General features: G+C 45.4%; 1 long non-coding RNA gene across 1 annotated transcript; it reads right to left on the bottom strand.

Moving 5' to 3' along the window:
• Nucleotides 1–39,588: 39,588 nt before the first annotated feature.
• Nucleotides 39,589–43,665, bottom strand: LOC138745554 (uncharacterized). Its single transcript, XR_011346340.1, has 2 exons — nt 43,064–43,665; nt 39,589–42,181 (listed from the first exon to the last, which is right to left on the bottom strand). It is a non-coding gene; the product is annotated as an uncharacterized lncRNA (long non-coding RNA).
• Between the last annotated feature and the right edge of the window lie 11,538 nt (nt 43,666–55,203).

Raw genomic sequence — 55,203 nt, 5'->3', positions numbered from 1 at the left:
TAAACACCATTCTGTACTTCATATGGGAAAGATACAATATTTCGGGCTTGAGCCCTTCGTCGAGGTACGAGCAAAATGTTGGCAGGTGCCCGAACAAAATGGTGGGAGGGGACAGATAGGGAGAGGGTCATAGTCCCACAGGCAGGAGGTATTATGTGGGTAAGAGAGGGGTGGGGGGGAACAATGACAGGGAGTGGGTCATAGTCCCACAGGCAGGAGGTATTACGTGGGTAAGAGAGGGGTGGGGGGGGAACAACGACAACTGGGGGTGGGGAAGGCTTGTGAATGGAGAGGGAAGGGTGTGAAGAGCTGGAGATAACGGATAGGGAAGAGAGGGAGAAAGGAGTGGTTTTATTTTTAATATGTGACAAAATTTAATTTTTAAAGACATCTAGACGGATTCAATGAGCCACCAGGAATGGTGCATAAGAACATTTGCAGGGTTCTCTTTGAATGTGCTTTGATCCCTGACTTTGCAGCTTTTCTCACTATGCTCTGTGAATGTGCTTGTATCCTTCCAGATAGCACGTGGTCTTCCAGTTTAATGGTGATTAACTTGTAATCATGTACTCTAGTATCTGCCTGGTCGTAGATCAAACTCTGGTTAAAATTGTTGTAGGATTAATTGTATTTATTGGCCACGCAGCATAAAGATGGAACAGAATTGCTAGTTACTAAGGGGATGAGGCCAGGGTGGGCAACCTTTTAATGTAGGCATACAGTGTAGTAACAGACTATTTTGGCCCACGAGTATGTACTGGGGCTGTCAGTTAATCGGGTGGCACAAACTCATGGGCTGAAATGGCCTGTATCTGTGTCTAAATAAAAAATTTTAAGGTTGGCCACCCCTGGGGTGAAGTGTTCGCAATGATTTCTTTTAAAATACAGTTGAAAAAAACACTGCAGTCCGGCACCTCCAGGGATTGGCAGATGCCGGATAAGTGAATTTTATGGTTGCTTGAAATTGTGTGGATTGGTGAACTAACCACTAAGGGTGTCAGTTTTAACCTTTAGTATTTTTTACCGATTTATTTTCACAATTTTTTATTTTGCCAGTTGTTTGAATTCTGTATAACAGGGATTTTACTGTATGACTTAAAATTAATTTAAACATATTCTCTGAAATATAGAAGATAGGAGCAGGAGTAGGTCATTCGGCCCTTCGAGCCTGCTCCGCCATTCAACGAGATCATGGCTGATCTTAAAGTTCAGTACCCCGTCCCCGCCTTCTCTCCATAACCTTTAATACCCTTATACTGAAGAAATAGATCTTTCTTCTTTGGCTTGGCTTCGCGGACGAAGATTTAAGGAGGGGGTAAAAGTCCACGTCAGCTGCAGGCTCGTTTGTGGCTGACAAGTCCGATGCGGGACAGGCAGACACGGTTGCAGCGGCTGCAGGGGAAAATTGGTTGGTTGGGGTTGGGTGTTGGGTTTTTCCTCCTTTGCCTTTTGTCAGTGAGGTGGGCTCTGCGGTCTTCTTCAAAGGAGGTTGCTGCCCGCCAAACTGTGAGGCGCCAAGATGCACGGTTTGAGGCGATATCAGCCCACTGGCGGTGGTCAATGTGGCAGGCACCAAGAGATTTCTTTAGGCAGTCCTTGTACCTTTTCTTTGGTGCACCTCTGTCACGGTGGCCAGTGGAGAGCTCGCCATATAACACGATCTTGGGAAGGCGATGGTCCTCCATTCTGGAGACATGACCCATCCAGCGCAGCTGGATCTTCAGCAGCGTGGACTCGATGCTGTCGACCTCTGCCATCTCGAGTACTTCGACGTTAGGGATGAAAGCGCTCCAATGGATGTTGAGGATGGAGCGGAGACAACGCTGGTGGAAGCGTTCTAGGAGCCGTAGGTGATGCCGGTAGAGGACCCATGATTCGGAGCCGAACAGGAGTGTGGGTATGACAACGGCTCTGTATACGCTTATCTTTGTGAGGTTTTTCAATTGGTTGTTTTTCCAGACTCTTTTGTGTAGTCTTCCAAAGGCGCTATTTGCCTTGGCGAGTCTGTTGTCTATCTCATTGTCGATCCTTGCATCTGATGAAATGGTGCAGCCGAGATAGGTAAACTGGTTGACCGTTTTGAGTTTTGTGTGCCCGATGGAGATGTGGGGGGGGCTGGTAGTCATGGTGGGGAGCTGGCTGATGGAGGACCTCAGTTCCCTCTTAAATATATTTAATGAACCTGCCTCTACTGTCCACAGATTCACCACCCTCTGGGTGGTTTCCAACTGGATTTGGTGTCAGGGGTGTGGAGGGGTCTTGATTTCGGAGGAGTTCATGAGGCTTAATAATATTGGTTTGAAAGTTGACAAGACAAGTACTTAGAATAAGGAACAGTTCAGCACAGATACAGGCCACCATGTGTTCAAACATGATGCCAAATTAAACCATGTATCTTCCCTGCACATGCACATTGTAGTCCTTGGTTGTGATAAGTCTGTATAAACAGTTCCTGGTATGGGTAGTATTAAGTCTGTATGTCTATATTAAAGACCACTCCATTTCCTGCATTTTTTTTGTCTATCCAAACAGCCCAATAAAAGTTACTACAGTATCTGCCTCCACTCCTCTCCCTGGCAACCTGTTCCAGGCACCAACCTATCACTTATCAAGTTGGGCAGCATCCATGGAGAGTTATGACCAAGACCAGCAGCAATAGAAACTCATCAAGACAATAGTATCTTCAAAACAATTTTTATTAATAATATATTAACAATATAAAATCTTACTTTACTCTAAATTTAACCCCACTATGCATAAATGTATGTGTGTGTGTGTGGCAAACCATTAAAGTTTATTTTGATTTTAAAGTTCAATCTTAGAAAGCTTTGGTGTTGAAACTCAGAGTCTTTAAACTGTTTTCCAAAAGTAATTATGAAGTAGACAAGGCACCAAGTATTTAGACTTCTCAAAACTCACAAATTCTTGTTGAGGTGCTTTTAGAGAAATGTTTCTTCATACAAATTATTTTTCACAAATTCCCCTCTTGTGGGAAGGTTTCTGAACTCGTATTTCACCCGATGATTTCAACCAACCCAGGCAAGGGTTAAATGAAGTGACCATTACAAATGGATGCGCAGAACAGCCCTCTCTTAGAAGTGGCCCTTTTCTTCCAAAGCCGCTCGATTCTGTTTCTTCCCCGTCAAAGGGAGAACAACCCAACAGTATTTCTCCCACTGAAGGTTACTGCATTTCTGACTTCAGATTCAATGTTAAAGATGCCTTCTTGAAGTGTCCCAATCACATGATCTGACATCACCACTTGTTTCATTTTCTTCAGAAAGCTGAGACAACAAGCAAATGGTCTTTTGGGGCTTCTCCTTATCAAACATTCATTGTCTTAGGATTCAATAATCAAACTGCTTAATGGTCTGAAGAGCAGTCAACCTGTCTCTGAACAATGATGCAAGCTTGTTTACAACTGAACATAGGAGACATTGTGTGTGTGTTTTTTTCCCCCCTCCCAAAACCGCACAATATAACTACTAAAAATAATAAATTTATAAATTAAATAATTCTATAACAAGAGGAACAAACAGTCAACGTTTGAGGTTGGCACCCTTGTTTGAGACTGACACTACTGTTAAAAAAACGACTACGATTGTGTAATTGCCCCAGAAGCCAAGAAATGAAAGGGTGATCAACATTTCATTTCCTTCTTTATTAATTCTGTGCAGTCGAAATCAGGTCCCAAGCTCCCAAGCTCCCAAAATTCTATTCAATTGCTTGAGAGAATGATTGGACAGGAGGAAGTCAGGGGAACACGACCCATTCCTCACTGAGGGAGAGGGTCAAGAATTTCAAATTCCGGGTGTCAACATCTCCGAGGATCTGTCCTGGGACTCCATGTTGATGCAATCACAAAGAAGGCCCGCCTTCTTTGGAGGAGATTCGGTATGTCACCGAAGACTTGAAAACTTCTACAGGTGTACCGGGGAGAGCGTTCTGGCTGGTTGCATCACTGGTAAGGAGGCGCCACCGCTCAGGACGATAAAAATCTCCGGAGGGGTTGTTAACTCAGCCTGCGACATCACGGGCATCAGTCTTCGTTCCATCGAGGACACCTACGAAAGGTGGTGTCTTAAGAAAACAGCCTCTGTCCTCAAGGACCCCCACCACTCTTCGCGATGCCACCATCAGGAAGAAGGTACAGAAGCCTGAAGACGAGAACTCGACAGCACGAGGACAGTTTCTTCCCCTCTGCCATCAGATTCCTGAATTAACAATGAACCACAGACTGACTTTAGACTTTTTCTTGCACTATTTGTTATTTATTTTGTAAGGGACTTTGATGCTCCAAATTTTATAACAATAAACTCTGATATCGTGAGATCTAGACTGAGGTCAATGCCTCAAAATGCAGAGTTATTATAATCTAGGGTTGTGCACCTGTTACTAACCTGTAACCAACAAACAATGAGTTTATCAATTCTATTGACAGAAGTCAAATATATTGGTTAGTGAAGCATTCTTTTTAAGATCTTGTACTGATATTTATCTGTAAAGCACTTCAAAATGTCTAAATAATCCAAAGAACTGAGTTTAGCTTTTAACTTTGGGCAGAAATGACTTGTTTGCTAAGTAGAACACAATCAAAATGTGGGTCAACCCCATCCCACCCCACCCCACCCCACCCCACCCCACCCCCAAACCAGTGGTTTTCAAGCCTTTTCTTTCCACTTACCTATGCCATAGGCGCTCTGTGAATAGTCAGGGATTACTAAGGGAAAAAAAAGTTTGCAAACCACTACTCTAAACAATCACCAATCATCGTATTTCTGAGGACAAAGGAACAAAGACCTCAGGCGCTGGGAAACCGGAGCAACGCACAGAATGCCAGAGGAACTCAGTGGGGTGGGGTGGTCGGACAACATCCATCAACAGGTAAAAGGGGGACCAACATCTCGGGTCAGGAATCATACCCGATCAAGAGCTCCGGTCCAAAACGTTGGCTCCCCTTTACTTCCTGTGGGTCTGCTGAGTTTCACCAGCCTATTTGTGCATTGCACTGCAGACTTTCTTCCTTAACTCTTTGGCTATCTGTTGCCTTCTTGAACACATTGAGTTCCTCCAGCATTTTTCATATTTCGGGGTGCACTTTCTTAATTTGAATGACATCCGCCTGTGGTGACCAAAGAAAAATTCTTTGATTAGTATTCTACCTTGGTACAAAAGAACCGAAACAAACTTTCTTAAGAATCCAATATTTATGTTTGTTGTGTCGGAAGGGAAAAGTTCAGTGGGTTCAAAGAATAGCGGGTCTGGACACAGGCTGAACGCAGAAATAATCTTTATTGAGACACACGTGACGGGGTTGCGACAGGGATAACACAGCAAGTTTTCTCAATCACTCAACACATTGCAACCAGTCACACTAGCAATACCAACAACTGATTACACTCACACAAGCGCAATACAATCCAGTCACAGCAGACTTAATGCTACCCAAACCAGGAACTGTTTATACAGACTTACCACAACCAAGGACTACAATGTGCCAAGGACTACAAGCCCACAGTTCCTTGTCTAACGCAGGCACGGCTCAGATGCTCTATACATTTACAACAGTATACCACAACTCCGATGTAGTGCACATCTTACCCTCGACTCTGCTGGCATTGTCCACAGCAGGTTCAGCTCAGGACCGAAGAACGAAAGAGGAAGAGCTCCTGCACGTGGTGGATCTATTGTAGAGTAAGCCGGCCCAGGTAATCACTGGGTGATTGAAGGGGCCAATGGTCAGGTGGGCAGAGTCCAACCTTGATCGGCAGGCAATTTATGACTAGCTTCCAGACGGAGAGGTCAGGTGACCTGCCCCAATCTTCATTCCCATCAGGTTACCATTTTATGGATATCGGAATAACGTTATCTTTAAAATCTACCTACCTTCTCAAAAATATTTTGTAATTGATTGGCACCATCTTCATTAAATACTCTCCATATTCACACTTTTAATGCAAGGCTACCGGCCACCATTACGTCAATCTACAGGAGCTCTATCGACTGCGTCCTGGCCAGCTGCATCATGGATGCTGCAGAGAAATGGATCAGAGGTCAATTGCACCGGACCAGAAGAGGGGCAAAGAGGATCACTGGAGTCTCCCTCTCCCCATCGACATGATCGACTGGTATTGTGGTGTAAGGATTCGCAACGCCCTTCCATCCCGCACACGGTATCTTTCAGCTGTTCCCATTGGGGAAGAGATACAGGAGTATTAGAGCCACCAGGCTGAGGGAAAGCTGCTTCCCGCGGACAATGCTGAATGACCAAAGGAACTGCTCACACTAACTATCCAAACCTCTCATACTTCTGAAACAAATACTTATTTATGTCTATATTAAAGATATTTGTCCTGCATATGTATTGTCTGCCTATGTGTGTGGTCTGATTGTGCACTGAAGACAGGAGAGCGCTGTTCCATCGGGTTGTTGACAATAAAGTTGACTTGTAACAGCATGGAAAGCCTATTTTTTAATAGTAGCCTGACTTATACAATTGAGCAGATTGAAATCAATAAAAATCATTTGCAACATCTCGCAATTACCTTCCAAATAATGGTTCAGACCACACAAATCTTCCGGGTGGAAGGATAGACATTAGGCCCTTTCATACAGTCGAAAGGCCAGAGTGTGAAGGCGGAGATTCTCTGCCCTTACGTCAGGAGTCTTGCCTCCACGAATTCACCCTGGCCGGTTCCAAGGCACCGACTACAATTGCCCTTGGGGGGAGAAGGGTCAGCGGCAGAGCGCTGCGCTCCGCCGCCCTGAATGAATGTACTGCCGCTGGCTGGGGTGGGGGGGGAGGGGCAGGCTGGTGACGTCACCAGCCCGCGTCCCATCTCACCCACTGCTCTCCCTCCATGACCCCTCCTCAGGGCAGGGGCGGACTTTGGGGCCGCTCATCGGTGCTCGCGGCTTAATAGAGCAATGGGAAATGCAGAACAGTTCCAGCCGCGTGGGGGATTATGGGTAGGGAAGACGGCCATTGCTCTGCCGTGTATTTATGGCGAGCAGCGCCACGGTAAGTTTAAAACATTTATCCACCTCTGCAGATGGCCAGCATGAAAACACCTAGTATTTCTTCAAACAGGGAGCAGACAAAAGGTTCTCGGTCTGCAAAATCCGCAACCTCCCAGTAGCCAACCATTTCAGTTCTGAGTCACACTCCCAAACTCATATGTCTGTCCATGGCCTTATACACTATCCCACCCTGACCAGCCTGACCACCCTGACCACCCTGACCACCCTGACCACCCTGACCACCCTGACCACCCGCAGATTGGAGGAACAACACCCGATTTTCCATCTGGGCACTCTCCAGCCAGACAGCCTAAGCATTGCAGAACCTGCTCGCCTTTCCCTTCCCCTCCTCCTTTCCCGTCTTTCCAGTTCTCCCCCTCCCCCCTTTACCCACCCAGCCATCCCTCCTCCCTCCCTCATCGCTGCTGTCCCCTCCCTCCTTTCTCCACCCATCATCTCCTGCCTTTGCCAACCCCCCTCCCTTTTTGTACGGACATTCTCTCATATCTCGATGAAGGGCTCAAGCCAGAAAACATCAGTCGTGTATTTTGACTGGACCTGCTGAGTTTCTCCAGCAATCTGTGATTTTACTTCAACCACGGTATCTGCAGACTTTCGTGATTTACTGCAGACAAACGGTTATTGGATAAATGCAAACAGCATGAGGCATATCAAGAAACATAACTAATCTCAGCTACACTAACTAATTTGGATCTTATCAGTTGACCAGGCCAAGGAATTTGAGCAAACAATTGAGCCAGCAGGCCAAGTAGCAGCCATGGGTAGGCAAGATCTCTTTCTTATTTCAAAATAGTTTTTTATTCACAATTAAAAATATATCCAGTGCAAGGTCTTCCCACATTCATAGTGTTGTAGCCAGGTGCTACTCGAAAGAAAGACACACACACAGTGCAGTCAGGTTAAGCTCTGTGTTTTATTGGGGTCTCAGGCCCGACTTTTATACCTCTCGCGCTCCTGCCATTCCCCCTTTATACTGACGCATTGAACCGCATAACGAAAGTGGGTTTCCCGCCCGTGGGTAACCCTCTTGCATGACAATTCCTTCTTCCTCGCATGCTGTCCCTGTCTGTTGGCTGTGCAGCAGTCATTTTGGGGGTCACTGGGCCTTATGTTGCCTTTACCGTTCGTCCGCCGGTTCGGTTGCTAGGGCTGTGTGGTCCTCTGGCTTTTAGGTGCACTCAATGCCCGGAGCGCCGGTTTGATCGTTGCAGCGGCGGGCCACCACATGACCCCTCCCTCTCACCGAGAACCGGCAGTGTTGTCCGTGGTGTCCAGGTGCAGAGTCTCTGCAGGCTTCGGTGGCCTGCCTCTCCAGCGTGGTGCTGGCGTCTCGACGGGGGCGTGCCGAGTCCAGGTGTGCCAGCTTTAGTCTGACCGTGGTGAAAACCTCCATCTTGCCTCCGACCTCTAGCTCGAACGTGGCTCCATTATTATGTACCCGGAACAGGACTTCATAAGGTCTCTGCAGCGGTGGACAATGCAGACACCTGCGAATGAAAACATACTCACAATCCTTGGGTACGTTGGTCCTTGCGTGTCCGTGCCAGGTTGCCGACTCTTTCCCTCATCTTGCAAAGGAGAGCCGAGACGTCATCCTGCTGCCTGCCTGGGGGTGGTACAAATTCCCCTGGGCCCACCAATGGAGCTTTGTAGATGAGCTCGGCCGAAAAGGTGTTAAGATCCTCCTTGGGTGCAATGCAGATACCCAATAGCGTCCATGGTAGCTCATCCATCCAGTTAGGTCCTTGGAGTCTGGTCATGAGTGCAGTCTTGAGGTGCCTGTGGAAGTTCTCCACCAGCCCATTTGACTTTGGGTAGTAGGCTGTTGTGTTGTGCAGCGGGGTGGCCCACAGGCTGGTAAGGTCGGTCCACAGGCTGGAAGTGAAATGTCGGATGTGATGTGGGATGGTAACCCTAACTGTGCCATCCAGGACGAAATGAGGGCCCTGGCGCATGAGGTTGTGGATGTTTCTGCCAGCGGACTGCTTATGGCCGCCTGGTAAAGTGGTCGCCCAGCGTGAACAGGTAGCGGAAACCCTGGGATACTGGTAAGGGTCCTACCACGTCCATGTGGACATGGTCAAACCTTTGTCCTGCTGGCGCAAAGTGCTGAGGTGGGGCCTTGGTGTGCCGCTGTACCTTGGTTGTTTGGCACTGCGTGCATGCCTTCCTTAAACTGCTGACCTGCTTTCTCAATCCACGCCACACACATTTGCTGGCTACCAGTTTCTGCTAGACCATTCTCCATTCTCCAGCCCTTCCCTTTCCCCTTGTCTTCTTTCCCTTAGCTCCCCAATCCCGCCTTCCCACCGAGCCATCCCTCCTTCCTCTACTTGCTACTATGCCCTCCCTCCCTTCTCCACCTATTACTTCCTCCCCCTACCCACCACCACCCCACCACACCACTTTGATAGGACACCTGCTGACATTTTGTTCATACCTTGATGAAGGGCTCAAGCACGAAACGTTGGTTGTAAAGATCTTTGCTACACTGACCTCCTGAGTTTCTCCAGAATCATGTTTTCACCACTTTTTATCATAATACTCCCCAAAACTATTGATACAGACAGAAGATAAAGCCTTACCCAAATTAAAATGGAAATTAAGGAGGGTGTGATTATATTTGCCTCCATTTGGATTGGAACAAGGTCATTACTGAAAGACCAAATATTTGAACAACTGGATCATTAAACATGAAAAATTCCTCGTCAACTTGGATGCAAAATGTTACGTTGATAGGACAAACTCCGAAGAACAAGGAAGAACATTGTTTGTAAAGGGGTGCAGGCAGACAACCATGAGATATTTGCAAAGATATGATGAGCTTTGAAAACAATGGACTGTTGAAAGCAAGTTTATCTTCAGCATGGTTGGGGAAGGATAAAGACAAAACAAACGTCTGAGGTAAATTAGTTGTTGCAGTAAAAAGGCTGAAAATACACAATATTCAGGTCCTCAGAAGGAAGCCAGCGGCAGGGTAGCATAGATAAAAAGCTCACACCCGAATGGAGGGTGAACTAATGCTTTTATTAGCTTGCCACACAGGTAGGGTTCAGAGGGGGATCTGGGTTTAGGCAGGAAACCAGGGTTATATATATGGGCCCCTGGGGGAGGAGCTGGGAGGCGGGACCAGTCGTTAGTACAGCACACTTCTAGTGAATCCCAGTTCACGACAGGCAGTTCTATATGAATTTTCACTGAGACCTGCTATTGTGTCTTTGTAGTGAAGATATATGGAACAAACGAACCCCCAAAGAATGTAAGATTAACTCATAATGGGAATAATACTAAAGATTAATCAAAAACACTGGCACCATCTGTACTTCAGTTCAAACCGGTAGGAAATCGAAAATTCATAACATCCTGAGTTACATCAGTTATCATATGGATTGGATATAATTTTAACAAATAAATGATCTTTGATTTTGTACCGATGTCGTGAGCTTCCCTCGACACCAGAGCTATTGGTATTTGAAGGGAGCGAAACATGGAAGTCTGGAGACGTTGTGGTTAAAAGCACACAGTCAATACTGAGGAACTCGGCCAGTCCGTGGGAGGTCAGGACATACAGTGGCGTTGCTACGGCAGCGCTGCAGAATAAAGAAGCATCTGCACGGTGTGAGGGTGAACAGGAAACTGACTTTATTATTTGAATCCCTCGCGCTGCACATAAGGGAACACCTGCTACCGGTGACGTGTGCGCTGGCTTCCTGGAAGTGATGTCGGCGGGCCATGGCGTCACTCCCTGGCTGGTGGTACACCACCCGGGAGCGGAGAGTTCCCCGCAGCACCAGTCTTGGGTTTCTCCTCGGGAGCGAAGGGGGCCCCATGCCACCTTCAGTGGGCCGACTGGGGCGGTGATTCGGCCCATCTAACTGCGCGGTTGCTCGGCCCGCTACAGTACTGTATTACCGATGTTTCAGACCTTTCTTCACAAGATCTAGGAGCAGAACGTGGCCCATTGAGGCTGCCCCGCCATTCTAATCACGAGCTGATCCATCCTCCCTCACAGCCCAACTCCCCGACTTTCTCCCCATGATGCCCTGATTAATAAAATATCTGTCAATCTCTGCCTTAAATGTACCCAACAGCCTCTCTCCCACAGCCACCTGTGGCAACAAGTTCCACAGACTCATGACTAAAGAAATTTCTCCACATCTCTGTTTTAAATTGACGCCCTTTTATCCTGAAGTTGTGTGCTCTTGTCCTAGACTCCCCAACCATGGGAAACATCCTTGCCACATCTACTCTGTCCAATCCTTTCACCATTCGAAATGCCTCCATGAGGTCCCCCTCATCGTTCTGTACAAATAACAGTCCAAAAGCCAACAAATGTTCCTAACCCTTTAATTCCCGGTATATTGGTCGTCCTTCGGTTTGAATGTGTCATTGTGCAGTTCATCTGTGGACACGAAGATAACTCTGCAATCCCAGTCCGGAAGCGCAGGGTCTATCACAATGGGGACACTGGAAGTCCATTGCTGGCTGCTGCTCTGTGATGCTGTTCACGGTTTTCTACCTGTTTTTGGCAGCGCCTGTCTTCAAAACTGGTGTAGGCTTCATGGCACAGGGCTCGCCAACGGCATCTGTCAGCAGCCGCGGCTGCTAGTTCCCTTGGCCGGAAGCCACAGTAGCGTAGGGTTTCCTTCACAGCATCTTTGCTTGGAGGTGTCCAGTTCGATGGTCGTCCATTCTGATGACGTGTCCCACCCACCGCGTCTGGGCTCTGACTTTGCGTGACCCAAGACCTCCAGGTTGGAGACACGGTCTTACCAATGAATGCCAAGGATGGCGCACATGTGGAATTTCTCCAGTTGCTTGATGTGGTGCCAGTACAGAGTCCAGGTCACACATCCACCTAGGAGAGAAGGGATGTCCACAGCTCTGCAGATGTTCAGTATAATCCAAGTAAATCTACTCTGAACCTGAAACCTTTCCAACACACCAGGACATCTTTAGGCATCTCAATAAAGACTCGAGGGGGAGGAGTCCAGACCAACAGCCAAAAGGTGGAAATTAATTTTGGCTTTGAAGCATTTGAAGGGTGTTGTCTCAATGCTCCCCCTTAGTTGCCCCTGTTTCTCTCAAGTTCCACCTCCTCTGACCTCTTGCCTGATGGCTTGATCTCCTTCCCCTTCCCCTCTCCTCCTCCCACCTTATTCCTCAGGTTTCTGTCTGTTCATGCTCGCAGCAAGCGAAGGCCTTGGGCCCCGAAACGCTGGTTACACTTCTCACAGCTGCTGCGGTTGGTAACTGCTGAGTTTCTTTTGCACTCCCGTGCATCAAATTCCTAGAATGCTTTGTGAAACCAAGTGAATTTTAAACTGAGGTGCTTAGAATTCCTCACTGTTTTGATGTTTCTGTGCAGTTAAGGAAGGGGATATGGCTGGGTTTTTTAAAATTTGCATGAAACATGACCGGCTGTAGACGCTGTTATTGTAGTAAACACTCCGAAATGCTGGAGTTTTCGGCATTTATAGGGGACAAATATGATTTTTACATAGACCTTACGTGATTTTTTCATTCTGAAGTGTCACCCTACCTTCCAGCCGTTCGCACAGGAACGACCAAAACTCCAAATGTCCGTATCTGTCCGCGAGTTTAGACGGAGTACCTGAAGTGTTTTGTGTGTAAAGAGGCGGGATGGCAACACTACTGTGTCGACCATGACATATAACAATACGAGCGACGCGCAGCGATGTTGCCAGTGGCATCCTGCCCGTTAGCCATAGACCAACAGCAGTTCAGTTTGGACTGCAGGCGATCTGTGAAACTATCTACAGGTCAAGGAGGTAAAGTGGCAGGAAGGGAATGAATCCCTTATTCCCGCTCCGATCTTTTTACGCAATTGGGAATCATTTCCCGGGGCCCAGCGGAAGTACAAAAAGCATAATGGATACATCGCCGACATTTTGGGCCAGAGCCCTTCTTCAAGGAAAACTCAGAAAAGGCAGAATCCAGACCAATAAAACCGGATATGATAAGGGACTGGGTAGAATGTATCATGTGGGGGAGGAATCCGGACCAACAAAACCAGATATGATAAGGGACTAGGTGGAATGTATCATGTCTATGCGAAAGGAGACAGGGGATGGAGAGACAAGTTTTTATTTTCCACATTGTATTCTACAATTTAACTTTTTGTTTCTGAGTGTTAATCCATCAGTTATTAGAAAACAATGTACAGAAGTGTTTTCTCGTGAATGAAAAGTCAATTAAGGCTGTTCCTTGAAATCTTATTTTTAAATTAGCGACACATCCAAAGAATTAAAGGCAAATGAGAGCAACATTTCCCAACATAATCTGCTAGATTACTGAAATGTGTTTTGGCACAATGAAAACGGCGGCGCTAAAACCATATCTTTTTAATTTCTCAGGAGTCAAATACAATTGATGTAAAAAATTATAATGAACTAAACTATATCTTACATTAAGTAATTTAGTCACGCTCTCTTGACATATAACTTCCCAGTCCTCCTGAGGTACATCAAAAGATAAATCTTCTTCCCATTTAATTCTAGATTTACTTAAATTTGGTTTATTTGTACTGCCTTGTAAAAAAGTATACATATCAGAAATAAATCCCTTTTTTAATGTATCCAAAAATCAAGAACTCAAACTTGTTTAATTTAGGCAGCGTCATTTCTCTTCCAAAATTATCCATTACCGAGGCTTGCATTAATAATGCACAATTGCACAAATAAAGAATTAAGTGATATCCCACATTTTTCCCCTAAGTCGTGGAAAAGAAAGAAACTGTCCTTCTCCAAAACAATCATCGATCACCTTTATACCGTTAGAGTCCCAAATCTTTAAAGACACATTATTCATCGAAAAAGGAATGATCCTATTTGATATGGTTTTAGTCATTCGGATTTATGTTTTAGATGTGGACTTCACACTGGGACATTTGTACATGCCAGTTTGGTTTTGTGATAAGGTCCAGCCATTTTGGGAAAAGTTTAGAGTATTTTTGGAATACTGGGTCCGTTAATTTTTTTTTTTTGCTGGGTTATACTGTATCTTTGACTGGTTTGGGGTTGGACTAGTTTCAGATGGCGTTTGTTCGTTTAGCATTGGCGGTAGCGCGGAGATGTATTGCAATTACATGGAAAGATCATGCGGAATTAAATATAACTTGCTGGCAATAATGAGTTGAGATCTTGTAACTATACGGAGAAAATAACATATAACTTACATGATAATTATTCCTTTTTTGTCCAGATGCGGTCACCTTATTTGGAATATATGGGTTAGAAATACCTTAAGTTTTTTTTTAATTATAATTTTGAAATATCACAGTCTATGTATGTAATTAACTGGTAGATGCCTTTTCTTGCTCCACTTGTGGAGTTTGTTGTGGGGGTTGTTTTGTTTATTTTAGTTTATCTTGTTATTTTTTTTTGTATCTTAAAATTCTAAATAAAGTTTTCAACAAAAAAAGAAAATGACACCTCTGTAATGGCAGCTCTTCCGCGGTGTCCAACTGCCGTGAGCCCCCGCACAGGCTTTAAACGGCCTGGGAATGGAGCCGATGGTGGTTTTATTTTAAAATTCTGCGACCGGGGGGGGTGGGCGTCTGCGCCCAAGATGGTGGCGCCTCCATGATCAGCAGAGGTTTGAAAAGGGGAAGCAGGGCAGCGGACCGGTGAGGGGTTCTGCGGCTGAAGAGCACACGAGCTGCGGCCCCACTGGCGACTGTGGTCGCGGGATTCACCCCGGGCTGCGGGCCGCTGGAGACTATAGCCGAAGAAGGGGTATCAGGTATTGGAAGCAGGGTGCGAGAGGGTGCCGAGGGCCCTGATCCTGTCAGAGGTTCAGATCTGGAGGTCGCGCTGCTGCTCATTTGGACCGAGCTCTGTGTGGCCACAGGGATTGTGGGAGCGCCGGAGGCAAACCCACGAACACTCGCTGACTCTGAGGGGACTCTCTTTTGCTTCTCTTTCTGTAAGAAGCTCTTCAGGCAATTTCTGCCAACAGCAAATCTGTCGGCCTTACTGCAGTCAAAAGCAATTTCCGTGTAATGCTCTACCAGGCGTAATCTTGCAACTCGACTTTGAGGCATTTGGCAAATAGCTTAGATCGGATTTTGAGGATCATTACAGTTCACTCCAGAGCAACGCCAGTGACCCAGGTTCGAATCCGGTTCAGTCTGTAAGGAGTTTATAACATCTCCCTGCTAACTGTGTGGTTTCCTCCTGGTGCCTGCCCTCCAAAGACGTACAAGGTTTGTTTGGTTAATTGGTGCCCTGGTAAGCCCTGTTACCGTACTGTATGTCTTAAATTTAAAAGTTAAGACTGGAGCACAAATCCACGCTAATACTCAATAATTTGAGGTATGCAAGTGCCTTGACAGGTGGATGGGAAACTTCCTGTGATCCTTTATACAGCTCTTATCTTGGAAGTCAAGCACCATGTTGGCTGTCCCATTTCCTGCTGTCAAACAATAGCTTTATTCAAGAGCTCTTCATTTAAGGTGGGTGCATTGCAAAAGCCCTGAAGTTATGAGCTGTGTCAGACCAATGAAAGCCTGGGCTGGAGAATTAATTATTTAGGATTACCTGAGTTTTGAATTTTGAAATAAATTTTTCTGGGAAATTCTTTTATATAAAGAGTAAAACTTTCTCCAATTGAGGTGCCACATAACATTTTTATGCAAGCTAAATATTATTTTGTCGTAAGATACAAAAGTCTGCAGATGCCGTGGTTGAAGTAACAACACAATGCTGGAGAAACTCACTGGTCAAACAGATGCCTCTGCAGCATCTTGGACCCGGGAGAGGTTACCGGGGCAAAGGTGCTGGAAGCACCTTTTAAATTGCAAGGGGGATCTACCCATTAGATTGCCAACCTGCGATTTTAAGCGGGATCCTGCCACACCACCCCCCCGCGACGACGCGTCACACACTCACCGGAAGTACCACTGGCTGTTCGGATGCTGGCCGCCCGGTGACGCATGCACGCAAGTGCTGACGTCACCGGAATAAGTGGGTCGGCCATTTTCCTTTTCAAATCGCCCGTGGACGCGACCTAGGTAAGTTTAACTGGGTTTCCCTGACGACCTCTGAGGTAGGTCAGGGACCCGGTTGGGTTCCGACGGGGTCAGGGCTCTAACTGGGGCGCTAATTGGGCAAATTGCCTGGTTCACCCCATTTTACCCGGTAGTTTGAAAGAGCCTAGTGAGTCTCTCCAGAAACTGTTTGACCGGCTGCGTCTCTCCAGGTCAAACAGTGTCCTTTATGTAGCAACGGTAAAGATACATCACCAAGTTTTGGGCTTGAGTCCTGGACAAAATGTCACCAGGCAACCAAGTAAAATGTTAGGGTGGGGAGAGGGGCAGCGGGAGGGGAACGGTCCGACAGGCAGGAGGCAAGAGGTGTATAATGGAGGTGATGGAGGGAGGGCACAGGCAGGAAGCTGGGGGAGATGGCTCAGTGAGGGGAGGGAGGGGAGAATGGAGAGTAGGCCAGCAGAAACCAGAGGAATCGGTTTCAGGTTTACCAGAGAATTGAGCCCTGAAATGTCAGTTATACATCTTTAACCTCCTATGGACACCTGCGAGACCTGCTGAGTTCCTCCAGCAGGGTACGTTTGAGCATTAATATTATTTATGATATTTGGACCTCTCCTGTCATTGTCACTGCACAGATTTGCGCATGTAAAGGAAATTCTCCAGGATCAAGGAAGACGCATTTCAAACTTGCAGTGCTGCCAAGGGAAACTTCGCATGAGAAGTAAGACTGAATCAAAATAACCTCGCCCTCAGTGTCCCCAAAACCAAGGAGCTGATTGTTGACTTCTGGAAGGGAAAACCAGAGGTATACGATCCAGTGATGTATCAGAGGTGGAGAGGGTGAGCAAATTTAAGCTCTTGGGAATTATTATCTCAGAGGATCTTTCCTTGACCCAACACGCCAATGGCATCGTGAAGAAAGCACATCAGTGTCTCTACTTCCTCAGGAGTTTGCCGAGGTTCGGTACGACACCAGAAACCCTGGCAAATTTCTACAGTTGTGTGGTGGAAAGTGTGCTGACCGGCTGCATCATGGTCTGGTCTGGGAACACCAGTACCCCTGTGCGTAAAACCCCGCAAAAGGTAGTGGACACAGTCCAGGACATCGCAGGCAAAACCCTTCCCCCACCTTCAGGAACATTGCCAGGGAACGCAATCATCAAGGATCCTCATCACCCAACACACGCCCTGTTCTAGCTGCTGTCATCAGGAAAGAGGCATCGGGGCCACAAGACTCACACCACCAGGTTCAGGAACAGCGGCTACCCCTCCACCATCAGACTCCTCAATGACAAACTCAATCAGGGACTCATTTAAGGGACTCTTACTGTGCAGTTCATTGGGTTTTTTTCTCCTCTCTGTATTGCACAGTCAGTTTGTTTACATTTGTTTATTTGCTTTCATGTGCACATTGTTGACAGTTTTTTGCACTACCAATTAGTGGTAATTCTGCCCAGCCCACAGGTAAAAGAATCTCAGGGGTTGTATGTAATGTCATGTACATATTCTGATAATAAATCTGAAATCTGTAAAGGTTACATTATTATCACCTAACACCACATTTAGAATGTAACTTTGTCTACCATAAGGAAGACACTTTGTCCAGCGCTCCTTCACAGAAATGAGGCTCCAGTGAGGAATGAACTTGCGACTCCTGGTTTACAAGTGCTCTAACCACTGAGCTCTCGGAGATCCAATTGGTTCTCAACCTTATTCGGTCCGAGGCCCAAACGGCTTCCGGCCTAACATGCCAGGGCACACTCGTAGCAATGACTGGGCAATATTTTCAAGTCAAAGGCAGCTCTGCAAGAAACACCTCTTCATCTTTTATTTAACCTTTTCAAAGGCTCGCATGGAAACACGTTGCGCCCCGACCATTGCGATGAGCCGACAAATAATTAATCAATTTGCAAGACTAACAGGCATTGTATAGTTTGGAGCACAGAAATTAATTTTAGAACATCTGCAAAGAAATATTCGTGAACAGATAAGAATGTGGGGGGCGGGGTTGCAGCAATTGTGTAAATTGGATATTTTTCCACTGGAAAAGAGAAGGTAATGGGATAGTTGGCCGCTATTATTTTGCTAGGAGGAATGGGCAGTGTTTGCATTTGAATGGGGTAAATTCAAGATTAATCTCTGGAAATGCAAGCAAGTGGTAAATCTTTGGAACTAACTCCTTATGGGAGGCAAGGGAGAGTTAATCCTTTAAAGTAATTAACAGCTGTGATTCCCTAAGGTGTCTGCCCGTCTACTCAGGTTTTCTCACTGTTGGAAACAAGTGAAAAACAATTGTGATTTTATTGCACCGTCAATTTTTTTTAGGTTTATTTGCATTAGTGTCAGTGTGAATATTTATATTTTTATCCTTTTATATTTATGATTTTTAAAAAATGTCACGGCGTATTGTATTCATTCAATTTATACAGTGCCAGTGACTAGGGTTCAACCTGCCAGGAGTTTATACGTTAAATTAAATTTATTTACTGCACTGTCGAAACCGATTCTTGCATTGGAACCCGCGCCTCCCAAATGCACCCAATTAGCCTCCCAACCACCCTCCCCCCGCCCCCGTATGTTTTTGGTGCGTGGAAGGACACCCGGAGAAAACCCACGCAAGTCACGGAGGGATCGTGCAAACTCCTTAAGGGCAGCGTTCCCCTCATGTTTGCGTGGGTTTCCTCCCATATTCCAAAGACGTACGGGATTCATAAGCCAATTGGTCACCCAGCGATCAGGACCGGACCGGGGTTCAAATCTTGCGCTGTCTTTAAGGAGTTCATACATTCTCCCCGTGTCTTTTATAGACAGTCATTTTGGTGTCACCCCCTCTGATGGTGTAACCCGGTGTGGTCCGCACCTCCCCCTTCCATCCCCCTACTGTTGCCAGAGTGCTCGTGGTGTTGCACACGGGTCGGTTTTTTCCTGTTGCATATCAATGATTCAGATGATGGAATGAATGGTTTTGCGGCCAAGTTTGCGGGTAGGCGGAGGAGCAGGTAGCGTTGGGGAAGCACTTGGCCAGATTAGGAGAGTGGGGCAGAGAAGTGACAAATGAAATAGGATGTTGGGAAGTGTCCACTTTGGTAGAAAAAATCTAAGGGGCAAACTATTTATTTTAAATGCAGATAAAATTGAAAAATACCCAGATGCAAAGGGACCTGGGAGTCCTTGTGCAGGACGGCCTGAAGGTAAACTTGCATGTTAAGTCGGTGGTGAAGAAGGCAAATGCAAGAGGAGTAGAATAAATGAGCAGGGATGTGACGTTGAGGCTTTGGTCTGACCTCATGGAGCAATTTTGGGCTGACATTGGAGAGGGTTCAAAGGAGTTTTACTAGGATTGAGGGTAATCAGATGAGGAGCGTTTGACAGCCTGAGAATGATGGGGGTGGGGGTGGGGGTGGGATCTCATTTACAATGTAGATATAGAAACATGGGAGAGTCTAGCACAAGATGGCCCCACTTCAGTATTGAACAGAGATGCGGAGGTACTTCTTCAGCCAGAGGGTGGTCAATTTGCTGCCAGATGCGGTCGAGCAGGCCAGGTCATTGGGGGTATTTTAAGGTGAAATGATAGGTTCTTGATGAGCCAGGCCATCAAAGGTTATGGGGAGAAGGCCGGGCGGTGGGGGCTGAGTGGGGAAATGGATCAGCTCGTGATTAAGTGGCGGGGCAGACTCGATGGGCTGAACAGCCTATTTCTGCTCCAATGCCTATGGTATATGCTAATAAACTCGTCTTCATCACATCGACACAGAGAATTTTAAAACGTACTGGGGGACAAAAAAATACTGTAACATCAGTACATTTGTGTGAGTCCAACTGTAAAATCTCACCAACCTTTTCACTACTGTGCTTGAGGAATTGAGTCAAAGTTGCACATCTACATTGGAAAAACAGTTATCTGATAACAAGAACTTCAGCTTTTGATATTCAAAATGCAAATTTTGCTTTTGTAGATCACCCTGGTCTCTTTGTTTTGAAACTATTCCAAATTACCAGCCATACTAATCACCATTCTCCTAAAACAAAACACTCTATTCTGTGCTTTATCATGGGAAGAGATTACCAGGCAAACATTGATGAGCTTAGCTCCAAGCCACCTTGAAGAAATAGCAACATCCCCACTCAATGCCTGGGAAACTGGCACAAGACCACTTAAAATATTCCAACACAGATGCAGCACAAAGTGGCAGAACACTGACCGCAGTTTGAATAGGGAACCACTGACGGTAAAACCCCTGGATGCCAGATAATCAAATCTTCCGGTTGCCTGAGGCGCCCTCAGGGCAATAGAAACAGGCCACTTCAGCCCTTCTAGTCTGTGCTGAACCACTTTTTCTTGCCTTGTCCCACTGACCTGCATTCAGTCCATAGCCCGCCATACGCCTCCCATCCAAATTTTCCTTAAATGTTAAAATCGAACCTGCATTCACCACTTCAGCTGGATGCTCGTTCCACACCCCCACTACCCTGTGAGTGAAGAGGTTCCCCCCTCATGTTCCCCCTAAACCTTTCCCCTTTCACCCTTAACCTATGTCTTCTTGTGTCTCATCTACCCTCAATGGAAAAAGTCCATCTACATTTATTCTGTCTGTCCCCCTCATAACTTTAAATTCTCCCCTCACTCTACTACGCTCCAGGGAATAAAGTCCTAACCTGTTTAACTTTTCCCTGTAACTCAGTCCCTGAAGTCTGGACAACATCCGAGTTAATCTTCTCTGCACTCTTTCCATCTTATTGATATCCTTCCTGTAGTTAGGTGACCAAAACTGCACACAATACTCCAAATTTGGTCTCACCAGTGTCTTAGACAACTTTAACATAACATCCCAACTCCAGTACTCAATACTTTGATTGATGAAGGCCAACCCCATCCACCTGTGACGCCACTTTCAGGGAATTGTGCATTTGTATTCCCAATCCCTCTGTTCTACTGCACTCCTCAGTGCCTGACCATTTACCGTATACGTCCTTTCTTGGTTTGTCCTTCCAAAATGCAACATTTGTCAGCATTAAACTCCGTCGGCCATTTCTCAGTACATGTTACCAGCTGGTCCAGATCCCTCTGCAAGCTTTAAAAACCTTCTCTCTCCACAACGCTTCCAATCTTAGTGTCATCTGCTGATCCACTTGACCACATTATCATCCGGATCATTGATACAGATGACAAATAACAATAATCACAGGCCTTCAATCTGACTAAGACACCTGTATTAAGAATAAACCGTTGAAAAGACAAATGACAGTGAAAAATATAAACTGATTTGAAAGAAACAGATCAGCATTGTAGACCTTAATTATGTAAGGTTCACTTTAATCAGGTAATTCCCATAACTTACAAAATTTAAATTTAAATTCGAACTGGCGCTGTATCAGCGTTGCGTTAACCTCTACGCTAACGGTGCCGGCATCATAATGAACCCCCCTCCCCCAAGTTTAAAGATAAAGCCTTACTAATATACTTTATACTAATGAAGATTTAAAAAAAAGTCTTACTAGGCAGTGAAAGGCAGACACTTTGGTAGATTCGCCCCAGCGGCATTGGCCGGCTCCTCATCCTGGGCGCCGCCATTTTATTCAAACACAACTTTATTGCAACTTTATTCAAACAGCTGATGCGGGCGGGGGACGGGGGTAGGGCACTCTGCTCCCACCTTCACCCAGGATTTGGGTGTTCCTTCGGAGAACATTTACAATTTTAAACTTTTATTCCAGATTTCAGATTTATTGTCAGAGTACGTACATGACATTCACATACAACCCTGAGATTCCTTTATCCTGTGGGTGCAGTAGAATTACCATTAATTGGTAGTGAAGAAAAAAAACTGTATACAGTGTGAGCATGTAAACAATCAAAACCAACTGTAAACAAACTTCCAATACAGAGAATTTAAAAAAATCAAAGTGCGAAAGTAAGAGTCCTTAAATGAGTCCCTGATTGAGTTTGTCATTGAGGAGTCTGATGGTGGAGGGGGAGCAGCCGTTCCCGAACCTGGTGGTGGGAGTCTTGTGGCACCGAGACCTCTTTCCAGCAGCGAGCATAGAGTGGGTGTTGGATGGCGAGGGTCTTTGATGCTTGCTGCTGCTCTCTAATGGCAGCGTTCCCTGTAGATGCACTTAATAGTGGGGAGGGTTTTGCCTGTGATATCGTGGGCTGTGTCCGCTGTCTTTTGTGAGGCTTTACGCTCAGGGATATTGGTGCTCCCAGACCAAACGGTGATGCAGTCGGTCAACTGTAGAAATTTGCCAGGGTTTCTGGTGTCGTACCAAACCTCCACAAACTCCTGAGGAAGTCAAGGTGTTGACGTGTTTTCTTCACGACGCCGTTAGTGTGTTGGGTTTAGGAGAGATCCTCCTAGATATTGACTCCCAATAACCTCACCCTCTCCACCTCTGATTCCCTCAATGAACAGCGGATTGTGTACCTTGGCTTTGCTTTCCTGAAGTCAACAATCAGCTCCTTAGTTTTGGTGACATTGAGTATGGAGGTTGTTGTTGGTGCACCGCTCAGACAAGTTTCCAATCTCCATCCTCTACGCTGACTCATCCCCTTCCTTTAAACAACCCACTGCTGTGGCAACGTCAGCAAATTTGTCGATGGTGTTATTGTCGTATCGAGCCACACAGTCGTAGGTATAAAGCGAGTAAAGCAGGGGACTGAAAGCACAACCCTGTGGTGCTCCGGTACTGATGGAGATTGTGGATCTCCAGCAATTCAATTATTTATTGACTTTAATTTTTTTTAAAATATTTATTTCGTCGATTTTTTTGTTATTTGCTTGAATTCTGGATACCGGGGATTTTATTGTATTCAGTTTGATGTGGTTTCAGAATAAGAGGGAGTTCTTTAGGAATGAGATGAGGACGGCCTACCTTAGACTCGCAACACCTCCTCATTGGTCAGGAAGGTGCAGCAGGAGTCTGAGGAGGGCAAGACCTACGGCCCCCATCTTGACAGCCTTTTACAGTGTCCTGTCTGGCTGTGGTAGATGCCAAGCAACGGACTGGAAGTCAATGCAGAGGGCCATTAAAATGGCTGAAAAGATCCTCTATGGATGGCATTTAATGCAAGTGTTGCTTGAATAGAGCTCAAAGAATTATCATGGTTCCTTACCACCCATCGCACAGGAGGTCTTTTCAAGCTGCCATGCAAAGTGGGGTTAACCGGGCAATTTACCCGGTTAGTGCCCCACTCACGCGGGCACTTGAAAGGGTCCGACCCGTGCAGTATGGTCTCAATCCAACCAGGTCCCTGACCTATCTCAGAGGTAGCGTCCGCCAGCGGCTCGAACAGGAAAATGGCCAACCCAGTCACTCCTGTGATGTTGGTGCTTGCTTTTACACCGACTGCGTCCCAGAATTTCGGGGGACAATTTCCTGGAGACGCAGCGGCTGTCTTAAAGTGTCACAGGGCAGAGCTCAACATGCAAGCTTTGCCTTTCTCCTCGCAGCCCTTCCTTCCGTGAATTTTGCTGGCAAGGAGGCTTATAAAGCGGTCGAGCATCCCAGCGTTCTCAGCAGCTGAGAGAATATTGTCAATTTTCTTCCAGACTCCTGAAAGAATTAATCTGGCCAGGCTACACACACCTCATCCTGCAGCCAGTCGCTTGTGCTTTTAACGGAGTGAGAGTCAGAATGGGAATTTATTGTCACGAGTACGTCACAAAATCCATTTGAGCAACATGAATGGGAACTGTTCTCCGCTGCACGATTAGTTTATCTTAAGTAAAGGTCGGAAACGGAGGAAGGTTTCCCAAAAAAGATTCACCGCATGCAAGGAGTTAAAACAGCTCTCAGCAGGGTTTGTACTGGAGAGGTGCAAGAGGCAATTTCATTCCTCAGGGTAAGGGAAGTAGTTTGGATTAGACCAACATCACAGAAGTATAGCCAAGGCCATAAAAAGATTGGTAGAGGGCAATAAAAGTTTATAAAGGCAATATTATCACAGCTATAAATAAAATAGATCAGAGAATTGATGCATTTGAATAGGTTTGTGTGTAGTTATCACTTCCCAGCTCTTATCTCTTCTAGCCTCCCACCTATGACCTCTTAACTGTCTCGTCTCACAGAGATTATGTTTTTACAAAGTATTTCCAACGCACAAGGTCATGAGTTGCAATTAAGAAAGGAAATTCCATGTCTAATTTATACCCCTCCCACCCAACCTTACTGCCGATTTTGATGCTGTCGTTTGTGTTCAACCTAACCTTTTGAAAAATACAGCATGGTAAAAGGTCCATGAGCCCGTGCCACCCGAGTGCCCCAACTCCGCCCACTACATTTTGGAAGATGCACCCGGAGGAAACCCACGTCGACACCCGAAGACCCTACAAGCCTTTTACAGGCAGCTCTGGATTCTAACCTGGGTCGCTGGCGCTGTGGTAACTTTGCGCCAACCCCCTCCCCCCCCCGCCCCCACGCGAAACATGCCGCTAGCAGCCCCATCCTCAAGGAACGTTTTGCGATTGAAGAAGCAGCAAGTTATTCTTGGTCAAGTCATGTGAAGGGTATGAGTTGGGAAAATGATTCAACAACCTCTTATCTTGAGCCTTGGACCGTTTATTTGAGTTAGATATTTAAACCATCCCTCCGCCCTTTTCTTTTCTGAGACCACCTGCAAATTGGAGGAACAACGCCTCAGCTTCTAACTCGCCACCCTCCAACCAGATGGCATTAACATCGACTACTCTGAGTTTTGTTAGCACCCTCCCCTCATTTCTTCCCCCACCACCCCGACCCGCCCCCCCACCACCGCTGCACTCTCTCTCTCTCTCCTTTTTCCCTCTGTCTCCTTTCGCAGAGTCAAAATCAATTCTCATCACTCCTTTTATCGCATCCAATTAACATCTTTTGTTGGTCTGAAGGCCTCAGGCCCGAAACATCAGCAATATATCTTTGTCTCCAAGGGACAGCTGCGTGGCTCCAGCATTTCTGTGCGTCTTTACATCATTCCATGTTCAGCAAGCTCAAAGCATAGTCATCGGTTGCCCACCACCCCTGGCAGAGTGATGCTGAACCGTTCCACTCTGCCCATTGCAAAACACCATCTGCTTGAGGACCTCATAGGTTCACTGGGAGAAAAAATTATTGTCGGTGTGTTGGGCCGGAACCCTTCATTGAGGCTTCATCATTCATCATAAAGAATCACTGGAAAACTCAGCGATGAATAGAAATGGTCAGTCGATCTAACCTATTCCATCTTTGTCTTGCTGACCATTTCTCCTGTCATGAACGGAAAGCCCAGCAGCAACAGAAATTCCCCAAGACCATGGCTACTTAAACAAAAATGGTTCTTATTTTATTAATACAGAATAATAAGATTAATATTTAACTTATTAATATTAACTTAACCTGACTTAACCCCCTTCTCATTCTAACCGCACGTGTATGTAATATTTATGTGTTCAGGAAAGTTCTTTTTCACTGTCCAATCATTCACTTTTCACTTCTCCTCATGAAGTGGTATCAGGCAATCCAACACACTGTGCATAGGATTAAACAGTTACTATATTCACCAGGCTCTGGGGTTTTAACTTGTTGTTACCGCTCAGGAAGGTCTTTGTGGGTTTCAGACAGATATTCGTTGTTCATGGGACACACACAAACTGATCTCCTTCAATCAGCCAAAGAAACTTGCCCCCTCTTGGGTTTTACCAGAGGATAACCTCTTCTTCCAGGTTACCACAAAGGGTTCTTCTTTTGCCCCTAATCCAGAAGAAACACAATAGCCAGCCACAGCCTCTGCAATTGGCGACAGAGATTTAGAATAGGCTAAGCTCAGAACTCAAAGCCCGTCCTGAAATGGGGTCTTGCAGCAGGTCTGCAAATCTTTAACTCTCTCTCTCTCTCTCCACAAAGAATGGATGTTTTCTCTCTGTTTGCAAAACCACAGGACCCCTCTTGGAACAACAACCTTCAACCAGCACTGGTCTTAATAGCAAAAGGTTTTCAAAGTTCTTGGGCCTTCGACACTGCACAAACACACTGATCCATTAACACCTACTTATAAAACGCTCCCCTTTAGAGACAAGAAGTCTATCCCTTCGAGGGACTGGAGATGTTTGTGAAATGTGATCTAACAACCAAATCTCACAATCTTACCCCACCGAAACACCACCCAGGGACGGTGAACCAAATAGTCTTCGAAAGAGTCAGCCATATCCCATCAAAACATAACACTGGAGAAACTCAGCTGTCAAACAGTGGACTTTGTGCAGCAAAGATTAAAGATACGTCACCAACGTTGCAGGCCTGAGGCCTTCATCAACATATGACAAAATGTAGGCATGCACCTGAACAAAATGTGGGGGGGGGGGAAATGGATGTGTTAAAGTTTGTGGATGATTTAACATTATCTTGTGGCATTTAAAGAATTCTGGGACTTTTGCTGTAGAAGTTGGCCAACAGAATGCAAAGGATTGTGGGATTGTTATTGTAGCTGAACCTAAGTTTTGTTTTCCAAGGAAGTATTCATTTCCCCAGAAATGGTGTCACAATTAAATCAGTTGGGAACCTTTTCTTATCAATGAGGACTGTGAGAAACAGACGTACCTTCACAGAATTTGCTCGAGACAAAAATTGAGAACAAAGAACCTTTATTATACTATGACAGCAATGCAAAGTTGGGGGCTTCCCCTTACCCTGGGAATACACACAGATACTGAGGCTGACCCAACTTTTATACATTTCATTTCAGTACAGAGATACCTTCCCCCTAACATTCTTCTGCCTCCTGGATTGGTTTAGCATTAGGTAATTCTGCCCACGTGGATTCTAACTTCCTATCAGTTTATGTGCCTTCCTGCAAACTTGTTAGCCAGGAAATATCATGTCTTTGTTCTTTTCTCATTAATCAATCCCCAAGACTTGCTAAAGCTATTTACTTGCTATCCTGTTTTGAAGATCCTTATTTTATTATACTTTTACAACCCTTCCTCCCATTCCAGCATCCCTTCACCCTGATTTAACCCATAATACTTTATTTCTAATGAGCACTTGCTTGACTCCTCCCATTCCAGCATCCCTTCACCCTGATTTAACCCATAATACTTTATTTCTAATGAGCACTTGCTTGACTCCTCTCATTCCAGCATCCCTTCACCTTAAGTTAACCCATAATACTTCATTCTTAATTAGCACTTGCTTGACTCCTCCCATTCCAGCATCCCTTACAAGGACCAATATTCCACATCTGTGAGAGACATTAACCACGGACGGGTTGAAGCTAAAAGACTTTGGAAGTTACCATCGAGTGGTCAGGGTAACAACAAGACATTCCAATCCCCTGAACAAACCTGAAAGCTGTTTCCAATTCATTCTCAATCTGTGAGAACATGTGAAACCACATGAGGGCATTGATCTTATTCATTATATAACTCAACCTTTCTCTGGGTACACCTTGAGAAGGATACAGCACGAGAGAAGAGTAACTGACTTTTCATAGTACCTCCTCCTTCCCGCTGGCGTAACTGCAGTAGAAGTAATAAACAATTTGCGTTGTAAAACTGGTTCTGTGGTTCACTGTTGCATTCTTTTTTCCCAGGTTTAAGTTTGCAGCGCAGGCCAACTTCTACAGGTGGAGGGAGAAGGTCGAGGGCCAAGTACCGACCGATAAGGATAAGATCAGCAGATCTCTCATGCAACTTTGACAATCCATTATCATGGATTCAATTTAAATATCCCAACCCAACAGAGGGATTCAGAACTCAAAGCCCGTCCTGAAATGGGGTCTTGCAGCAGGTCTGCAAATCTTTAACTCTCTCTCTCTCTCTCTCTCTCCACAAAGAATGGATGTTTTCTCTCTGTTTGCAAAACCACAGGACCCCTCTTGGAACAGCAACCTTCAACCAGCAATTTAAGCCTCTGGCACTAGTCTTAGTTTTGATATTCAGATCAATATCCCAGCACCTATAGTTTATATCTTTTAACCAATATGCCTGGATGTGTAAGATGTTGCCTGCAGGCACGTCTTCTATCGAAATACTCTGATAAGCAACTCCAGTTATGAGTCATCTCTCATGATGGAATAACTTTCATAAAAGTATATTTGTATTAAAAACCTTAAAGAGCAGCAAGTGAAATGAAAACTGAAATACTGTAGGCAGACTCCATAAATAGTTCACTTGTTGAATACCATTCAAACCAGACGATGACACAGATATAAAATTGCATCTTTATTTCAATACTGTTCCATTACCTTTTTTTCTCAATCTTACAGGTTTCCAAATGCGACCATGCATTGTAGGATATTCAAGCTCCTGCTGCCCCCGTCACCGGAACCCCAGCCGTTCGCATACGGTCCCAACCGTTCTACGGACGATGCCATTGCCATCTAACCCTCACCCACCCGCAAAACAGGGATTCGTATGTTCGAATGCTGTTTATCGACTTTTCGGTGCGGCATTCAACACAATCATGCCTCAGAACCTGACAGGGAAGTTGAGCCTGCTGGGTTTAAACACCTCCCTCAACAATTGGGTTCTTGACTTCCTTTCGAGGAGACCACAAGCAGTCGGGATCGTGTCCAAGCCCATCACACTGAGCTAGCGAGTTCAGCCACCCCCCCCACCCCACCACACCAAGGCCTGCGTCCTTAGTCCACTGCTATCCACTCTGCTGACCCTGTCACGGTGCAGCTAAACACCGCTCGAACCACATCATCAAGTTCGCCAACGACACGACCGTGGTGGGCCTGATCAGTAAAATGAGGGGGTCAGCATCCAGAGATGAGGTGCAGCGTTTCAATGTGGGTTTAATTGTGGTTGTCTTATTAGACAGAATTAGACAGAAATTAGTCTGTGTCTTCACCAAAAGATTGTATAATGCAACTTACTTGGTCTCTATCCAGAATTATTTTTAAGAAATAATGTTAAATAAATAAGTATGGATAGGTATTTTGACTTATCTTTATATTTGTGAAATGTTGTAGCCACTCTAGGCAAGCAGCGAGCGAAAGAACCGCACAGAGTCGCACGTGAGTCGAACCAATGGACCTTAATAGAACTCTCGCGCGTTTAAATCCCTCGGAACCCCGTGACGCTTGCGGCTCCCGGCACCTCGGTGACGTCAGCCGCCAGGCCGTGGTGGGCTTGCCCCGCACCCGGAGCTCTCACAGTCAGATCTGCTGCGGACTTGCCCGCGACTCTGCGAGCCAATTCACCCATTGCTTGGGTGAGCCGCCACATTGTATACGGCATGACGTGCAATTTGTTTTATTAGTAGACTTTGTATGTAGGATTTATATGTCAAACACAATTAAAAATATTTTAAAAAGAATGAAAGAAAAAAAAAGGGGAGGGGAAATGGCGTCGCTGCCAGAGGAGCTGTAATAACAGCGCTGCTACTGGTTGAGCAGGGAGCGAAGTCTCAATGCCTCCACACTCTGCTGATGGCTCCCGACAGGCTTTGAATGGCCTGTTAATGGAGGTGACAGTGTTTTATTTAAACTCCCGCGGGGTCTGGGCCCAAGATGGCAGCGTCTATGATTGGCTGTGGCCACTAGGGGCTGCAGACTCCAGGGAAGCTGAGAACTGGAGCAGGTCGCCAGAAAATGGGCAGAATACCTCCCCCACCCACCCCGGACGAGAAGCAGGAGCAGAAGAGATGGCCCAGAGGACGGTGACCCGCGGCAGCAGACCAGTGAGGGGCCCTGAGGCGACGGGTTTTTGGTGACTTGAGGTGAGGAGGCCACGCAGCCTGCGGGCCGCTGCCGACTACAGTCAAAGGACTCACTCCAGGCTGCGGCCTGTTGGAGACTAGCTGAAGGGCCAGGTATCGGAACTGGGATGCAAGAGGGGGTTGAGGGCTTCCTGACCGTGTCAGAGATGTGGATTTGGAGCCTGGGTCGCTGATGGTTTGGACTGGATTCTGTGTGGCCGTGGAGGCCGTGCAAGTGCTGGAGGTGAATTTCCCGAAAACTCAGTGACTCGGGAGTGGGGGGTGGGGGGGATCTCTCTTTTGCTTCTCTTTCTCTGGCTATAAGGGGCACTGGGAAATTTCCATTGATAGTGTGAACCTTTTTCTCCCTTACAGTAGACTAAAGGATATTGCATGCAATATCATATTTTCTGTTTTATTACATGACAATTACCGGCACCACCTACGGCTCCTAGAACGCTTCCACCAGCGTTGTCTCCGCTCCATCCTCAACATCCATTGGAGCGCTTACACCCCTAACGTCGAAGTACTCGAGATGGCAGAGGTCGACAGCATCGAGTCCACGCTGCTGAAGATCCAGCTGCGCTGGATGGGTCACGTCTCCAGAATGGAGGACCATCGCCTTCCCAAGATCGTGTTATATGGCGAGCTCTCCACTGGCCACCGTGACAGAGGTGCACCAAAGAAAAGGTACAAGGACTGCCTAAAGAAATCTCTTGGTGCCTGCCACATTGACCACTGCCAGTGGGCTGATAACGCCTCAAACCGTGCATCTTGGCGCCTCACAGTTTGGCGGGCAGCAACCTCCTTTGAAGAAGACCGCAGAGCCCACCTCACTGACAAAAGGCAAAGGAGGAAAAACCCAACACCCAACCCCAACCAACCAATTTTCCCTTGCAACCGCTGCAATCGTGTCTGCCTGTCCCGCATCGGACTTGTCAGCCACAAACGAGCCTGCAGCTGACGTGGACTTTTTACCCCCTCCATAAATCTTCGACCGCGAAGCCAAGCCAAAGAAAGACATGACAATTAATCTTAAGGTTGAAAGATATAGGATAATGAAGGAAAGTTTAGGGAGGTCAAGTTAAGTCAGATTCATTGTCTTCTGATTGTACAAGTACTACCCGACGAAACAGCATTCTCCGATCCTCAGTGCAAAACACGCAGACACACAACCAGACATAACACACGTACAGACAAACAATGCAGATGCAGGACAAGTATTTTCTCAATATAAGTAAATAAATATTGTTTTGCACATATGAGAATCTTGGGTGGTTAGTGCGAGCAGCTCCTTTGGTCGTTCTCACTGAAGCTGTTCCTCAGCTCTGATACCCCTGTATCTCTTCCCCGAGGGGAGCAGCTGAAATATCCTGTGTGCGGGGTTGGAAGGGGTCCTCAAGGATTTTGTGCGCCCTCTTCAGACAACGATCCTGGTACATCAGGTCGTTAGGTGGGGGCGGGGTGGGGGCGAGGGAGAGAGGAAGACGTGAGAGGTAGTTGTTCTTATACAAAGAGGTACTGGAGTATTCTGCCGGGGGTTGTTCCCAGGGACGCATACAGAGACAGACATCCAGAATCACTTGAAGACCATCGATTCGGTGAAAGATATGGTGGTGATATGACCACCAGCTGACTGCAGGGGGCGATCTCTATACCTACAGGAAGACCACCTAAGGGCTGACTCCACCTGGCTGGGTGTCAATCAGCCGACCCGAATATAGACCTGAGCCGGCCCCTTCTGAGCCAGTCACACAGGAGCCGCCGAAGCATGAACTGGTGTTCAGACCTTTACCTGCATAAAGCCTGTTGTACAGTCTGCTACCTCAGCACGCCACAGACGCCCTTTGGTATACCTGAAACCTGTTGGTCTTTCTGCACATGGAGGTGTCGGGGAGGGAAAGCTGCTAATTGGCACATTCCAGGCTGCCGGGTGTACGTGCTGAGAGGCTCGGCGCAGCCAACCCGAAGGCACTGCAGGGAAGGACCACAGTCTAGAGAGGGGCTGAGTAACTGCAAGGTGCCACAGTAGAGGTGATGTTGCACATAGAAATGAACGTCACAATGTACAGTGACGAAAATGTAGGCATGCGACACTAAAGGTTAGAATTGACTTTGAACCGTGTAAATAATTTATGTTGGTTACATCACAGTATCCTTACCTCCCATGGACGCTACGGAACCTGCTGGACTCTCGTGTATTTAGTGTAAAGACACATTTTGTTGAGCACAGCAACTTAGTCTGTGCCAGTGATCAGCCTTCATTGAAGTTACACGCTCAAGTCTCATTTATTACCATCTGACTGCACATACACAACCGGACAAAACAGCCCTTCTTGGACCATAATGACCAACAAAGAAAATTCGCGTAAAGATATCAGATAAAATATGTCTATTAATAAATATTTTGGAATAATTTACTCATTTCATTTCTAGCGACCCAAGACTTCAGGATATCGTTCATCAATCTCACAGCCTGCAGGAAGAAGCTATTCCCCAGTCCTGATTTTGATGGGCTTGCATCTCTTGATGTTGCCTGCCACACTTGGTTTTCCAGTATTTTCTTTCACTTTTATCCTGTGAGTGTGTTCCAGACCCATTCATGCAGCCACTAATTATTTTCTTGTCACGAAACAGTAAAATCACGATTACTTTTGCACAAATATTGAAATAAAGTCAAACTCACCTCAGATTTTCAGTGTCCTGCTATTTCTTGTTCAACTCTGAATCTGAGGAGGGAATCAAGTCACTCATTAGGAATGATCAATTTCCTCTTTAAATCAATAAATGTATAAGTCTGGCAGATTCTTTCCATAATCGGCATAACTTTATCTGACAAGGACGCAATGGGTGGGCAGCAAAAGACTGGGAAAGGCGGTTTGAATTCCCTCTGAGATACATTATTGTGTGCTTTGCAGGCTACAAGGTTTTTTTTTTTTTTTTTTTAATTTTTATTTTTTATTTTTCACACCATAAATCACATTAGCCATGATATACACTATTTCTTTTTCACACATATACAGTGACTTTTTCTCCCCCCCCTCCCTTTCCTCCCAAACCACCCCCCCACCCCCCCCTCTCATCCATTTTAGGTATACAATCTAGGTTGCATTAAGCCAGTCAGACAATGTTGTCATTCAACAAAATTACACCAGAAATTCTACTGAGTCCATTCTTTTCTTTCCTTCTCCTTCCATCAACTTAGGTAATGTTTGTCCCCGGTAGGTTTTCGCTATTGTATTTACTGTAAGGCTCCTATACTTGTTCGAATATTTCAATATTATTTCTTAACCTATATGTTATTTTTTCTAATGGAATACATTTATTCATTTAAATTTAGTAGTTTCTTCCTTTTAATTTGGTTATGTATTCCATTAATATTTAAAGACATATAGTTCAGCGTTGCCCTTTTATATTTTGTTTATCTTCTCTTTCCGTTTTTCCATCATTACCTTTCCTCCTTTTCCATTTCTGTTTTCTTATTTTCAACTCTTTATAAGACAACATTCCTACAACATCCGACATTTTCCTTATTCTCCTATTTCTATCTTCTTTATCCCCAATCTCCCCTTCACCTCCTGAGTTGTCCTTTATCCCTTGTCGGACAACCACATCTCCCCTCTCCATTTGGATTTGCGAATCCACTCGCAAGCGTCAACTGATTTTGCAGTGACCGCTATTTCCCCCCATCCCGCCTCCCCCAGAAAAGATTTCACTTTTCATATGTCACAAAGGTCACTCTTTTAATTCCCTCCTTATTCTCTCTATTCCATTACCTTCCCTTATTAATTCTTGTCTATACTATCTATATTTTCCTCTAAGTACAGATACATTCATGTATGCTCATTGTCTCTATTCACTCTTATACCTCTTTACCCGCATACATATCAATCGTGATCATTTTTACTCTCATTACCCGTCTTCATCCCTCAGTCTATTTTTGTCTTTACCCACATCCATATCAATCGTGATCATTTTAACTCTCATTACCCGTCTTCCTCCCTCAGTCTATTTTTGTAATTGTTCTGCAAATTTTCATGCTTCTTTTGGATCCGAGAATAGTCTGTTTTGTTGTCCTGGAATAAATATTTTCAATACCGCTGGATGCTTTAGTATAAATTTATACCCTTTCTTCCATAAAATCGCCTTTGCTGTATTGAACTCTTTTCTCTTCTTTAGGAGTTCAAAACTTATATCTGGATAAATGAAGATTTTTTGCCCTTTATACTCCAGTGGTTTGTTGCAGGCTACAAGGTTGAACATTTCTTGCAAGGATTGAAAGCAACGTTTCGCTTGAAAAATGGTCGTTTGCATGGTGCCTCTGGAATTTAAAACCATTGAGAAATTGTAACTAATTACAATTTGTGACTTCATCCTAAATCCACCAAGTTATTCATTTGGCAAATGAATCTCATTTATTATGGTGTGTGGTTAACTCAGTTCTGACTGGAATGACTGAGGAGAATGGGCCAGATCTTACTTTGGATTTGTGGTCATTCAGTTCAAAAAACATGCCCATTCTGTCCATCTAGCACTCACCTATACTGACCACCGCAATAGCGTGGATCACTCAATGGCCACCCATTTCAATTCCCTGCCCCATTCCCTTGATGACATGTCTGTCCCAGACAGACCACCTGGCCAAATGGAGGAACAAGATCTCATCTTCCGCCTGGCTGCCCACCAACTGGATGGCATTAGCATCAACTTCTCTGGTTTCCATTAAACCCTAGCTCCTTCTTCTTCTCCCGTCGCCCTTCCCTCAGTTCTCTCTCTCTCTCCTTTTTCCCTCTGTCTCCTTCCACAGAGCCATAATCAATTCTCACCTCTCCTCTTATAATATCCAATTAACGCCTTTTGTCTGTTGATCTTGACTCCTCTCCTCCTCCCATTCTTCCCCCAGCCTTTAATTCAAGCACCTACCTGCCTTTTTTTCACTCTTACCTTGAGGGAGGGCTCAGGCCTGTACTGTTCCCATTTACCAGCCCTGGGTCTGCAACTAATGTCTTGGCAATACAACTCTCAATGTTGAGAGGCCTCCTGACATGACAAGAAAAATCATCCTTATAAAATCCCCTCTAAACCTTAATTCTCTGCTCTCTAGTTGTAGACCCCTCCTGCAATCGGGGGAAAAGTTTCCGATTCTCGGCCCTATTTAGGCTCCCCATAATTTTGTGCTCCTGTATTTTTTTTTACCGACAATCGTCCCCCACTCCAAGATTATTAATCTTTTTTTTTGCATGTTAAATTGCTCAGGCGGTGTCTTGAAAAAGCAGCCTCTATCCTCAAAAACCTCCCTCCCACCCCCACCCCACCACCCAGGCCGGGCCCTCTTCACTCTGCTACCATTGGGGAAAAGGTACAGGAGCCTGAAGACGAGCGCCCAGCGGCACAAGGACGGCTTCTTCCCCGCCGCCATCAGATTCCTGAATGATCAATGAACCACTGCTTTACTTTTCATATTTTATTTTTTACAGTAATGCCATAAGATGGTTATAATATGAACGCCTCCACTGTGATGCTGGTGCAAAAACACAGAATTTCACGCCTTGTGCAGGACAATAAATCCTGATTCTGATTCTGCTGTGGAAAGTCAGCCCACAAAGAGTTAATGTTTTTGTAAATTAGGGAGTCCACAGCTGCAAAGCATGGTATGCCTGGAATTGTGTGGGAGTATTAAGTAAGAAATATGGTGCATCTCAAAGTTGCTGGTTTGTAAATATCAAAGAACCTACAAAGAACAGAAGTAGCAAAAACATTAAATTGCTGATAGATTTAAAAAAAGTCAAACTGCATGTCTTCTTCTTCTTTGGCTTGGCTTCCCGGACGAAGATTTATGGAGGGGGTAAAAGTCCACGTCAGCTGCAGGCTCGTTGGTGGCTGACAAGTCCGATGCGGGACAGGCAGACACGGTTACAGCGGCTGCAGGGGAAAATTGGTTGGTTGGGGTTGGGTGTTGGGTTTTTCCTCCTTTGCCTTTTGTCAGTGAGGTGGGCTCTGCGGTCTTCTTCAAAGGAGGCTGCTGCCCGCCAAACTGTGAGGCGCCAAGATGCACGGTTTGAGGTGATATCAGCCCACTGGCGGTGGTCAATGTGGCAGGCACCAAGAGATTTCTTTAGGCAGTCCTTGTACCTCTTCTTTGGTGCACCTCTGTCACGGTGGCCAGTGGAGAGCTCGCCATAGAACACGATCTTGGGAAGGCGATGGTCCTCCATTCTGGAGACGTGACCCACCCAGTGCAGCTGGATCTTCAGCAGTGTGGACTGCATGTAGGCCTGTGTTGAAAGGACTATACAAAGTCCCCGGGTTATGAATGAGATCCTAAGCCCGTCTTTAAGTTGAATTTGTAGGTAAGTCGGAACAGGTACATACAGTCCTTATTTAGCATCCGTTAGTCAAATTTCTTTTTTTTTTTTTTTTTTTTTTTTCACACCATAAATCACATTAGCCATGATATACACTATTTCTTTTCACACATATACAGTGACTTTTTCTCCCCCCCCCCCCCTTTCCTCCCAAACCACCCCCCCACCCCCCCCTCTCATCCATTTTAGGTATACAATCTAGGTTGCATTAATCCAGTCAGACAATGTTGTCATTCAACAAAATTACACCAGAAATTCTACTGAGTCCATTCTTTTCTTTCCTTCTCCTTCTATCAACTTAGGTAATGTTTGTCCCCGGTAGGTTTTCGCTATTGTATTTAATGTAAGGCTCCTATACTTGTTCGAATATTTCAATATTATTTCTTAACCAATATGTTATTTTTTTTTTCTAATGGAATACATTTATTCATTTAAATTTGGTAGTTTCTTCCTTTTAATTTGGTTATGTATTCCATTAATATTTAAAGACATATAGTTCAGCGTAGCCCTTTTATATTTTGTTTATCTTCTCTTTCCGTTTTCCCATCATTACCTTTCCTCCTTTTCCATTTCTGTTTTCTTATTTTCAACTCTTCATAAGACAACATTCCTACAACATCTAACATTTTCCTTATTCTCCTATTTCTATCTTATTTATCCCCAATCTCCCCTTCACCTCCTGAGTTGTCCTTTATCCCTTGTCGGACAACCACATCTCCCCTCTCCATTTGGATTTGCGAATCCACTCGCAAGCGTCAACTGATTGTGCAGTGACCGCTATTTCCCCCCACCCCGCCCCCCCCAGAAAAGATTTCACTTTTCATATGTCACAAAGGTCCCTCTTTTAATTCCCTCCTTATTCTCTCTATTCCATTACCTTCCCTTATTAATTCTTGTCTATACTATCTATATTTTCCTCTAAGTACAGATACATTCATGTATGCTCATTGTCTCTATTCACTCTTATACCTCTTTACCTGCATACATATCAATCGTGATCATTTTTACTCTCATTACCCGTCTTCTTCCCTCAGTCTATTTTTGTCTTTACCCACATACCTATCAGTCGTGATCATTTTAACTCTCATTACCCGTCTTCCTCCCTCAGTCTATTTTTGTAATTGTTCTGCAAATTTTCGTGCTTCTTCTGGATCCGAGAATAGTCTGTTTTGCTGTCCTGGAATAAATATTTTCAATACCGCTGGATGCTTTAGTATAAATTTATACCCTTTCTTCCATAAAATCGCCTTTGCTGTATTGAACTCTTTTCTCTTCTTTAGGAGTTCAAAACTTATATCTGGATAAATGAAGATTTTTTGCCCTTTATACTCCAGTGGTTTGTTGCCCTCTCTTACTTTTTCCATTGTCTTCTCCAGTACCTTTTCTCTTGTAGTATATCTTAGGAATTTTACTACAATAGATCTTGGTTTTTGTTGTGGTTGTGGTTTAGAGGCCAATACTCTATGTGCCCTTTCTATTTCCATTTCATGCTGTAGTTCTGGACATCCTAGGGTCTTAGGGATCCACTCTTTTATAAACTCCCTCATATTCTTGCCTTCTTCATCTTCCTTAAGGCCCACTATCTTTATGTTATTTCTTCTGTTATGGTTTTCCATTGTATCTATTTTTTGAGCTAGTAGTTCTTGTGTCTCTTTAGTTTTTTTATTAGATTTCTCCAATTTCTTTTTTAAGTCTTCTACCTCCATTTCTGCTGCTACTGCCCGCTCTTCCATCTTGTCCATTTTTTTTCCCATTTCTGTTAAGGTCATCTCCATTTTAATTATTTTCTCCTCTGTGTTGTTTATTCTTTTTCTTAAATCCTTAAATTCCTGTGTTTGCCATTCTTTAAATGATTCCATGTATCCTCTAATAAGAGCAAGTATATCCTTTACCTTGCCTCTCTTTTCTTCTTCTATTTCACCATACTCTTCCTCTTCTTCTTCCTCTGAGTTGACCATCTGTTGTTTCTTTGTTGCCCTTTCCTCCTCTTCTATCTTGTTTCTATTGTCTTCTGTGGTCTCTTCTTGCTGCAGGTGTTCTGCAGCTGTCGTTGCCGGCTGTGGAGATCGACTCCCCAGCTGGTCCCCCCTCCCGTCGGTGTGTTTTTTTTCATTCGCATCGCGCATGCGCGAAACTTCGCGCATGCGCGTTTGCGCACTTTTGTTCGGCTCTGCGAGCCATTTTTGTAGTCCATTATTTACCGACCTGAGGGAGCGGGTTTCTCTCTCCGCAGCGGGCCTCTTCGGACAGGTAAGGCCTTCACCTTTTTCCTCCTTTGTCTTCTCTTCCTCTCTTCTTACCGTTGCTTTCGACTTTTCTTTTTTTGTCGCCATCTTCTTTCCACCTTTATACTCACTTTTCTGTAACTTTTATTTCTGTGCCTTTGTGTTTTCTCTTGTTTTTCCCGACTTTTCTGGAGAGGGCTGGAGTTCACCGTCCGGCCACTACTCCATCGCGTGACTCCTCTCCCGTTAGTCAAATTTCTTGAAGTAGGCATCAAGGGAGGTTCGTACAGGGCTTCTCTCGCATCGGATTTATGCTCTGGAGGCCCGGTTACAAAGGTAAATAACCATGATCTGACTCAAAATGGCGGCCGGCACTCTCCTTCCTCGAGCCGACGAACCCGCTGAAGCCGCTCGAAGTCCGTTCGTAAGTGCAAGTTGTCTGTAAGTCGGACGCTCGTAATCTGGGTTGGGGGGGGGGGGTCTGCCTGTATAAGCTGTACAAGGACGTGACGTACTCTGAGTGGGGATCAGTGCAAAGAAAAGGGTTACATTGCTCACTCTTCCCTTGTTGGCAGAAGTCCCCTTCCTGTACTTTTTTTTACACAGTGAAATCTGTTACAGTACAAGAAGGATTGAAGGACACCCGCTTAGAACAGAGATGCGGACTAACTTATTTGGCCAGAGGGTGGTGAATCCGTGGAATTCGTTGCCACAGGAAGTTGTAGAAGCCAGGTCAGTGGGGGTAATTAAAGCAGAGATTAATAAGTTCTTCACTAAATTTTATATTTAGACATACAGTTCCATAACAGGTCCTTCCATCCCAAGGGCCCATGCTCCCCAAGTACACCTAATTGACCTACAGCACCCCAGTACATTTTAAAGGGTGGGAGGAAATCGGAGCACCCAGAGGAAACTCACGCAGACATGGAGAGAACATAGAAAATGCCATGCTAACCGTGCTGCCTCCTGGCCAGGGCATCAAAGGCTAGGCAGTGGGGCTGAGTGGGAAAAATGGATCAGCTCATGACTCAAGCAGGGCTCAATGGGCTGAATAGCCTATTTCTTCTCCTATATCGTACGATCTGATGGAAAACCTCATGTCTGCCATCCAAGTGAAGGCATTTGCTTCATCATCAGTAGAACTGAGCAAGGACTGAGATTTAAAAATGGGTGGAATGTAATGTCAAATTATGACAGAAAGTTGTAAAGAGTGGAGAAGAAATTGGGATGAGGAAAAAGGCGCACGAGGGACACAGCGAGGGAAAGAACCACGCCGAGTCGAATGTGAGTTGAACCAACCGACTTTAATAGAACTCTCGCATGCGTTTAAGTCCCTCAGAACCCAGTGGTGCTTACGACTCCCGGGACCTCTGTGACGTCAGCCGCCAGGCCGTGGGCTTGCCCCGTGCCCAGAGCTCTCACAGTCAGATTTGCCACGGAGTTGCCTGTAACTCCTCAAGCCAGTTCGCCTGTTGCATGGGCGAGCCGCCACACTGTAAAGTTTTAATTTTTGTTATTGATTTATAATGTTAAAATCTCCAGCAGAAAGTCATACATGAAGAGGTGAGACCTTGATGCTCGCCTGTTAATTTTCCTTATTGTGGATTAGTAATAGCTAACAAATATTACAATTTAAAAGGTGATTTCCATTTGCTATCAGTTCATGGTGTTTTGTTACATCATAGTCCTGCAGCAAGACAATGCTTTTTTTAAAACAATTTTTTTATTAATAATTACTAATAATATAACATCTTATTTAAATCTAAACTTAACCCCTCTATGCGCTAATATATATATGTGTGTGTGTGTTTTTGCTAAACCATCGAAGCTTAGACAGAATTCTGGAAAGTCCATTTCCCAAAGCTCAGTCGAAGGATGCCTGTGTTGAAACTCAGAACTTTAAAACTGGGGTTCAGAAGTTATGAAGTACTGAGACACTGCGTGATCAGACTGTTAAAAACTCATAAATCCTTATCGAGTTGCTTCCAGATAAATGTTCTTTCATACGAATGATTGTCACAACTCCCCTCTTCATAGGGGAAACAAAACTTGTGACTTTTACAATGCTCCCAAAGGCCCAGACAAGGGTCAGACAAAATGACCATCAGAATGATCCTGCTTCTTTTACCCAGGTATGGGTCAATCAAAATAACCATCAGAATGGTAAATGGTGGTTCATTGTTTTCCCTGGCAAAGAGAAACAGCGGAAGTGTTCACCTCACACTACATTTCTGTCTCTTGCAGATTTCTGGTTACCTATTAATCAATCTTGCTTCTTCAAGTGTCTCAATCACATGACTTGCTTGATCATACTGCCTTTAGTTTCATTTTCAAAAACATGACTCAAAAATTAGATGACTTTTCTCTCACCAGATGTCCTTTCTTAGGTAAACAATCCATTGTTTTAGTTTTTAGCTGAGAGCATTAATGGTTTTGGACTTAGGTGCCAGGCTGACTGGAAAATGTCATGAACTCTGTGTATGTTTTGCACCCTGAATCAACCCCCAAAATCTTCTTTCTTTGGCTTGGCTTCGCGGACGAAGATTTATGGAGGGGTAAATGTCCACGTCAGCTGCAGGCTCGTTTGTGGCTGACAAGTCCGATGCGGGACAGGCAGACACGGTTGCAGCGGTTGCAGGGGAAAATTGCTTGGTTGGGGTTGGATGTTGGGTTTTTCCTCCTTTGTCTTTTGTCAGTGAGGTGGGCTCTGCGGTCTTCTTCAAAGGAGGTTGCTGCCCACCGAACTGTGAGGCGCCAAGATGCACGGTTTGAGGCGATATCAGCCACTGGCGGTGGTCAATGTGGCAGGCACCAAGAGTTTTCTTTAGGCAGTCCTTGTACCTCTTCTTTGGTGCACCTCTGTCACAGTGGCCAGTGGAGAGCTCGCCATATAACACGATCTTGGGAAGGCGATGGTCCTCCATTCTGGAGATGTGACCTACCCAGCGCAGTTGGGTCTTCAGCAGTGTGGATTCGATCTTAAAAAAAGCAGCCTCTATCCTCAAAGACCCCTACCAGCCAGGCCAGGCCCTCTTCACTCTGCTACCATCGGGGAAAAGGTACAGGAGCCTAAAGACGAGCACTCAGCGGCACAAGGACGGCTTCGTCCCCTCCGCCATCAGATTCCTGAATGATCAAAGAACCTTACTTTTGGTGCACTATTATTTTTATATTTTACAGGCTGTAATGGAGGATTTAGACCATGCTTTTGCTTCTGCAAGGCTGAGCATCAGTAACGTACTTTGAGAATAATGTAAGAATCAACAGACATAAGCTAAATTCCACCATGGGGCCCAGAGATGCAGTTATCTGACAAAAAGACATCTGGTACCAAGAACGTTTAATCTTCCTGCTTGTTAGCCGGTTGCTGTTTGAGATTGATGGGATTGTTGTTCGCAGACTGTCAGGCGAGACCTTGAACGAAGTAAACCATTGTATTCAAAGTGATAAGCTAGAAAGTTGTGGTATTTGATAGAAGCCTAGGCGTGCTCGGTTATTTTTTTTTGTGCAGGAAATAGGTGCTTGAACAAGCAATTTTTGGGTAATATAAGCCATGGTCCTGCTGCTGAAGTTTGAGACTCTCTGAGGGGTGGAATCGTCTCTCAGCAAGAAGAAGAACTTCTAGAGTCCAACCAACGTCCCGGTCAGGGGAGGTGGAGAAGCTGCTACCAGCGCCCCGACAACCTACTACAAGTGTGCGGACGTTGCCTCGCTTCGGCAGTTGGGACCAGTCCAGGCGTTGATAAGTATAATTGGGAAGGGCTTGCATTTTGTAGTTTGAAATCAGCTTTAGATTTAGAAATAAAGATTTGTATAAACTGAAGAGCTCTCGGCGTGTGTCTCTGTTTTCTTTCGGTAGCTCAAACACTGTGACCAATCTAAAACGAACAAAGTGAGAGGTACAAGTTTATCCAGGACACAAGATGGGTATAATATGAAGATTTGCACTTTGATGCTGTGACAAAACACCGAATTTCTCAACTTGTTCATGACAATAAATTCTAATTCTGAACATGATTCTTATTTTATACTTGCAAACAAAACCAGACTGACAAAACAGGGATCTCACCGAGTCCAGGTCGCCAGCCAAGCAGACACCAGGGGAACACGGAGGAATGCAGTGCAAGGGATTAAAAAAAAAATCCACCCTCTGTTTTGCTTTGAAGATGGAAGTGGACGTTTTTGACTTGGAAACAAGAGGTTAATTAACCAAACTACAACAGTGTTGTAGAGGGGATTAAACAATTCGGCAGCAATACTGGAGAGGAACATCTGTTTATATTGTGGTTTTCCTGACATTTCCATTTAAAGGATACATTCAAATGATGGGGGCAACCATTTCAATTCCGCTCTCCGCTCCCATGCTTACATGTCTCTCCGTAGCCTCATGCACTGTCCCACCAAGACCACCCATAAATTAGAGGAGCAATTTCCCAGCTAGGCCCTCTCCAAAAAGATCCATTTATTCCCTAAATATAAAAGCACAGAAACACACATCGTCCTTGACCCTGTTGGACCTATCGACTCAAACCTACATGTCTTTTCTTTTTATACATGCAGCAGAACTGGAGGAAAGCGAAAGAGGATTAACTTTCAGCTCAAAAACCTTTGGTGAAAAGAGTTTCCAATTCTGCATTCGACATAATCTCACCTCTCCACAGATCAGCGGTTAAGAAATGGCACTCGCGCGACAATCTTAATTTTGCCACAACCACCCTCTTAACTCTGGAACCAGCGGAGGGTAGAATGCAAGGACTTGCCATTCAGGGGATGAGCTTGGGGAGACAACGAGGTCAGCATGGGCAAATTGGGCCTAAGGGCATGCGTCACGTCCCCTGACGATCTGTCCGTTCCAAGGATGGCATACATGCTGCCTTCAGGAGAGTGGATCCGGAGAAGTAGCAGGTGACAAAGCTTCGTTCCCAGAGGGACTCAACACCTTCTACGCCCGATCTGGCGGTGGTCACAGCAAAGAACCACCCCTCCGCACCCCCATGTCCCCTGATGATCCCATCCTGTCCGCATCCGGAGAGTGGATCCGAGGAACGCATCCGGCCCGTTCAGGGAACCTGGCCGAGAAGTAAAAATCTGTACTGACCAATTTACCGAGGTATTCGCGGATATCTTCAAATATCTCACTCCAGCAGGGCGTGGTAGCCACCTGTTTCAAACTGGCGTCAATCATAACCTGAGTTCTTTTGGCTTCGGTAGAGTTAGCAAATACTGAGCTGAATACCGTTGTTCTGTTACCATGACCTACTTTATTTCTTCTGCAGAGATTCACTTTGCCTAGTTATCTCCGTCTCACCCCCAGAGCAGAGTCAGGCTTAACAGAGCAAGTAATAATGTCCATGCATTACGGGCTTTTATACACTGCAGGAAACAACTTAACAGTTACACATTCATAGACATTGCTTCATACCTGAGTTACACATTCATTAACATTACTTCATACCCGAGACCACATGGCATACAAAGTTCATCTAAAATTGTTTAGCTTGCCAAATAGAACCACATGTGCATTCTTTGGTGTAAACATCTGGAATAATACTGGAATAATAATTCACCTGCTATCATTACTTCGAGGGGTCTCGCTTAACCCTCACGTCATTATTTAACAGGGGTCATGTGATGAGCTGTAGCGCACAAACGTCGAAAGGCTTTAATGAGCTTAACACTTGCACACCAGGTTCTGTGTCCTTTCTGGCTTCGCGCGCTTAGTCCCTGCCCAAGGGCGGGCGCGAGTCTTTATGTGGGGCCGGTGATTGGCAGCCAATCTCCCAGGTTACCTCCCTGCAGGTACAGTGGGTCGCCCCCTGCAGGTGGCGGTGCAGGAGTGCGGACAGGAGGCGCAGGCAGTCACCGACAGTCCGGTGGCTGTATCATGGTTTAACAGAAGGTCTTAGCCCACTATTGCAAAGCTTTTACTCTCATCAGTGCCCAAGAGGATTGTAGTGATCTACTTTAATGCCTATTGACCAGTAGCTCTTAATTCACAGTGATGAAGTGCACGGCTGGTACCAAGGTGGGGGGCATGGCCCCCCCAAATGAGTTAATGTGCTTCCCCCACCTGCAGCACTAGCGCCGTTAACGTCCACGTGATAGAAGTGTGCACGTTCGTTTGTTACGTCGGAGGGAGGGGGATGGCACAAGGAGGTTCAGGAAGGTTTGGCGCACCACCCCTACCCCTGCTGAGTGAAGATTTTGAGCGTGTTTGTGGCCCACCACCCTCCCCTCCCCCCCCCGGAGATTACCCTAATGGCCCCCGAATACATGTACTGATGCCGACTCCGATGGAGTGCTTCGAAAGGCTGGTGTTGAAGAATATCAGCTCATGTCTGAGCGGTGACATGGATACGTACTTGTTCGCCTATTGTAGCAACACTGGCCATCTCTCTGGCCCTACACAAAGCCCTGGAACACCTGGACAGTAAAGATGCATTTATTAAGATGCTCTTTATCGACTATAGTTCAGCATTGAACACCATCATCCCGTCAAAACTGATCAGCAAACTCCAAAACCTTGGACTCAACACCCCACTGAGTAATTGGATGATGGATTATCTCAGCTCTAGACCACAATCAGTGAGGATTGGTAAGAACATCTCCTCCACAATCTCCACCGGAGTACCACAGGGCTGTGTTCTTAGCCCCTCTGTCCTACTCACTTTACACCTACGACAGTGGCTCGGTATAAATTCACTGATAATACCACGGTAGTGGGTTGTACAAAAAAGAGGCGATGAGTCAGGATGGAGAGTGAAAACATGGCCGAAGGGTGCACCAACAACAACGTTGCACTCAATGTCACCAAAACTAAGGAGGTGATTGTTGACTTCAGGAAAGGAATCCAGAGGTGTACAATCCAGTGATAATTGGGAGAATTCAGAGGTGGAGAGGGTCAGCAAATTTAAGTTCTTGGGAGTCACTATCTTGGAGGATCTTTCCTGGACCCAGTTGCATCGTGAAGTGAACACATCAGCGTCTCTACTTCCTCAGGAGTTTGCGGAGGTTTGGAGTGACGGTTGAAGCCTTGGCAAATTTCTAGAGATGCACGGAGGATTGTGTGTGTGCTGACCGGCTGCTTCCAAGTCTGGTATGGGTTCACCAATACACCCGAGCGTCTGGTGGAGGGGCCAATGCACAGGACAGTAAAAGGGTAGAGAGAGTTTTGAACTCGGCCAGCGCCATCGTGGGTCTTGGACTTCACGGTGTCTCAAGAAAGCAGACTCTATCCTCAAGGGCCCTCACCAGCCAGGCCATGCCCTCTTCAACCACCCGGAAGCAGGTGCAGGAGCCTGAAGATGATCACCCAATAGTACAACAACGGACAATGAACCACAGACACTACCTCACTTTTTCACTAATTTTTAAAAAAATGCGATTTAGAGCAATTTTTGCCCCCATAACCGTGCCACACAGAACAAACTTTGTGACACGTGTTCGTAAATTCTGATTCCGACTTTTCCATTCCTTTTTCCTCTTGGAATTGTCCCAGGCAGAACATTTAGCATTGGCCATCTCGCTTACCGTTCCCTGCGGGATTTTCCTTCATCCTTACAGTAAACAAATTTCACAGCCGCAGTCAAAGTGAGCTGCAAATTGTGAAATGGGCCACCCAAAAGACTAGCAAACTGAGACACGGCTCCCGGCTGTTCAGAGAGAAGGCAAATACCTGAATCCTGCTCAGAGCAGTTACCCTGTCCCATCCACGTGTTTCCAGTGTGGTCTTCACTGGCATGGAATGTGACTTAGAGTGAGTCATCTATACTGCAGATTGGGACATGGATCCAAACTTCAACCAACAAGGTGGCTGAATATTGCAGTCACATCGCAACGCTGGAGAAACTGAGCAGGTCAAGCAGTGTCCTTTATATACCAAAGATAAAGATACAGAACTAACGTTTCGGGCCTACGCCCTTCATCGAGGTAGGTTCCCGAACCAAAAGGTGAGGAGGTGGGGGGAGGAGCACGGTCCCTAAATAGGCGGAGAAGGGAGAGAGGGCACAGCAGCAAACAGGGGGAGGGAGGATGGCTCAGTGAAAAGAAAGGAGTGGAGAACTGAAGGAAAGAAGACAAGGGAAGGGAGGGAGAACGGGAGGTGGGTTAGCAGAAACTGGAGAAGTCGGCGTTAATGCCATCTGGCTGGCGAGTGCCCAGACAGCACCGGCGCCAAGGGGCGCCATTCGCGGACATCGCCTCCCCCAATCGAGGTCTTGTGGCCCACCCTCAACCATACACGGTAACGCACCCGCAGGCCAAGCTTTCAGCATGAAACACACAAAACTCCGTTCATTAAAATAAGTTTAAATGAAATGCAAACAGAAGTAAGAAAGGCAAAATACTTAAGGCTCATGACGTCAGTAGGGAAGTTGCATTGCAATGGGCACGTGACGTCATACCACGGCGCCACATTTTACAGGGGCAGGGGGAGTACAGGTAGGCACCACCAGCACCCCCCTCCCTCCCGCTCAGCCAGTTTTAGAGCAAAAGAGTGTGCCCCCCAAGCGGTTACTAACACCTGCTCTGGTGCCCAACCTGTGCCCAGACAGAAAAATCAATTACGAATGGGGTAATACATGAGGCCGTGGACCGACATGTGAATGGGTTGCAGAATTGAAATGGTCAGCCACTGAATATCAGTGGGGACTGAAAGGTCGGTGACAGAATATTGTTGGACGGTGGGAATCCACTTCCCAGGGATGGAAAGAATAACTTGGGTGTGGGGGGGGGGGGAAACAGAAAATGCATGTGTTGCAATGTGGGGAGGGAAAATAAATTGCTGGAAGAACTCATCAGGACAGGCAGACATGGTGGAGAGAAATAGTCGCTGTTTGGGATCTGGACCCTTCGTCATTAACTGGGGAGTCGGTAGGATTTCAGGATTTGACAGGACGGTGATGGGGAAATTCAGCCTATAAAACAAGGAATCTCCTCAAATTCCTATCTGAAAAAGAAATGATGGGCATTTGATTAAATTGACTTTTACTGTACAGTAACAGGCCCATCTAGCTCACGAGCCAAGTGCACACGTGACCAATTCACGTACGAACCCTAAAGTCCAGAACGTGGGAGGAAGCCGGAGCACCTGGGGGAAGCCCACGCAGATTGTGGGGAGAACGTAGAGACACCTTGTGGACAGCGCCGGATTTGAACCCAAGTGGCTGGGACTGTAACTGCGTGCCGCAATTTGATGCGATCGTTCTGCATGAGGCTGAACAAAAGGTCTCTCTTTTACAGCTGCCACGGGACACATTGAGCTGAACGGGTTCCTGTTGTGCTGTGGGGAGCTGGCGCCTCTGGACAAGAAGGAAAGTGGTGGGCAAACAAGGGGCAACTGGCGATCAGGCAGCATCATCGAACATTGCAGCCCAGAAACAGGCCACTGTGGGCCCCTCTAGACTGTGCCAAACCATTTTATTTTGCCTAGTCCCACTGAGCTGCACCCAGTCCATAGCCATCCATGCCTCTCCCATCCATGTACTTGCCCAAATTCTTCTAAATGTTAAAATTAAGCTTGCATTCACCACTTCAGCTGGCAGTTCGTTCCAGACTCCCACCACTCTCTTCATGCAGAAGTTCCCCCCTCATGTTAACCATATAACAATTTACAGTACGGAAACAGGCCACATCAGCCCTTCTAGTTCGCACCAATTTACGTGAAACTTCACTAGTTCCACCTACCCATTCCCATGCCCATAACCCTCCAACCCCCTCAAATCCATGTACTCATCTCACCTCCTCTTAAGTGACAGCATTGACCCTGCCGCAACTACTTCTTCCAGAAGGTCATTCCACTCAGCTGCCACTCTCTGAGTGAAGAAGCTTCCTCTCATGTTACTCCTAAAGTTTTGCCCCCTAACCCTTAACTTATGACCCCTTGTTCCAATCTCCCCTACCCTCAGGGGAAAGAGCCTATTCACATCTACTCTATCTATTCCCTTCATAATTTTAAATACCTCTACCAAATCCCCTCTCAACCTTCTACACTCCAGTCAACTCAATCTTTCTCTGTATTCATGCTACTGCAATCCCCTTGAACTTTTCTCCTTTCACCTTTAACCCATGTCCTTTGGTTTATACCCTCAGTGGAAAAAAGTATCGCCATTTACTCATCATTTTAAATCCCTCGATCAAATCTCCCCTCATTCTTCTATGCTCCAGGGAATAAAGTCCTAACCTGTTTAACCTTTCTCTATAACTCAGTTCTAGAAGTCCAGGCAACATCCTAGTAAATCTTCTCTGCACTCTTTCTATCTTATCGATATCCAAGAAGGGAAATAGTTAGGTTAATGATTCGGGTCGGGACCCTTAAGTAGAGATTGTATGTTCACCCTGTGTCTGCGTGGGTTTCCTCCGGGTGCTCCGGTTTCCTCCCACCCTTCAAAACGTATGGGAGTTGGAGATCAATTGGGTGCAATTTGGCGGCACAGAATCGTGGGCCAGAAGGGCCTGTTACCCTGCTGTATGTCTAGATTTTTATTTTTAAAAGTCTATGCAACATGTGCAGTTAACTGAGAGCTTGGCTCAGCATCATTACATGATTAAACATGCTAAATTCATTGAGAGTTGATTTAATCTTTCTCCAATTTCCTACGTGATACAGCAAACCTGAAATAATTTTGTCGTGGTTTCTTTCACAATGTGTGGCGCGCTGTTAGACAGAATCAGACACACACAAGATAAAGACTGAACAACAGGCTTTAATCCACAAAGACTTCCACAGAGCCAGGCTGGCTGTGGCTGCACTAACTCTGAGTGAGGCCTCGGGAGGCCGGCGCAGGCTCATATCCCGGAGGGTGATTGACACACAACTGGGTAGGGCTTGATCCATTCATGCCGGCTGATCGACAGCCGGCCAGGTGTTGTCCTGTCCCCTTACACTCCTGCAGGTACAGAGGCTGCCCCCTGCAGTAGGCCGGTGGTGTACCACCACACAATGGCAATATAGTACTTACTTATTTGAAGTTGTCCATTAAAATCCCAAATTTTTTTTTTTGCGGGAATCAAACCTTTTGAAAAAAAATTGTAGCCCAGTGTTATCCTGTCACATCACTATGCTTGCTTTTGAGATGTAAGGGCACTGCATCAGGCCTGGATTAACCAGTAAGTTAAATAAGAACGTGCTTAGGACACCAAGGGAACAGAACACCACAGAGTATCTTCCAGTGTTGGATTTACCATGGTGCAACTTAACTAGGGCACCACAAAAGGGCACATGTTATATTTAATATAGTTCTGGGGCCTGTCCTGGAAGAAAATGGAATTTTTAATCTATTATTTCACATTCCGCACTTTTAAATTATTTTAAAAATTAGACATCCAACACTGTAATTTGGCCCTACAAGTCTGTGCCGCCAATTTTACACGGCATTAACCTACACCCTCGGTAGGTGGGAGGAAACCGGAGCCGCCCCCCGGAGAAAACCTAGACAGCTGCGGGGAACAACAATCCTTGCAGTCAGCGCGGGATTCGAACCCAGGTCTGGTCCCGACCGCTGGCACTGTCAAGGCATGGCGCTAACTGCTACGCCAATCGCGCCGTCTTAATGTCTTGTCAGTTGGACAATGGAAGGGTCGAAACCATGGATGGGGTATGCTTAGGGTATCAGTTGGCCTTAATGGGGCCCTGACTCCGTCCTCGCCTGCAAAAGAGCACTGATTACACTGTGATGTAGAAAGGATTGAAAGGTGCTGTATAAATGTGACTCATTACTCTTGGCAAAACACTCTCGCTGACCTAATAACACACGACTTCAGCTGCCTAAACTCTGGAATACCTTTTCTAAATCTCTTTATTTTTTTCTTATCCTGAGACACATCTTAATACCCATCTCTTTTTGGCTCAAAGTGAAATTCTTTTCAGTGCACGCCTGCAGAATGCAGGGGATTTGTTCTGTTGTTGAAAGATTAGTATGTGACAGGTCTATACAGTGGGTGGGGATAGCAGAGAAAGGACAGGTTCTACTTGAAATTAATCAGAATGGAGGAATTTTACTAATTCAGCTTTCCATTCGTTACTTCTCCAAGATGAACAGTCGACTGCAATTAAACTTCCAATTTCTGTTTCAGTTGGCTTCCAAATTTCAATTAAATATTCCATGGTTGGTACATTGCTTGCTATGTCACTATGTACAGGTTGTACCTTTTTAATCCGGCTACGTTGGGACCTGGCCCACAGAGAATGCGGGAAAACAGAAATTGACCTCTAAGGGATAAACATATCAAAGGTAGAACAGCTTAAAACAGGAAATAAGGGGCTTGGGGGTGGGGGGGCATAGTTAGTGCAATGCCTTTACAGCGCCAGCGATCGGGACAGGAGTTCGTGTCCTGCACCATCTGTAAGGAGTTTGTACCAATGGTGGCAGATTCAAACGTGCTGCGCCGCGGGAGTTGCCGGATCACAGAGCACCAGATAAGAGAGAGGTACAACCAGCATTCTCAACGAAGCAGCACAGATAATGTAAGTGGGCATTTGGACAGATTATATGCATGGAAAGGAGACATACAGGTGAATGGGACAGGGTGGGTGAGTTGGGCAGAAGGACCTGTTCCATTTTTGTGAATATTTTATTTAAAATGTTTCCATTCATGTAGAAGGTATAATTATTATTAATAATACAGATATCAAGAAACAAATTAAAATGATATGCATGATGTTTTTCACCACCCACCCGAAAAGCCCCAAAACTCCCTTTGCCCCAACCACCCCCTCATAAAAAAACAAATATATAGATATAATATAATATAAATATAAATAATATAATATAACTTTATCGGTATAACAATGAAAGAAAGGAATGCAATCTTTGGATTGCAGAGAAAGATGCAGTCCAGCAAATATCTCCAGATTTCTTATAAACACCCAGAGGGGAATCTCGCGGGTCTAGAATACATTACAAAGTTAATCCCATTATTTGGGTGTATGGGCACCAAATTTATAAAAACATACGGCATTTGTTCCCGTCCTCTTCTCCTCTGGAGTCTTCGTGGCGGCTGCCGATCTTAGGTGCCGCCATCTTGAGCGTAGACCCCTCAGTCACAGAATTTCCAATTAAGACCATTCATGGGCTGTTTAAAGCCTGTACAGCGGTTGGACTGGATGGTTGGGCCCCGCGGGAGTGCTGTGTCTCTGATGCCTGTGGGTCTGCAGCTCCATCAGCGTCACCAGTGTTCTGTAACATTACACCCAGCCATTGCCCTGTGACATTACACCCAGCCATTGTCCTGTAACATTACACCCAGCGCTCCATTTTATGTTTGTGCCTCCGACTATATCGAAATATGGGTTGACTCACATGGATAGCATGCAAAACAAAGCTTTTCACTGTATCCTGGTACATATGACAATAAACAGTGGGATTTAATTCAATTCCATTCACTGTAATGCAAATACCCAATTTAACCTTCATAACTTATCCCCCTGGCAATCCAGACATCATCCCATGAGAGAAATTCCCTCCATTCAATCCATCACTCCCCATCCTCTCTGTAACACAAAAATAAATTGCTTCCTCTCTTTGTCGGAAGCATTATTTCTACGTCCAAGGGTCAATCCATAATCCATTGAGTGCAGAAGTTTCTGAACGTATCACGGACATTTGAAGATTGTTATATATAGCAACAGGAAAAATGAATTGACAATTTTCTAAGGTCATCCATCTGATACCAGGGCTCTTGCTTCCTTCCTCTCTCCAGTGATCTTGCTGTGAATTGCTCTAGATGGATAATAGATGAAATAAAATGCTGGAAATTAGCAAAAACACAATGTTGGAGAAACTCAGCAGGTCAAATGGCCATATTTTATATTGCAACGGTAATCTTTATCTTTTCAATATAATTTTCTCCAACATTATGTTTTTACTTCAATCGTGGTCTGCTGTCTTTAGTGTTTTACTTCCAGAAATTAGTGGCAGGACAGTTAGATGGAATGTAAAGAGAAAGCAGAGGGACAAAGCGAATTAATTTTCAAATGAATTAATTGCAGAGTGCCAAAGTGTTATGAGCCCAGAGGAACCGTAAACCCAGCAGCAATGGATATTCACCAAGACCAATGGTTACTTCAACAAAAGTTGCTTTTAATTATCTTTAAACATGAAAACAGAATCACACTTTAACTTATCACGACTGACTTAACTAACCTAACTTAGCCTCCTTCTAATTCTAAGTGCATATGCATATAATGTGTGTGTAAGGTCAGAAATGTTCTTTGGTTCACAGTCCAATCTTACTTCTCATTCCTGCAAGTTCACTGGTTGCAGGCAATTCTTATACTGTGCACAGAATTTAACAATTATAAAGTTCACCAGGCTTTGGGGCTTGAAAGGTTACGGCTCAGGAAGTTTCTTGTCAGTTTTCAGAGAGAAATTTGATGTACATTCACTTCCATCAGCCACTTCAGTGTCTTACTGACAAACCTTCCCCCATCAGGGTTCTCCAGATGATAACCTCTTTCTTTCAGGTCACCACAGAGTTCCTTTTTGTTTCCCTTATCCCAAGTGAAACATTAGACAGCCAGTCCTCTCCTCTTGCATGAACCACAAGGGCTTTGACCAGGCTGAATTAAGAACTCACAACCTGTCTTCCAAATGGGGCTTTCTACAAGCTTGACCTACTCTAACAATCTTTTCCCAATTTATCTCCCCAAAACATTTCTATATACTCTATCACAAGAGAAAAGAGCACTTGGGCTGAAGACCCTGTTCTTGTTCTATGTTCTCACATCTGTGAAGAAATCACACCAATGCCTTTACTTTCCAAGGAGTCCATGGAGATTTGGCATGTCTTCACAAATCCTATCTACTGACTGGTTTCTCAGAAGCTGGTGGAGAAGTTGTCCTCGCTGGAACACAATACCCTGCTCTGCAACTAGATTCTGGACCTCCTATCAGTAAATTCCACAGACTGTCTGGGTCAGCAACAAAGTGACGTCTACTGTCACTCTGAGCCGAATTATGGGAAGGGGGCCAACAAAGAGTTAATGGTTTAGTAGATGAGAGTATAAAGTAAAAGATATGGCATATTTTAAAGTTGCTGGTTTGTAAATCAGAGAAACTACAAAGAATAGAAGTAGCAAAACATTAGATTGCCAAAAATAAAAAAACATGTAAAACTGCACGTAGACATCAGTCTAAAGGACTATATAGCTGTAAAAGGATGCAGTGTACTTTGAGTGGGGTTCAGTGCAGAGAACGAGTTGCATTGTTTACTCTTTCTTTGTACCCCTCACTCCCGCTAGTGAAAGACGACAAAGAAGTGATTGTACACTCTTTGGTTCTGCTGTCCTGCTGTCGTTTGTTTTGTCACAGTGAGGGTCAACTTTAGCAGGCGCATCTCAGGGGTTTGTGCTCCACCCACTCCTGTTGACCCACGGCGGCATCACCAGACCCAGCTCCAACAGGGTCAGCAAGTTTGCAAATGACACAACACTCGTCGGCCTCATCGGCAACAACGATGAGTCGCCCTACAGAGGTGGAAAATCTCGTGATATGGTACAAGAATAACATCCCGAGTCTCAATGTGGACAAGGGAGAAAATCAAAGACTTCAGGAGGACCAGGAATGGCAACCCTTCTTAACAACTCTGTAGTGGAGAGCAGAGAGAACACTGAATGGCCAAAGGAACTGCTCACACTAACCCTCCGAGACTCTCATATTCATGGAACAATATTTATTTCTTCGTATGTATGAATGAATACTTGTCCTGAATATGTGTTGTTTGAATGGATGTATGTTATGTGTGGTTGTGTGTATGCGTGTTATTGCACCAAAGATTGGAGAACGCTGTTTCGTCAAGTTGTACTTGTACAATCAAATGACAATAAACTTTATTTGACCTACATCAAAGCCTGGGTTTGGGAAATTTGACTACCCAGGAACACAGAAGGATGCAGAATGTACTAAACACAGCCAGATCTGTCACAGGCTCCGACATCCCATCCATTGCAGGCATCTAGGTGAGGTGCTGTTTGAACAAGGCGGCATTCATGATAAACCAGCCTGCTCACAACCTCCTCTCACTGTTGCCTTCGGGCAGAAGATACAGAAGCCTGAGAACAAGCACCTCTAGGTTCAAGAACAACTAATTTCCAACACCGATCAGGCTCTTGAACCTCCCATCCGACCTCTCCAATAGACTGTCTAAACTATCGAGAGTCACTTTTTTCCACTAGGGATTACAGTGTATGTTTATGATCTATCTCATTGCCTCTTTAATTTAATTCAACTGGTTTAACTTAATAATTTTTCTTTTCAAGTACCTGTTCAGCTGTACCCATTAAGAATCTGAGTGCAGGTATTCATTGTCCAAGTGTATGGCAATAAAACATCATCATCTTCAGGAAGTTAGTCAAAGGGGCAAAAATGAGACACAAGGAAATGAAAGGGATTTACAGTGAATTAGGTTAAACAGGAAAGTCTGCAGATGCTGTGATTGTCATGCGAAGCATAAAAGTGCTGGAGAAACTCAGCAGGTCACTCAACATCGACAGGAAGGAGAGAGAACCAACATTTCAGGCCTCAGCCCTTTGTCAATCTATGAGCAAAAAAGCCGTCAGGCACCGGAATAAACTAGGAGGGGGTGGTGGGGGGGGGGGGGGGGAGGAGAGGAGAGGAGGGAGGAAGGAGTAGGGGCTAACAGGAAAGAGGTCAGGGGGTGAATATGGGATGGAGGGCAGAGGGAAAAAGTACTGAGGCGATAGGGGGAGGGGGTGGATCTCTGAATGGAGAGGGAAGGAGGTGGGGGAAAGGGGATGGAGAGAGAAGGGGAGGGGTCTAATAGATACTGGGGAAGTAAATGTGCGTGGCATTTACATTGAATCCCTTTTCCTGTCCGTTCACTGTTTGCTTTCCATGATGTATGTAGTTAGGACAAAGGCTGTGCTGTCTGGTTGTACATGTGC

Source organism: Narcine bancroftii, chromosome 11, assembly GCF_036971445.1.
Source record: "Narcine bancroftii isolate sNarBan1 chromosome 11, sNarBan1.hap1, whole genome shotgun sequence".
Taxonomy (NCBI): domain Eukaryota; kingdom Metazoa; phylum Chordata; class Chondrichthyes; order Torpediniformes; family Narcinidae; genus Narcine; species Narcine bancroftii.
The sequence above is the reverse complement of the archived record's forward strand: the minus strand, read 5'-3'. Positions and strand labels throughout refer to the sequence as shown.